We start from the raw sequence: 72,089 nt of genomic DNA on the forward strand, positions 1-72,089 counted from the left end.
ATTTGCAACATTTTTCTTTTTCCTTTTAACATGCCACTCCAGGTAACTTTTTAGAAAATTTGTTGGTTATTTTTCAAGAACTGATTTTGGTTTCATTGGTTCTTTATTGTTTTTTAAACCCTTATCTTGTTCTGCTTTTAAAAATTGATTTTTTTTTCTTATGTTAGCTTTACATTTACATTGCTCCTCTTTTTCTTCCTCCTTACACAGACAGGTTCAGTTACTGAATTGAGATTTTATTTTTCCAGCTAGGCATTGGCATGTATGTTTCCTTTGAGACTATGGTAACTCAGGAAATCAGATTCTCTCCTTGTGGGTTGTTACTATTGGTTTTTGGACTGGTGGTATTTGCTCTGTTACTTTTCTGAACTTTTTGGTAAGGTTTTCATACTAGGGCCAGGGGAGATGATTTATCTAGGGAAATGCTTGCTATGCTGGTATGAAAACCTGAGTTTGGACCCTCAGCACCCCTGTAAAAGCTATACATGGTGGCAAGCATCTCATACCAGTGCTAGGCACATAGAGATAGAAGCATCCAGGCTTGGTGTGAGGCCCTATCTCAGAAATAAGGTGGAGAGTCCCTGAAAAAGATTCCAATGTCAGTCTCTGATCTCCACACACATATGAACACATGAGTACATGCACCCCCACACCTGTGCACACACACAAACATATACACACACACAGCAAATATTATACTATATGGTTATCAAATCTTAGTGTTGTTTATTTAGGTGGGTAATTATGTGAGTGAAATTTTCTTAAATGCTTGGAACCAAAGTGTCCAACCACAAACAAATAAAGCCACACAAATAACAATAACTAAAATAATAAGCAACCCAAACTCCAAGTGCTTCCAATCCCATAGCCACCAAGTCATTTATAGTCTGTGTTGTGGCATTTCTTCAAGGCTGTGCCATGACATTTACATTTTCTCTGTAGTTTCAGTTCCTGCTTTATGAAGCTAAAACATTAACCAGAAATAAAAGCTTTAAGTCTTATTAAGTTACATGTTTTGTACTTATATCCTACCTGCGCTTCTAGATAACTGTTGCAGTTAGGTTCACATTGCAGGCAGAAATCACCCGACAAAGAGCAGCTTGTGGGAATAAGGTTTATTTTGGCTTACAGACTTGAGGGGAACTCCATGAAGGCAGGGAAAACGATGCCATGAGCAGAGGGTGTCCATCACCCCCTTATCAACATCAGGTGAACAATAGAAACAGGAGAGTGTGCCAAACACTGGCATAGGGAAACTGGCTATAATACTCATAAGCCCACCCCCCAACAAGACACCGCCTCCAAGAGGTATTAATTCCCAAATTTCCATAAACTGGGAATCTAGCATTCAGAACACCTAAGTTTATGGAGGACACCTGAATAAAACCACTACATTCTGCCCCTGGCTCCCATAAACTGATAATCATCCATGAGGTAAAATGTAGTACATTCAGTACAACTTTAAGAGTTCCCATAATTTTTTATCAATTTTAATGGTGTTCAAACATCCCCATAATCCAAAGTCTTTTAACTGAGCCATAATACAAAAAAAAAAAAAAAAACCCAAACCCATAATAGCACAGAATACACATTCACATTGCAAAAGATGGCATTGGGCATAGCAAAGAAATATTCAGCCAATACAAGTCTTAAACAGGGCAAACATCAAACTCTGTAGCTCCAAGTTCAACAACTCTAGTCAGTAACAAGTCTCCAAGTCTGATAATTCTAACCATCAACAAGTCTCTGGAGTTCTAATTCCACCCCTCTAGCTAGGCTACTCACAGTCCTGGAAAACTTCATCTGGGACCAGCAGCTTTCCTTGGCAGCCCTCTTGTGGTCCCAGCATCTTCACTGGGTCTCCACTGCAACCTATGGTTCATCCTCATGGCTCCATTGGGTTTCCATGCAGGCATCCAGCAAACCTGCTATGCACTGCTGCACATGGCCATTTCCAAAAGACAAGACTGCGTTGCAGATTCAATGACCCTCTCTTTCTTGTATTTCCTATTCTCCATAATACCAGGTAGGGTACCAATTTGTTAATCCAGGGGGAGATAAAACAGATTTTGAAGAACAGAATACTCATTCAGCACTCAGGCCCCTTCAAAAGACTGCATTCTTTCTGTTGTCCCAATGCAGGTCAGCTGGCTCAAATCTCAATGGCTGTAATCTCTCATACAATTGCAGCTGAACAGGCAGCAGTTTTGGCCCAAAGATTTCATTTCTTTGCCATTTCCCTCTGCTCACACCAGTCCATTTCTATGCAAAGCAACCCTGAACAAGTTCTCATGACACAGGCATGACAGCAAGCCTCTCACACAAACTGCTTCTAGTGCAGCCCAGGCAAAGCTCTTTCTCATCCTCTCAAGCCAAACCTCACAGTCCATAGTCCAATTCTTATTTCATTCAGATCTTTCAACTCTGGCCAGAATAGTCCATCAAACTGTACTTACAGTACTGTATGGTGTCTCTCAGGCCAAGATTTCAAATTCTTCCACATTCCTCTTACCTCCAAAAGGCCAAAAGTCACACAGTCAGGTGTGTAACAGCAATAACCACACTCTTGGAACCAACTTTACTGTTGCAGTCAGGTTCTCATTGCTGGCATAAATCACCCAACCAAGAGCAGATTTTGAGGTAAAGGGTTTATTTTGGCTTACAGTCTCGAGGGGAAACTTCATGATGGCAGGGGGAAATGATGGCATGAGCAGAGGGTGGAAATCACCTCCTTGCCAACATCAGGAGGACAACAGCAACAAGAGAGTGTGCCAAACACTAACAAGGAGAAACTGGCTATAACATCCATAAGCCCACCCCCAAACAATACACTCCCTTCAGGAGGCGTTAATTCCCCAATCTCCACCAGCTGGTAACCTAGCATTCAGAACACTTATGTTTATGGGGGACACCTGAATCAAACCACTATAGTCAGAGATGCTCAGGAGATGGAGTCCAACTGAAATGTATGGATCTTACCCTTTGAGAACCTCCTCTATGCCAGCATCTGCCTTGAAAACCTGGAGGGGTTCAGGCTGGGGGAGCACCCAAGAGAGAACCTAGAAGGGAAGAAGACTTTACATGCTCCTCATCACTTCCCAGCAGTTTGGTCAGGATTATGCTCTAATTTCCTCTTGTGTTAGTTTTGTCATCTGTAAAATGGCGACCCTCACAGTGCCCCATGGAGAGGGTCATAGTGAGAATGAAGTAAGACAGTCCATGTAGTGCCTTGCATGTAATATATGCTGGTGGGAAAGATCAACTATTTTCCTTGCAGCCCTGCAAAGTTGGTCTTGGGCTGGTGCCAACAGGGACAACGTTGTATAGAGAGGGCTTTTTGATAAGCTCCTGGGCTTCAGAAGAATCTCACTGGCTCCATATCTATTAAGGTATCTTAGCCTGTTTATGCTGCTGCCACAGAACACCAGGGACTGGGTCATTTGTAAAGAGCAGAAAGTTCTTTCTCAGAGTTCTGCAGGGTGGGAGGCCCATAGCCTACTGAGGCTCTGGTCTCTTATATTCTGCTTCTTCCATAGGAAGTGGGAGCTGCATCCCATGGCAGAAGATCAAATACAAACCAACTCCCCCATCAGCCCTTCCTAACAGTATTCATCAATCCATGAAGGCCTAGCCCTCAAGATGTAATAGTCTCTCAAAAGGCTGTATCTCCAGAAATAGAGGCATTGGGGATTAAATTTTAACATGATTTTTTTTTTTTTTTTGGAGAGAACAAAACCTTTCAAACACTAACAGAAAGTGATCCTACTCTGAAATGTTCTGGTATAGTTAGGTTCCTCTAAGAACCAGCGTGGTGGCTGTTCTTTAGCAAGAACATCACTGTTTACATAGCCCTGCTCATGGCCTCCACCTCAGTGAAGCCTCCTTGATTTCATCAGCTCAGAAGCTACTTGGGGTAGGGGATGCTCAGGGTGGACAGCTGAGAAGTTCAGGTCCTTCTGGGGGTACCTGGGAGCCCAGTTGCCCTAAGTCATCCTTCCTCATCCAGGGCTACTGATGCCCAATCCATTCCTGATTAACTCCTGATCATTGCCTTGGAGTTTCACTGTCAGTTAGGGACCCAGTGAAACCAGGGTGTTGATGAAGTCCTTTGGGAATTCTCTAGCAATGCCTGTCTGGAGAATATTATTCTATTGGCCCCTCCTGTTGATGCCATATGTTATGGCTCTGTGGAAAGGCCCTTGCTGGTGTGTGCTGTTCCTGTTTTCTGAAATGCCTGGATGGTTGGTTCTCATTTCTTTTATTTATTTATTTATTTATTTATTTATTGAGAGAAAGTGAGAGAGAAAGAGGAAGAGAATGGGCATGCCAGGGCTTCTAGCCGCTGCAAACGAACTCCAGACCCATGCACCACCTTGTGCCTCTGGTTTATGTGGATACTGGGGAATTGAACCTGGGTCCTAAGGCTTTTGTGCCTTAGCTGCTAAGTCATCTCTCCAGCCCCCACTTCTTTCTTTTAATTAGTTAATTTATTTTCAAGTAGAGAGGAGAGGGATGCACTAGGGCCTCTTGCCACTGCAAGTGAACTCTAGACACACGTGCCACTTTGTGTATTTGGCTTTATTTATGTGGGTACCGGGGAACTGAACCCAAGACAGCATGCTGTGCAAGTGCCTTTTAACCATTGAGCCATTTTTCACCCAGACCCTGGTTCTCACTTTTTTCTGGGCCGTGTGAGAATGTCATCTTTCTTGAAGCCAAAATGGACCAAATGTGGCAATTTCACCATTCTTCTAGACTTCATTAACTGGGTGTCTGTCTCAGTCTTGTGCACAATAGTCCGTGAACTTTCCAGTCTCCTAATCGAGGTCTGTGCTTGGAGAGCCTTACACAGAGTGAACAGGGTTATCTATTGCAGACCTTCTCTGAGCCTTCATTGTTCTTGCTGTGTCGTGGCGCTCTGGGATGCGGCCTTCTGTCCCCTAAGCCTGCCTGACTATGTAGCGATATTATGACTCTCTTCTCATGGGATTAGTGTTCTCCCCAACCCACTAGGGGAGGGGAATCCTGGATTTGAGATCTGCAATTTACTGAGGGCCAGCTGGGGGGTGGTAGTGGCTTTGCTAATAACTTCCTGCATTATCTAGTCCTTAATGCAGTCCTGCAGGTGATTTAGACAGGTTCCAATTCCGCAGGAGACACATAGGGATAGAGAGTGGGGGTGTGCGCGTGCACGCCTGTGCGCGTGCTATTTGACCCTTTCATCTTCAATACTCAGTCCTCTGTGGACTTCTGCGGGCAGGGAATGTTGGATCGCTGTCTTGTTTTCTCCTGTTGCAGCTCTGGGAGCAGGTCTGTGTATACACTTATAGACAGACAGAGGCAGCGTTGGGCAGCTTGCTTTCCCTTCACACTCCAGCATGCCCGCTTATGCAGTGAGTTCCATCTGAAGGATGCTTGGAGTCCGGAGGCTCTTAGAGGCCATTATGCTGAACAGTCTAACATTGACAAGGTGGGAAACTGAGGCCCAGATCTGGAAACCTTGGCACTAATCTGGGTGGAGTCATGGGTCATTGGTCTGTTGTGGGTCAGGGACTGCAGGACGGGACCCCTCATGCTGGCTGCAGTTAGTGTCAGCTGGGGTGGGGAGAGGTGTTGAAAATGCCCCAATTCCAATCTGCACCCCCAAACTATGAGGAGTGGGACCTGACATCTCTCCAGGTGACTCCAGTGCTCTAGAGACTGCATGCTAGGCAGTGTCCTGTGGGTCTCCCAAGAAATGAAGGGCAGACAGAGATCTCACAGGGACGGGAAGGTGAAGGCAGGTTTGCAGCACCATGCTGTTGCTCCTTTATTGAATTAGTTGCCTGCATTTGTCGGGTCTATTGTTCCTTGTTTCCACTCGGAGCTTACTGTTCCCAGAAGGCTCATGGAAGGTCCCTAGTGGATGGCTCTGTTGGGAGATAGCGGGCCTTTAAGACATGAAGCCTGGAGGGAGGAAGTCAGGTCATTGTGCCATTTGTTTTTATTTATTTATTTATTATTTGAGACTATGTAGTCTCAACGTGGCCTCCAACTCTTGGTGATCCTCCTACCTTTGTCTCTGGAGTGCTGGGATTAAAGGCGTGTGCCACCATTTAAAAATTTGTAATTGTGCACTTTAACTGTATGAACACATAGTATGGTGGTCCCATTCCCCTCGAGTTATCTTCTTATATCCCGTCTTCCCCGCTCCCTTCCACTAAGGGTCTTCCTCAATGGGATTGCTGGTATTCACCATGGGGTTATGAATGCATGTCTCTTGAAGACACAGTCCTCTCTGCTCCCTGCTCCCTGAGGTGAGCAGGTTTGCTGTGCCAAGGCTCCGCCACCAAGTGCTGCCACATGCATCACAGACCCAAAGCCATTCCCAACAATCTGCTCAGAGACCATGAGCCAAATAAAGTGTTACCTTGTAGGTCATTTTCTCAGTCCCACTGAGATGGAAAGCGGCCTCCCTCTTAAAAAGTACCACTTGCCATATGACTCAGTGCCCACAGCGCTGCCCCCACCCCCGCCCACCCAGGGCACACTAGCATCACTGTCACCATAGTCCTGGTCTTCGGTGCCAGGCACCCACTCCCCCCCCCCCACGCATGCGCAGCTGGCTCACCGCTGGCCCTGTGGTGCCTGTATCCGGCCATTTTTTTTTTGGGGGGGGGGTCCTGCGCACGATTGGAGGATTCCCGCTGGCAGTGGGGGGAGAGACATGACATTTAATTAGTATGCATTTGAGTCCCAACGAGGCGACTATGACTTCTGATCACAGGGCTGTGTTACCGAGGAGGGTCGCAGCATCACCGCGCACCTAATGATGTCTGATAAGGAGCCATGTGGCTTGGGCCACCCGGGGCTTGGCCTGGGGCTTTCTGCAGGGAGGCAGGGATGCCAGGCGGCCTGCTGCGGGACCACCGCTGCAGTTGGGGCAGAAGGAACTTTCTCTAGGGTGCAACGCACCCCAAAGAGGCTAAACCCAGGCTGCTTTGTCCAGCGAAGGCCCCAGGGTCAGAGGCTCATCCTAATTCTGCAGTGGTGTTTTTGCAGGACTGGGGGACCTGCAGTGTCTGTGAACGTGTAGATTAATGAGCAGTAACTACTGATGCTCTCTCTGTGCCAAGCATTTAGTTAACTATCATTTAATTCTCTTAACACTCGCGTTTTGCAGATGGAATCATTGAAGCCCTATGGGTCATTGCCACGAACAATAAAGCTGGGATTTTCCAGCACTTTTAGTAGCTGCCAGGCACAGTATGGGTCACTCCACCTGGCATCCCCCATTCCTCTCAGTTCCATCATGACCAGAGCTTTCTTAGGCCTGTCCCGTCGATGGGGACACTGCCACATGGAAAGGAAAATGTCCTGTCCAAAGATGGCCAGATGTGACAAGGTCCAGCTCAGATGAGCATCCAAGGGCCCCAACTCTCCCTTTCTCCCACCCCTTTATTCCCCCTTCTTCTTACTCCTCCTCCCTTCCTCTTCCTGTCCCTCCTTTCTCCCTATCCCTCTCTCCCTCCTTCCCATCAAATCAAGGAGATTTGATGGGCTGGCTCATCTTGGGCCAGGTGATGCCTCTCCTTCTGCAGAGTGCAGCCATTGGTGGTGGTGGTGGGGGCTAGTGGTTGACTCCCCAGGTTCTTCACCTCCTCTCCCCATGGGAGTCAACCCTCTGAGTCTACAACTTCCCACTTGGTGCTTTCCCTGTGCCTCTTGGAGAGTGGTGCTTAGCAAAGATCCTTTTTGCTAAACAGTAGTTATTGACCAGCATATGTCAGGAACAGGCTATAGCCGGTCACATTCTAATTTGGGGAGACCATACAAAATCCAATAAGCAAATATGTATTAGTTATATATTAGTTAAAAACAACTGGACTGGAGAAATAGCTCAGTGGTTACAGGTGTTTGCTTGCAAAGCCTGATGGGCTGGGTTCAAGTCCCCAGTACTCACATAAAGCCAGATACACAAAGTAGTGCATGTGTCTGGAGTTTGGTTGTCATGGAAGGAGTCCCTGGCACATTCAATGGGAAAGGGATGGGTCAGAGGGGAGGCAGGCACCAAAGGAGACCAGAGAGCAGATTTGAGTATGGTGAGTGAAGGAACTAGGTAGGAATTTCAGAGAACTGTGCCCTAAGCCAGTGCAAAGGCCCAGAGGCAGGAACTTGTATGGAAGGTTCAAAAAGTAGCAGAGGTTTCCAGACAGGAAGCAGATTAAGACCAGAGACGTCAGCTTCTGTAAGGTTTTAGAGACCATGGTAATGGTTTGATGCTTTGCCCTGAATGTGTTGGGAAGCCACAGGAGGGCTTGGGTAAGAATCTGTGGTGTAGGAGATGGCACTGTCCCCCACTGTTCTGGCCCAGACTCTGGTGAGGCAGATCTTGATGGGATCTAAGCTTCCTACTGCTTCCTGCAGGCCTGTTTAGTACTGACCCATGCCCCCTGCCTCCCTAGCCCCTTGGCTGCCCAGAATCTGCAGCAGGACAAGCTGCTCCATGACAACTCAGCACTCTGCCTATTTGTAGGTTTGCCCTTCCCTCACCTCTGCCTACCCTTGACTTTGAACACCCCATCTAACAAAGATGAGGCTCCCTGGAGGCCTTTGACTGCCCTGCCTTTCCCCAACTGACTGGCACACAGTTCTCTGGAGGAGATTTGATGGGCTCATTTTGCCTCCCCTTCTGCAAAGTACAGTCACTGGTGGCCAGGGGGTGGAGCCTGATGGTTGGTCAGTGGCCTCCTTTATGCTGTAGGTGGGGCAGCCACTCAGAAGGGGATTGTGTTCAGGATTCCCTAGGTTCTTCCCCGCCCTCCCCCACACTCCACCCCCAGGATTCACAAACCTCTGAGGTCATAACTTCTCATTTGGTGCTTTCCCTGTGTCTCTTGGAGAAAGGTGCTTAGCAAAAACCATAATTCAGATAACCTCAGTGTCGGCCTCCCCTCCCCCACCTGCTGGGTGGATCCCAGCATGAGTGGCCCAGGTGTCATCTGTTATTTTCCTCATCTGTTTTGTGTGGGAACAACAAATCATAAGCCTGTGATCGGCAGGAGGAGAAATCTCAATGGCAAAGGGACAAGGAGCCTGGTGTACTGAGGAACAGGTGCTGCCTGTGGCGGTTTGATTCAGGTGTCCCCATCAACTTAGGTGTTCTGACGGCTAGGTTCCCAGATGATGGAGATTTGAAAGTTAATGCCTGCTGGAGGTGGTGTATTGTTGGAGCGGCCTTATGGGTGTTATAGCCAGTTTCCCCGTGCCAATGTTTGGCACACTCTCCTGTTGTTATTGTCTAACTTATGTTGGCCAGGGGGTGATGTCCACCGTCTGCTCATGCCATCGATTACCCCTGCCATCATGGAGCTTCCCCCTTGAGCTTGTAAGCCAAAACAACAACAACAACAACAACAACAACAACAACAAAACCCTCTTTTTTCCCCACAAGCTGCTCTTGGTCAGGTGATTTCTACCAGCAATATGAACCAGACTGCAACAGTCAAGTGGCAATGAGGAGTGAGGTTGCTGCTAGACACCTGTGTGGCTTTGGTGTTTTGGAGCTGATTTTCAAGAGGAATGTGGAAGGATTTGAAACCTTGGCCTAAGAGATGCCTTGCAGTGCTGTAAGTACAGCTTGATGCACTATTATGGTTAGAGTTGAAAGAACTGAATGCAGTAAGAACCATGGATTGTGAGCTTTAGCTTATGATGGTGAGAAAGAGCTTTGCCTGGACTGGGCTAGCAGTTTGTGTGGGAAGCTTGCTGTTATTCCCATGTCCTGAGAAGTTGTGCAGGGTTGATTTGCATAGAAATGAACTGGTATGAGCAGAGGGATATGGAACAGAAAGAAAAAAAATTCTTTGGACCTAAACTGTTGCCCATTTACCTGCAAATTGAGAGATAACAACTATTGAGATTGGGCCAGCTGACCTGCACTGGGACAACAGGAAGAATACAAACTCTTTTGAAGGGGCCTGAGTTCTCAAGGAGTGTCCTGTTCTTCAAAGTCTGCTTTATTCCCCCCTGGATTAACAAATTGATACTCTACGTGGTATTGTAGAGCATAAGAAAACCAGGAAACAGAGGGTCATTGAGTTTGCAAGATGGTTTTGTGTTTTGGAAATGGCCATGGGCAGTGTGAAGCAGGTTTGCTGGATGCCTGCATGGAGACCCCATGCGTGATGAGGATGAATCGTGGGTTGCAGTGGAGACCCAGTGGAGATGTAGGGACCATAAGATGGCTGCTAAGGAAAACTGCTGGCCCTGGATGAAATTTTCCAGGTCTGTGAGCAGCCTAGCTAGAGGGGCGAAATTGGAATTTCAGAGACTTGTCACTGGCTAAAGTTGTTGGACTTGGAGCTACAGAGTTTGGTGTTTACCCTGTTTAAATCAAATATTGCTCGGGTATTTCTTTGCTATACCCAATGCCATCTTTTGCAGTGTGAATGTTTATTCTGTGCCATTATGGTTTTTTTTTGAGACTATTTTTTAGAATTATGGCTCAGTTAAAAGACCTTGGAGTATGGGGATGTATGAACATCATTGGAATTGATAAAAACTATGGAGACTTTGGGCTGGAGAGATGACTTAGCGGTTAAGCGCTTGCCTGTGAAGCCTAAGGACCCCGGTTCGAGGCTCGGTTCCCCAGGTCCCACGTTAGCCAGATGCACAAGGGGGTGCATGTGTCTGGAGTTCGTTTGCAGAGGCTGGAAGCCCTGGCACGCCCATTCTCTCTCTCTCCCTCTGTCTTTCTCTCTCTGTCTGTCACTCTCAAATAAATAAATAAATAAAATTTTTAAAATAAATAAATAAATAAAAAACTATGGAGACTTTTAAAGTTGGACTGAATGTATTGTATTTTATATCATGTATGGATATCAGTTTATGGGGGGCAAGTAGCAGAATGGGGTGGTTTGATTCAGGTGTCCCCATAAACTTAGGTGTTCTGAATGCTAGGTTCCTAGCTGATAGAGATTTGGGAATTAAGGCCTGCTGAAGGCGGTGTATTGTTGGGGGAAGGCTTATGGGTGTTATAGTCAGTTTCCCCTTGCCAGTGTTTGACACACTCTCCTGTTGCTGTTGTCCACGATGTCCACAAGGCGATGTCCACGCTCTTCTCATGCCATTGTTTTCCCCTGCCATCATGGAGCTTCTCCCTTGAGCCCGTAAGCCAAAATAGACCTCATTTTCCCACAAGCAGCTCTGGTTGGGTGATTTCTACCAGCAATGGAAACCTGACTGCAACACTGGCTATCTTATTACCTGCCATCCATTTCCAGGAGCTGAATCCCCGATCTTTTCACCCACTGTCCCATGTCAGAGACAACCTCTGTTCCTCCACTGGACCCATAGCTCAGTGGTAGAACATTAGACTTTCATGTACAAGGACCTGGGTTCTACTCCCAGCATCAGCAAATAAACAACAAAACTCAACATTTTAAATCCAAATGGATGGCTTTGGGTCATTTTTGCGATGTCTGTAGATTTGGCTAAGCTGGGCTTGCCTTTTGCAGAGACAGTGTTGGGCACGTTTGTCCCTTGTGGGAATGACAATTGCTCTTCCACATCCCACAGGCCTCGCTGGTCCCTGCTGCTTCTTGCTTTGCTGTCTAAGTCACCCAAGGGCTCTGTAGGTATGTGTTCCTATCATGCCTGCAGGAATGGGTCCCAGGGCCGACAGTGGTGTGGAGGTGCAGGGAGGAAGGCCATGCTTCCTGAGAAGGGCTCAGCGGGTGTGGGTGAACCTCCTCCTCCCTGCTGCCGCCTGCTGTGGAGGCGTCTCAGCAGGGGAGGCCAAGAGGGGAGCCCGTGGGGCCGCTGCAAGGAAATAGAGAAAATATTTTCTCAGGGAAAGTCAACACTGTTATTTGTTTTAGTTGCTTAAATTATATGTGTTATTTATTTTTAAGTGGTCTGTCATTATTGGAGAATGGAGATGGCACCGGCCTTACAATGCAACCAAAATTTTAAATATTGCTATGTACTTATTAACAAACTGAGCTTCTCATCTTTGCAAACACACTGCGCCTGAAGCCCCAGGGGCTGGGGTTTCTTGTTATTGGCTAATTAAAACCATGAGGAGGGCATGGCCTGTGTGTTAGGAAGCAGATGGGGTGCAGGCCCCTCTGAGTCTTGTCTCCCCATCTACTTGTATCTTTATTATAAAATATGTATTGAGGGGCTGGAGAGTGTTTGCCTACAAACACTAATGATCAGTGTTCAATTCCCCAGTGCCCACATACAGCCAGATGCACAAAGAGGTGCATGCATCTGGAATTTGTTTGTGATGGCTAGAGACCCTGAAAGACCCATTCTCTCTGTGTCTGTCTCAGTTTTCTCTGTCTTTCACTTACAAATAATAAATATTTTATTTATTTATTTATTTGTTTTTTTGAGGTAGGGTTTCACTCTAGCTCAGGCTGACCTGGAACTCACTATGTAGTCTCAGGGTGGCCTCAAACTCATGGTGATCCTTCTACCTCTGCCTCCCGAGTGCTGAGATTAAAGGCATGCACCACCACATCTGGCTATAAATAAATATTTTAAAAATGTATTACAGCTGGAGGAGCTCAATAGCATAGCTCAGCGACAGAGGATGTTCCTTGCCTGTGCAGGGTCCTGAGTTCTGTTCCCAGCACTGATCATATATGTTATGCATATATGAAAATGTCACCATGAGTGAAGCCCATTGTTTTCAGCAGTTCTTATACACTATTGCAGTTACCTTCTTGCTGCTGGGTGGAAAGGGCTTATTTCAGGCTTACCAATTCCATGAAGCTTCATCATGGTGGAGGAAGTAGCTCTCTTCATCACACATCCATAGCAGAACGACAACACAAACAGCCAGAGACCAGAGCTCAAGCTGGCTGTGGACACACCTTAGGGCTGGACTCAAGATTCGACCCCAGTGACATACCTCCTTCAGCAGGGCTCCACTTGCTAAAGACTAACTTAGGAAGTTTAATCTTAATCAAAAATTCCTAAGGCTGGGCTGGAGAGATGGCTTAGCAGTTAAGTACTTGCCTCTGAAGCCTAAGGACTCTGGTTTGAGGCTCGATTCCCCAGGACCCATGTTAGCCAGATGCCCAAGGGGGCACACGTGTCTGGAGTCCGTTGCAGTGGCAGCTCCATTCTCCATCATATTCCCTGCCCCTCTCAATTAGTCTCTCTTTTATTTTGATGTCTTAATCTTTTTCTCTATTATGTTGGTCTTGTGTAGGTAGTGTCAGACACTGAGAGGTCATGGATATCCAGGCCATTTGTTGTCTGGAGTGAGCACGTTGTAAGGAGTCCTACCCTTCCTTTGGCTCTTACATTCTTTTTGCCACCTCTGGATCTTGAGCCTTGGAAGGTGTGATAGAGATATTGCAGTGCTGAGCACTCCTCTGTCACTCTTTTCCAGCACCATGATGCCTTCTGAGTCATCCCAAGGTCACTGCCATATGAAAAGAGAAGGTTCTCTACCAAAAGTGAGAGTAGCATTAATATATGGGTATGAACATTAAGAGAAGTGATTACTGGGCAGTTTAGTGAGCATAATCTATACTTTTAGCCAGACATCAGCAGATGTCACACCCCTAGGGCTCATGACTACCCCTATTTTAAGTTTTCAGTATCAGGGATGTATTCCCTCACATGGAGTGGGCCTCCAGTCCAATTAGAGGGCAGTTGGTTTCCACCATGACAGATGTGCCACTATTGTACCCATTGGCTTAATTGGACTGGCTGGCCAAATATAAGGCATGCAGTGTCCACTGTTGAGTATCTTCACTGGTGATTTTTCTCTCTCTCCCATTGAACTGCATGCAGAATGGCCTCTTCCAGCTTTCTGTCAGCTGGTCTATATGGAGGAGGTTTTCAGCTCAGCTCCAGCAGGATTTCTCAATGACCTTACAGCCCAAGTATGTGGTGTCTTCAGCAATAGGGCCTTACCATCTATTCCTGGTGGGAAACCAAGGGCCTCGGCAATGGCCTGTAATGTTTTGGGGGCATCAGGGACCTCCCTGACCAACAACTCCCTGGAAGGTATCAGGAACAGATTTATTTCAAGCTTATGGATCCAGGGGAAGGACCATCAGTGGTGGAAGAAGCAGTTTCCGTACATCCAAGCAGAGAGGAACCACCCATCAAAGCCCAAAGCAGCAAGCAATGGGCAGCAGCAGCAGGGACTCATGCCAGAGCTCAGACTAATCTCCATACTTATTGGCTGGAATTTGGATCCATCCCAAGTAGTGCCTTAGGGCTGGACTCCAGGAACCACTTGCAGTGACACTTCCTCCAGCCAGGAGACTGAAGATCCAAGTTACAAGCTTTAATAAAACACATGAGTCGGGCTGGAGAGATGGCGTAGTGGTTAAGCGCTTGCCTGTGAAGCCTAAGGACCCTGGTTCGAGGCTCGGTTCCCCGGGTCCCACGTTAGCCAGATGCACAAGGGGGCGCACGCGTCTGGAGTTCGTTTGCAGAGGCCGGAAGCCCTGGTGCGCCCATTCTCTCTCTCTCCCTCTACCTGTCTTTCTCTCTGTGTCTGTTGCTCTCAAATAAATAAATAAAAATTAAAAAAAAAAAAAACATGAGTCTATGAGAGACATACACTCAACCCTCCACAGGAGCCTTGGATGCAGAGCTTGGTCTCCAAGACACTTTCTCAGGGAGGAAGGTCTTAGATTAATGCACTGAGAGATTTGGTAATGTCCTGAGCTGTCTGGCAGCTAGAGGATGAATTTAGTTTCCCTCAAGCAGAATGGTCCTTTCATCTTTTGTCGTTGGTCACCAAAGCAAGAGACTTAGCCTTCAGCTGTCTGACTTTTTTCATCAGTAAAAGCTCTTGGGTGACATGAGTTAATCTGTGGACCATGCTTAGAACCCAGCAATGGGAAGCCCTCTGTCAGGGGCAGTCCTCACTGACTGTATCGTTCACTGGAGGAACTCAGTGCTCCAGGCCAAGAGCGCTGTTGTGATGAGGAAGCAGACTCCAGTGCTCCTCATGTTATTTTGAGGAGCATGTGGAAGCCACTTCCCCCAGAGCACTGGTTCCATCCATTTGTTGTCAGCATGGGTGAAATGGTAGCAGCTTTTGGCTTCCAGCCCTGGGTCTCTCACCATCTGCTCCTTGGTGTAAGGTGATTTGTGCATTGCTTTGTCACCCTGAACCTTCTTTGGGAAGGGCTGTGTCATGAAGCTTGGTACTGTGGTGTGTGCATTGGATCAGAATCTCTGTGGCGAAGCCTGGGTCAGGAGCTATGTCCAGCAACACCGCCAACAAACACTTTGGCTTTATCCTCTGCTGTGGTGTGTCTGACGGCCTTTCCAAAGATGATCAGTTCCTGAGGGCTCTGAGCTGATGAATGGTTTAATCCATTCAAAAAAATTTGCCATTTCCTATCTGTCACTCTCTTTGCTTCCTGTCCACCATGAGGTAAACAGTTCTGCTCAGCCATGCCATGCCTCACTAGAGACTCAGAAAAATGGAGTTGACATCTCTGAAACCATGAGCCAAAATAAATCATCCTTCCTCCTGTAAATGGCTCCTCTCCAGCATCTGTCGCAGTGATGGGAACTGACTTGACTTATGTGTAGGTTGCCATGGCAGGGTAGGGCCTGATGATGAGGAAGGAGGAAAGTGTGAAGACAGTATTCCTTATGCTGTCATTTCTCCCATCCTTGACACTCACAGTTAGGTGAGGCATTTGATGCTTTATCCACATGCTTTTTCCTAGTTCATCCCCACAGTACCCTGCAAGCTTGTGGGTGGGGGAGGACCGCTGTCTTCATTCTATTTACAAGGGAAATGAGCCTTGCAGAGCTGGAGCTCTAGGCCACCACGCAAGCACCTTGCAGAGCCTGGTCAGTGCTCAATTCCTTGTGTCCATGCTATCCTTTTTATTTTTTATTTTATTTTACTCAATTTTTACTAATGTTTTCCATGATTATAAAAATTATCCCATGGTAATACCCTCCCCCCCGTCCCCTTTGAAATTCCATTCTCCATCATATACCCTCCCCATCTCAGTCTGTCTTTTATTTTGGTGTCATGATCTTTTCCTCCTCTTATGATGGTCTTTTACTGAGTAACATCTTGATCACACCTTCCAAGCCTCAGGGTCTAATGCGGAAAAGGTGGTGGAAAGATTGTAAGAGCCGAAGGAAGGGCAGGGCTCCTTACAACGTGCTCCCTCCAGACATAAAATGGCCTGGATATCCATGACCTCATAGTGCCTGACATGCTATCCTTACTGTCTGGGTACTGCCACCCCAATGGGTAGGGAAGGCTGTTCCTTGAGAAAGGAAGACTAGGATGGGGCACATGCTTGGGACCAATAGAGTGAGAGAGAAACCCAAGGACTGAGGAGGTCAAGGGAAAGGGTCCTTCCTCCCCAAGGTCAGACTGGCTGCCCCCTTGGAGATACATACTTTCTCAGGGCTGTGATAGTGTGGAAGCCACTCGATTTCAACTGAGATCACCTGTTTTTCTGCTTCTCAACTGGTCTCTCCCCTGAGACCCCAGTGTTAATGAAATCAAACAAAATGAAAATGGGTAAATTATTGCAAAGCTATGAACACCTCCGAGGGCCATGGCTCGCTAGTTTCCAATACCGCCTCATCCGGGAGGCTGCTGCGGAAGCCGAGGCAATTTTGTCCCATGGGTGAGGTGGTGGAAGGAAGGGACAAAAGAGACAAGATATTGCAATCAGGAGGTCACTGACCCAGGCTTTTGTATAATTATAGAATTTCATTTTGGGCCAACTGGACTGACGGCTGTGCTTGTTGGCAAATTAGTGGAGAGAAATAAAGCAATTTTTCTTTTTTTAAGCATTTTCAAAAGACTCATTACTCTATTGGGGTGTCAGCAGCTCAGAGTGAGGGAAGAAGGGATGGATAGGGAAGAAAAGAGGCAGCCAGCCATTTTTACCCACAAGGTGGGTTAGAATTTAATCTGGGATCTGAGAGACTGTGTCTTGCGCTAAGGAGCTGGGCCAGGCCATCCTTGGAATGTGTCCCTAGACCAGAAGGTGTGGGGACAATAACGTGGCCCTTGCTGCCCTCTTCCTGGGTGATTTCCCTACACTTGGGCGGGGCTCCCTTTTACCAAACACTGTCCAGACAAGCCAGGCTGACTCACGGCCCTGACTTCACCTCGATGTGACCTAGAACAGCCCCTCCTTATTCTCTCTTGCCCTCTTTTTCTTCCTTGTAAAATAGTGAGCAAGACCATTCTCAGGAATATTAATAGCTGGGCTATCATTGTTGAGAAAGTAACTCCACACATTGAAGTGAAATATAGTATTGTTTGCTATTATTTTTTTCCAAGCTTTCATGATAAAATTATTTTTTAAAGTTTTTCACAAATAGGCTTGGAACTAGGTTTAACACCTCACCTTTACCTCATGCTGCCTTGATTCATTTTGCTTTATTTGTGTTTTTCTATACCTGCCCTTGGACCAACTGTACTGTCATTTTTTGACCTTTTTCTTGAGATTGGCCTGGTTAAATTTGTCTTTATTTAAATACTCCTATTTAAAAAAAAATTATTTATTTATTTATTTGAGAGAGAAAGAGAGAGAGAAATAGGCAAGTAGATAGATGGAGAAAGCAAGTGGCAGGGAGAAAGAGAAAGAGTGGGCTTACTAGGGCTTCTAGCCATTGCAAATGAACTCCAGACACATGGGCTACTTTCTGCATCTGGCTTTACATGAGTACTGGGGAATCAAACTCTGATCCTTAAGCTTTGCAGGCAAGTGTCTTAACCACTCAGCCATCTCTCCAGCCCCCCTTCTGATTTTATGCAAAGCCAATATATCCATAAACTACAAATTGAGTGGGCTAGTTACATATTTTCTAAAGCAGATGAAAATAAATATCTATTACCACTAAAAAATACCCATCACATTTTCTTGTGTCACTGAAATCCAGCAGATCATGTCATCTCTACGCTTCCTTGTCCTTAATGTGTCCCTCTGTAAAATGGGTCTAGGTGCCTTCCTGATGACCTCAGGCTGCTCACTTTTCCTGTACTGCACCAAGGACTTCTTCCATTCTGGCAGCAGCATACTGTCTAGAGCCCATTATAGGGCTGGATTGAAGCTGGACGTGGAGCTGGTATAATAAGGAGATGATGATATGTTAACGAGATTAGTAAACTATCTGTAGGACTTCTTTGCTCCTCCCCAAAGCAGCGGGAAACTTAGAGCTTTCTTCCCTGTCCATAGCAGTCTTAGGGTGGGCTGTAGTCAGTTCCACATTGCTGGGCTGAAAATTCAAATCAGACACACTTTATGGGAGGAACAGGGTTATTTTGGCTTGCAGATCCAGGGGAAGTTCTAGCAATGATGGAGGAAGCTGCTTCCATATTTCCAGCAGAGAGAAACACCCAAACACAAGCAAAACCCCAAAGCATCAAGCATGAATGGGCAACAGCAGCAGGGACCCCTGTCAGAGCTCAGATTTCTCTGTATACTTTTTTTTTTTTTTTGCCTAAGATTTTATTTTTATTTATTTATTAGAGAGAGAGAGAGAGAATGAGAATGAGAATGGGCATGCCAGGGCCTGTAGCCACTGTAAACAAACTCCAGACACATGTGTCACCATGTGCGTGGATTATGTGGGACCTGGAGAATCAAACCTGGGTCATTAGGCTTCGTAGGCATGCTCCTTAACCACTAAGCCATCTGTCCAGCCCTCTGCATACTTTTTTAAATTTTTTAATTAAAATTTTTTTGTTTATTTATTTGAGAGAAACAGAGAGAAAGAGGCAGAGAGAGAGCAAGCGAGAGAGAGAGAGAATGGGTGCACTAGGGCCTTTAGCCACTGCAGACGAGCTCCAGATGCATGTGCCCCTTTGTGCATCTGGCTAACATGGGTTCTGGGGAAACGAGCCTTGAACCGGGGTCCTTAGGCTTCACAGGCAAGCACTTAACCGCTAAGCCATCTCTCCAGCCCCCTCTGCATACTTTTTGACTGGGATTCAAATCCACGCCAAACACATCTTTGGACTGGACCCCTGTGATGCCTCCTCCAGCCAGCTGACTAGAGAACCAAGTTATGAGCTTTAATAAAATACCTGAGCCTATGGGGATATACATTCAAACCACCACAGGGAGCCTCTGCTAAGCCCTGGGGCTCCTTGTAACAGCTGGGTAGGTGTGATGCATTTAAAGGTCCATCCCCCATAACACATGTCAAGAACAGATCAGAATGGTATGTACACAAGATCCCATTCCATTCATTTATTTTGAAAATGTGGCACTATTGCCCCTCCCAACAATTTTTTCTTTGTACCTAAGGTTTTGAGGGTCTCCTGGGGTGGGATGCTGTGCCTGCTGGCCCTGCATGCAAGCTGAAGGATGCCTGGTGCTCTGATGGGTTGTGACTGAAGGCAGAACAAGGAGGTTCCCTTTGGACGTGCTGGGCATTCGGTCCATAGGCAGGGTATAAAGGTGGAGGAGGCTGAACTGAGTGTAGCAGCTTACCCCTGTAATTCTAGCATTCAGGAGGCTGAAGCAGGAGGCCTGCTCAAGGCCAGCTTGGGTTACATAATGAGGTTCTGGCCAGCCTGGCCTAGGTAAGATCTTGTTTCAAAATGAAATGATATGAGATGAAAAAAATGAAATAAAACAGAAGGAAGCTGGATTTCTGCCTTTGAGATTGAGTACTCTGCTAAATCTCCATGCAAATTTGAGGGTCCTTATGGAGGGTTAATAAACAAAGGTAGACGACAGTGGCCCCGCATGGCCCTCCCTGCCTGAAAAAACCCTCTCATTCAGCAGCTTCCTCAAGTCTCAACCTATAGGTTCTTCTTAAAAAACTTTTTATTTTATTTCATTTGTTTGGGAGAGGATGGGCATGCTAGGCCCTTCAGCTGATGCAAACAAACTCTAGATGCATGTGCCACCTTGTGCATCTGGCTTAAGTGGGTCCTGAGGAATTTGAATATGGGTCCTTTGGCTTCGCAGGCAAGTGCTTTAACTGCTAAGCTATCTCTTCAGCCTTATACGTTTTTTTAAAATGATTTATTTGTTAAGAGAGAGAGAGAAAGAGAGAATATGAATGAGAATGGGCATGCCAGGCCCTCTCCCCAGTGCAAAAGAACTCCAGAGAAATGCACTACCTTGTGCATCTGACTTTGCGTGTACTGGGGAATCAAACCTAGACCAGCAAGCTTTACAAGCAAGCACCTTTAACCACTGAGCAATCTCTCTAGCCCTCACTGTAGGTTCTTAGCTGCCCCAATTTAGAGAAAACCTTCTTAAACACGAGAGAGGGGGACGTGCCTGGACACACCTAGGCAGGTGGGTTAGGTGCCAGGCCGTGGTATTGGGAAGAAGGGAGAGACTGGGATGCCAGAGGGTCCCCTGGAGGATGTAGCCCTCAGAGGAGGGTATATTAGCCAGGATTTTCAGCTGAAAAAATTGGAATACTTATCTCAATGTGGTTCAAACAAAATACCTACCCCCTCAAAAAAAAGAGTGCTTTTTGTTTGTTTGTGGGACTTAAGCTAGCTGGAGGAGAAGCCTGTGGGCTCAGGTATCCAGGCCATGGTCAGTGTTCTGCATCTGTGTATTTATTTCTCAGCTCTGCACGCCTTTGGGTGTCAATGAGCAAGCACTCTCCACATGGGACTGGCAGTACCAGCTTTCAAGGTCCTTGTATTTTAGAGACCCCTGCTATGTAAGGAAGACTCTGATCACCTACAGCTCCTGGGGAGGCATGTCTAGTATCTTGGCTCCTGTTTTGAGTTGGTGTAGAAGAGGGGAAGGTTGGCCTGGGTGAAAGGCACTAGAAAGTTCTATCTGACCTCTCAGGACTGGTTAGACTTGGAGGGGCCATGTCTTCCCAGCCAAGGAGGCCAAGTAGGTGACCACAAAGCTCAGGAAGCACAGTACACTCCAGGAATATCCTTTCCTTGGCAGCTCTGGCGAAGTGGAGTCCTCTGGTTAGTTGGGCCCAAGAGATGTGACCTTCCTGGGAGGCTAAGTACTTCCCACCTAGGGATACAGGAGCGAGCCCCTGCAGCGATGGAAGAGCTGGTACTCTGCTGAAAATTCCATGCAGTCTGGAGAGAAAACATCCTGCTTTGGGTGGGCTGAAGCATGGTGGCATTTTGGAGACAGTCCGGGAGCCGGACCAAAGTTCTTCACTTCTGACTTTGTCCTCACCCAGTGTGCCTCTGGCTCTCTTACTTCATCCTTTCCCTCTTTAAGGGTTAGCTCTCCTGTTGGTTCCAGTGATTGGTTCATTCTTAGGTGTTAAGGTGTCCAGTCCATTCTTGTCCTTCTTCTCCCAATCCCAACCCTACCCAGGCTATAACTCACAGTAGGAACCCATGGGGAGGGTCCTCTAGCTGGCTTGCTTCCTCCCTCTTTTTTCCTTTTTTTTTTTTTGGTGCTATTTCTGAGGGTCCAGTTCCCTGTGTATAGAGCCCCAGGACAGAAGGAAGAAGTCATTGTCAATGGCTTGGGTGGTAGTTTGAATGCATGACCCCCATAGACTCAGATGTTTTATTAAAGCTTGTAACTTGGGTCTCCAGTCACCTGGTTGGAGGAAGTGTCACTGGGGGGTGGATACTGAGGTACAGTCCAAAAGTGTGTTTGGGGGTGGATGGGAGTTACAGCCAAAAACGTATGCAGAGAAGACCAAGCTCTGGTGGGGTCCCTACTGCTTGATGCCCATTTGTGCTTGCTTGTTTGGGTGTTTGCCGGCTGTTTGGTTGTTTCTCTCTGCTTGGATGTGTGGAAACAGTTTCTTCCACCACTGATAGAACCTCTCCCTGGATCTGTAAACTTGAAATCAATCTCTTCCTCATGTCATCTGTGTCTGGTTTGGATGTTCTTCTCACCAATGTGGAGCTGTCTACAACAGCTTGTTACAAGGCAGTGGCATCTGGTGCTGGCTTTGGAGGGGTTTCATGGTTTCCTTGTGGCGGACCTCTGCATGGCCACGTTTCTGGGCATGTGTTATGTCTGCCTGACCTCATGGGACCTTCCTTTGGCTCTCCTTCTTTGGTTTGGCTTTTTGTTTATTCTTATTTATTTATTTGAGAGTGACAGACAGAGGGAGAAAGAGGCAGAGAGAGAGAGAATGGGCATGCCAGGGCCTCTAGCCACTGCAAATGAACTCAGACACGAGTGCCTCCTTGTGCATCTGGCTAACGTGGGCCCTGGGGAATCGAACCTTGAACCGGGGTTCTTAGGCTTCACAGGAAAGTGCTTAACCACTAAGCCATCTCTCCAGCCCTGGCTCCCCTTCTTTGAAGGAAATCCTGTAAGTGACAGACACGGTACTCGGTGGTTTGATTCAGGTGTTCCCCATAAACTTAGGTATTCTGAATGCTAGTCTCCCCAGCTGGAAACAATTGGAAATTAAAGCCTCCTGGAGGCCATGTATTGTTGGGGGCGGGCTTAAGGGCTTTATAGCCAGTTTCCCCATGCCAGTGTTTGGCACACCCTCCTGTTGCTGTGGTCCACCTCGTGTTGGCCAGGGGGTGATGTCCAACCTCTGCTCATGCCATCGTTTTCCCTGCCATCGTGGAGCTTCTCCTCAAGCCTGTAAGCCAAAATAAACCTCTTTTTCCCACAAGCTGCTCTGGGTTGGGTGATTTCTACCAGCAATGAGAACCTGACTGCAACAGTACCAACCAGATATCTTGAGATGTCCACCTTCCCTAGGTTTTATTTGGCCCAGAGGGACCTTCTGCTGTCTCTTCACAGAGCTGAGGAGGTGCAGGTTGCTCGTCGCTGCCCGCTCATCTCACCTTGCTGTGGAGGGGGCTTAGCCTCCTCCTGCGGTGTGTCTACGTTAGAACCAGCCCTGAACCTCTGTGAACACATGCACTGGAGCAGGCACATGCCAAGCCTATCACACCCTGCCACCTGGAGTTCTCCGTTTGCTTCTGTGAGTTCCTTCCTGGGCTTTTCCCTCGTGCTGATGGATTTTCTCCATGGCCTAGGGGAGCTGACACCCCCGGGAGGGGCTCTCAGCCACAGATGAGCAGAAGTCAGTGGATCAACACTTCCCCACGGGTGGGAGGAGGAGCACGCGTGATCGCACAGGACCTTCCAGTCTGAGGTGGCGTCCTGCTGTCTGCTAGACTCAGCCCCGGGCCTTCAGTTGGGGAGAAAGATGCCAATTGCCAGCAGGTTTCAAAAGGGTGACTGGGGACGGGGGGGGGGGGGGGGGCTCAGTGGATCAAGCTGCTGCTGGGCAGGCGTTAGGAGCTGCGCTTGAATGCCCTGATTCCATGTCAAAGCCAGAAGCTGCAGTGCTCTTCTGTAATCCAAGTGCTCCAACAGTGGGAAGGGAGGCAGAGACAGGAGAATGTCCTAGAAGCTCACAGACCAGCTAGCCTGGCAAACTTGGCAGTGGATGAGATGAGGTGCAAGGTGAGGGCTAACACTCAGAAGCTGTCCTCTGACCTCCGTACACACGCCATGGCACATGCGTGCCTGCACTCTCACGCGTGAGCATGTGCCTGCATACATACATCAAAATAAGTCAATGGATAAAAATTTAAATAAAAAACTAGGGTGACTGGTATCCAGACGCTTACCTTGAGACCCAGGAGTTCCACTCCCAGGCATGTACCCCACAGTAGTATACGTGTGTATTCACCAAGAGGCACTCCTACGGGTGTTTACGAAGCAGAATTATTTATAACACCACAGACAATAAAACCGACAGTTACATTGTAGATGACAATACAACAACGAAAATATGTGACTGCCAGCCTCACATGACAGTATGGATGACACTCACCAACATGATGTCGAGGCAAAGAAAACAGGCAAAAGGAAGTGCATACAGCATGACTCATTCCATTTACATCCTGTTCAAGACTAGGTAGAGTTAATCAGTGACGTAGAAATTAGGATGGTGCTTATCCTTAGTAGGGGAGGCAGCGAGCGGACGATGCCACAAGGGAGCTTCTAGAAATCTTGTCATGTTCCATTTTCTGGTCTGAATGCTGGATGGCTGGGTGTGTCCACTTTATGAGAATCAATTCATCTGTACACTCAGGATTTGAACATCTTTATTATATACAGTAGGCTTCAATTTCCACATAAATATGTCAACGCCATTCCAATATAAACTGGCTGGGGACTATGTGGGGAGGGAAGAGAGGATGTTTGAGGGAGCTATATGAATCAGAAAGTACAGGCTGATAGAAATCTAGAGGGGACCCCTGGGATAAGATTTCTGGAGTGTTTAATCAAGGACCCCTGGGATAAGATTTCTGGAGTGTTTGAAGAAGGGAGCCACAGTTTATAACTGAATGAGTAAGAATTCATTGAATTGAGGGCAGTCTGTTGGAACACAGGACTTAATGTTTGGGAAAGGGCCTCAGGAGATCAGGCAAAGTCACTGTTCAGGCTTTTCGAAGCGTGGAGAAAGCGATGGTTGATGCTAAGCTGAAGGAGGAGGGAAGGAAAGATGAAGAAAAGGGGATAAACAATACATGGGGCCAGAAGACCCATCAGAGGATGAAGTTTTATTGACATGCCCGGAAGTTACACAGCACTCACTAATAACACAAGGAAGGAATTGGTGAGACAGGCACCAAGCATTCTCCAAGTCTGGGGCTGCCTCTATGGTATGGATGGTAGCTGCTGGTCAGAGAGGGTTTACAGAGCCCAGCTTACTAAGTGTCTCTGAGGGTGAGTCATAAGCTCAGGGGCTCCAGCAATCATGGCTGGAAGGTCTAACGAGCAGCTGTGGTGGCTTCATCTGTAGAGGTGTGACAAGATGAATAATGGCACCTGTGTCCCTGGAGTAAGTTAGTCAGGCAGTTAATAAGGTTCCTGCATATCTACCAACACCAGCAAATCTGGAGGCAGGGCACCGGGCTTCTGCTTCCAGACAGGAGGGAGCAGTAACTTTCAGAGTTTCTCTTGTGCCAGAGACAACGCCCAGATGGTTGACATGCGTGAACCGCTGGTTTGTAAGACACTAGATGAGGCAGTGAAAAGTGATGCCTAAGAAGTGGGAGTGAAGTGAGGGCAACCTTTTGTTCATGCCAGATCGCCAATTTCAGAGGGTTTCCAGGTCACACACTGGAAGAGGAGAGTCGGGTAGATGTCCGAGTGAGGAGCAGGGAATTGAGGGTTGGGAGACTAAGCTAGCTAGTTGGAAGGATGGTGAGCTGGATAGATAGCTGCTCAGAGATGACAGTTCTTCCTCAACTACTCAGTCTATTGCTGTCTGTGAAAAAGCTGCTCAAGGTTGGGGACAGGGCCCAACTGAGGCTTTCTTGGGACCCCACTATATTAAATGTCCTGTTCAGTCCTCCCTGTGATGCTGAATCTTGATCATGACTTTGACTAAGAGACGCCTAAACTAGTTAAAGCACACTTCTGTATGTGCTGTGGGGGTGTTTCCATAGTGGTTGGAATAAGGGACAGGAAGTAAGCAGGGAAGACCTGCCCTGAATGTGGGCAGCGCTGTCTAATGGCTGGTCACACAGATGGAACAAAAGTGTCAGAATGGGTACATTAATTAGTTTTTGAATTGCTGTGACAAGAACTTGTCAGAAACAACTTATGAGAGGAAAGACTTATTTGGGCTCACGGTTTCAGAGGATTATAGTTTGCTAAGTTGGCAATGTGACTCTGGGCTCTGTTTGTGGTTTTGGGAGCGTATGGTGGGGGCTGTTCATAAGGCAGCAGAGCAGAAAGGTGGAATCTCACTGACACCTCTACAGGAGCCCTCAGACCTTCAGCCTTGCACGGTTGGTCCTTCCTATCTGTAGCTTCCAGCTTCTTGGACTGGGTGCTTCTGGTTCTCAGTCTCCCAAGCCTATAATAGTCTGCTACTGTGGAACTTCCCAGCCTCTGAGTATGTGAGCCAGTCCATTTTCATAATTGTGCATGCATTTTATTAGTTTTGATCCTCTAGGGAACCCTGAGTAACTCCCTTTCCTCTCTCCATTTTTTGGGTATCAGACACGCATCTTGGCCTGAAGGCTTGCCCCGCCTCCTCCTGCTGTCACGGGCATCTTTCTTTCTAGTAAGCCTCTCACCTGTCACCATCCGCTCCTGTCTTGGCATCTGCTTCTTGGGGGACCTAAATTGCCACATCGTGTGGTCTGTGTCTTCCTTTGGTGAAACTTGTGCAAGATGGGGTGCTCTGCGGGGTTTCTGTATCGTCCGCTGCTCTGCTGTGCCCAGGTGTGTGAATAGTCCCAGACACCAACTAAGTGAATGTTTGAGAAGCAGTGGAAGACTGAGGAAGAAGCATGACGTTCAGAAGACCCAAGAGCTTTTCAGAAGTGACCTAGTGGTGCTTCCCATGAAGATCTGTGAGACTTTCTCAGTGGCTGTTTGGAGTCAGGTCCCCAAACAGGGAGGCCAACCAGCAGCAAGGGGAGTGAAGCGTCATGGCCTGGCATCCCACCTGAAGTAGTAGATCTGTGTGCCCAGGTTAGGGATGAGCCACCTCTCCCAGGAGTGAGCACTTCAGAAACATTACCCTGAAAAGAAACTCACTGGAAATATACCAAACAAGGTGTTCATCGCCAGAGTGTGAAATGCATGAAGCGCTGCAATTAAACCAGCAGGGGTGGGGACGCAGTGTGAATGCCAAACTGTTTCTTTGAAGATGAAAGTCACTAGATTTCAATGCGAATCGAGGAGGAGCATCCCTCCACACAGATATTTAACCTACATCAGAGAGCAGAGCAAGCAATTGAGAGTATGATTGATATTAAGTTGATTGCAGTAATTGCTAAGGGGGACCTGGAAATAGATTAGCAGGAAGCAGGCAGTAAGCCAATGACATCTTTGTTACTTCTTAAAATGTGTAAGCTTCTCTATGTAGCCTTTGGGTTATTTTTGTTGTTTGTTTGTTTGTTTGTTTGTGTTTGACCTCTCTCAGCTGAGCACAGGGCAGGCAGAAAAACCAGGGAATTAACACGCGTGGGAAGGAATGGGAGGTGATGGGTACTCCTCAACTGCCTCCTGTCTTGGGTGAATGAGTCCTGAGTAAGTGACCTGCATCGGGTCTCCTCCCAGGCCATACACAATGAGTGACCTAACCATGCACTGTCTCTTGGGGCAGAATGATTTGGCTGGGCACTAGGCCACTTAGAGATGCCAACCATCACACCGGATGTCACCTCTTACCCTTTAGGTCTCTAGGATAGGGTGTAAGGGTGTTGTCTTATTATTATTATTTTCATTGCTATGACAAAATACCCGAGAAAACAACTTTCCAAGGGGAAAAATTTCTTTAGCTCATTGTTTCAGTCCATCATGGTGGGGAACAGAAGCATTAACATGGTATTCAGGAAGGAGAGAGAGAGAGAGAGAGAGAGAGAGAGAGAGAGAGAGAGAGAGAGAAAGGGAAAGAGAGAGATATAAAGAAAACACACTATGCTCATCTGCTATTGAGTGTCCTCCTTTTTCTTTACCCCATCTGGGACTCAGCCTGTGGGCTGTACCACTCACACTCAGGAGAATCTCTCCATCCACCTTACTTAATTATATTATCAGAGTCCTCTGAGTGCATATTATAAAGGGAATTTATTGGATTAGCTTATAGAATACTGGCTGGGCAGCCCAACAATAGCTGTCTGCAGGCTGGAGAGCAGGAAATCTGGTAGTACTCAGTGTATGGAGGCTGGATACCTCAGCGTCCCATTCTGGTGCTGAAGACCTGGAGGATTCCTGGGGAGTGGCTGGTCTTCCATCCATGTCGGAAGGCCGATGAACTGGGCTCCAGTGTCTGTGAAGGATAGCAGTGACAGCGTAGATGCACACCCTGGCAGCTGGCATGGGCAGCCAGGTGAAGGCCCTCTGTTCTCTTGCAGTTTCTTTTTATATAGCTCCACCAGAAGGGATGCACATTTTGGAGGAAGGACTTCCACCCTGCAGCAGTTCTTTCTAAAAACTCACAGATCGAGAGGTGTGTTTTCAGGTGTGATTCCTAATCTGACCTGGTTGATAATAGAATTTAGCCATCACATTCATTGTCTCAGGAAACACCCTCACAGACCCAGTATGCTTTGCTTATCTCCTAGGTACTTTTCCATCCAATCAAGATCATAATCAAAATCAACCAACTCCAACATTTGTGTCACTGTGGGAGGTGGGACATGTCAGATAGAGCTATTGGGCATTAGGGGAGGCAATGTGGGGGCTTAGGGCAGCCACAGAAGACAAGGCCAGAGCATGAACAGAACTATGAACTTGTTTTTTATTTTAATTTTAATTTTTATTAATTTGTTTTGTATTCAGCAAATACAGTCAGTTTGGTACCATTATTAGGCTCATCTGTGACCTACCCCCTCCCGGTTGGCCCCTCCTTGTTGAGGTATATGGGTCGTGCATTGTGGAGTTAGTCCACAGTTATGGGTAAGATAAATGTCTCTGCATATCATGACCCAACATGTGGCTTGTTTTTATTTTTATTTTTTGTAATTATTTTATGAGAAAGAGAGAGAAAGCATGAGAATTGGCACACCAGGGCCTCTAGTCACTGCAGTCAAACTCCAGATGTGCGCACCACCTAGTGGGCATGTGCGACCTTGCCCACTTGCATCACCTGTGTGTCTGGCTTGTGTGGGATCTGGAGAGTTGAGAGAGAGAGAGAGAGAGAGAGAGAGAGAGAGAGAGAGAGGGAGAGAGAGAATAGGCATGACAGAGTCTCCAGCCACTGAAAATGAACTCCAGACGCATTGCCATTTTGTGCATCTGGCTGATGTGGGTCTTGAGGAATTGAACCTTGGTCCTTTGGCTTTGTAGGCAATTGCATTAACTGATAAGCCATCTCTCCAGCCCCAGATTATCTTTTTAATGTGGCATGATGGCATTTGGCAACCTAGGACATGTGTCCTCACAGCTTTCATCCTTTTTTAAAAAATATATTTTGCCGGGTGTGGTGGGAGGCAGAGATAGGAGGATCACTGTGAGTTCAAGGCCACCCTGAGACTACATAGTGAATTCTAGGTCCGCCTGGGCTAGAGAGAGAGACCCTACCTCAAAAAACAAAACCAATATATTTTAATTATTTAATACTTTTTATTTTTATTTATTTGAGAGAGGAAGAGAGAAAGGGAATGAATAGGCATGCCAGGGCCTCCAGCCACTGCAAACGAATTCCAGATGCATGTGCCACCTTGTGCATCTGGCTTGTGTGGGTCCTAGAAGCAAATCCCCCCCCCCCACACACACATAGGCCAGTCTCTGGAGCCAGAGATGAAGTGGGTGACCTGAGGACTTAGGGCATGTGCCCCCTCTGGAGCTAAGAGGCTGCAGATTTAACTCCACCAAAGTCCAAGGACTGAGAAAGAAGAAGGATGGAGGCACAGCTGCAATAATGCTCAGACTCCCCTGACACACACCGTGGGAGTGAGGCAACATCATAGAAACCTGAAGGGGAAAGCCCTGTCACTGGACTTCACAGGTGGGTGAGACCTAAAGTCTTGTTCTCCCACACCCTCCTCTTACAGCACCTTACACTGCTGTGCAAACACAGTGACGAACACTTGATGCCTAGTTTATCTTTCTTCATATAGCACTGTATGTAGGTCAGCCTTCAAGATTTCTAAAGATTCACCGACAGTGTTGATCTTGTTTGTATTTCCAGTGCTTAAAAAACAATCTAGAACCTTGAGTGTGCTAGGCAAGCTTTCTACCGCTGAGCCACACCTAGCCCCAGGACCATTCTTTCCTTTTACTTAATTTTTACTTAATTTCCTTAATTGCCTTTCCTTCTTTTTTTGTTGTTGTTGTTTTGAAATAGAGTCTTGCTGTTGAGTCAAGCTGGCCATGGACTTGTGATCCTCTCATGCTCCACGTGCTGGGGTGTTAGGCCTCTACCTCCATGTTCTACCAGACATCATTCTTAATAATGGAAGGTGGTGCCCTTCCAGTCATGGGAGGGTCAGAGCTGAGGCTGACTAACCAGTTGTCAGGTGCTGTGGTACAGCCCAGGCCTTCTGAGGGCCTGTAGTCCCTCTCTCTAATCACCATGGGGGATAATGTTGGAAAACCTGGGCAGCTGTTGCAAATGTCCCTGCTCTCTCTCCGAGTCTTCACCTGAAGCCTAGTAGGTTTAGGTAGGGGAGGGATCCTTGATGAAATCAGTGACTTCTGAGAATGTCACATGAGGCCTCCCTGCTCCTTCTAGTTCACCAGTCAGGGACTCTGAGCCTGTGGGCAGGTTGTGCTCATTTCCAGTTCAGTGAGGAAACATTGCCAGGAAGTGGACACTTTCAACCTCAACTTGGAAGGCAGCTTCTTTGAGGGCCTGGTGATTTGAGGAAAATGCTGTGGGCCAAGTGTCTCAATTCATGGATGTTAGCAAGACTAAACCTTCAGCTTTGGCAGTTCCCATTGTTGCTTTGCAATTTTGGGAGGTGGGAGTGAACCTCAAAAGAACCTCTACTCCAGGGGTGAGAAATAGAGCTCATCTTGTGTGTTAATCCTAATTAGGTTCTTGGAGTGCAATATTAAAAGGATTCCCAGGCTGAATCTGGTTCTGGGGAAATTAGAAACAGGATTGATTGGTGGTGTCTGCTGCAGTCTCAGGAAACACGAATGGTGGTATGCTTGTCAGGAACTTTGCATTCTTGGTAGTTCAAACTTTCCTCCGTAACCCCTGATGAGGGCTCACATCTCTGCTCTTATTATCTCTAGATAATAAGATCCAGCCATCACTTTAAGCAGTGGGTGCTGAGGACACACTAACTAAGGCCCAATGTCAGTTCTCAAACATCCCACCAGTCTCCCAGGGTTCCTGACAGTCTGCACAGTAGAACATCGCTCACTTGATCACACTGTCCCTTGGTGTACACGGATGCCTTGATCGCCACATTCCTTCCACCCTGGACTGATGCTCACTTCATAGTATTCTTGAGCCTGACTCCATTTTTACTCAGACTGTTTTAGTTTAGAAAGGATCTTCCAGGGCTGTGGCTATGACTGTGGCTTTAGTAGAGCACCTGCCTTGCTTATGCAAAGCCCTGGGTTCAATCCCAGGAACTACAGAAAAGAGAAGTAAAAGAAAAAAGTAGAGTCATCCTATAACCATTATGAAAGAGAAAGAAATCTTTGTTAGTTCGCTAAGCATAAGTAGGCATAGAAAGGCCAGAGTCACAAAAGTCATGCATGTGTGTATGCGTGTGTGTACAGATTCAGAATTTAAAAATAAGGCTCTGTGTGTAGGAGAAGTACCCCTGAGGAGCACAGACAAGCTTAACATGCCATGCCATGAAACTCAATCCTAACATCCTAGAAGCCAGCCTGAAGGAGGAACACAGAGGTTCCCAGAGGTTAAAATGTGTTGAGTTTGCAGAAAGTGCTGATGGCAGCTGTTTGAGAGATATTGGATCACATGAGAGCGCATCCTGTGGTTAGGTTAGACTGGAACTTTCTCTGAGTTCTGACAGATGGTGCTGTCTTTGAAAGGGAGATGTGACTTCTTCATCTGTTGTGCTTTGGATGTGAAGTGTCCCTAAAAGTCTCAACACACTTATATTAAAGGATTGGTCCCCAGCTGGTGGCACTTTTGTGAGGTGATTGGATCATGAGGACACTAGCCTTGCCGGTAGATTAATATGTCAGCTTATAGCTGACTGGGCTAGTAGGAGGTAGGGGCCTAGGTGGAGGAAAAAGGTTATTGGGAGGGGGGTCCTTGAAGGGTATTTTGGGATTCTGGTCCATCTGGTCCATCTCTCTCTCTGTCTCTGTCTCTGTCTCTCTCTCTCTTTCTCTCTCTCTCTCCCCCCTTCCCAGTTGGTATGAGGTGAGTAGTTTCACTTCTTGATACCTGTGGTGGTTTGTAAAGTGCCCCATGGCCTCATGTGTTTTCATGTGTTCGTGACTAAGCCTCCTACTTGATCCCAGCTGTTGGAGCTTTTTTGGGGTGGAGACTTGCTGGAGGGCATGTGTCACTGGAGGTGGGCCCCAACCCTACTTGCCAGTGCTAGCAAGCTTGCTTTTTCTCCTTCCTGCCCGATGTGATGAGATGTGATGCCTGGCTGTCTGCCCTGCCGGGCTTTCCTTGCCGGGATGGAACTTCCCTTTGAAACTAACTAAGAAATAAACCCTTTCCTCCCAGAGCGGCTCCTCATTAGTAACTGCTCTAACACCCTTCCACATGGTGTTCTTTCTCATGATGGTCCAGAAACAATGAAGCCAGGTATGAGTGCTAAAATCTTGATCCCAATAAACCCTTCCTCCTTTGAAAGTATGTCTTTTTTTTTTTTTTTAAATCACGGCAAATGTGACTAACAGGATGTCAGCCCCCATTGCACGGCAGACATTATAGTCCATGGTATAAAGTGCGTCAGGCTCTGGTAGTTGTGGAAAGCCTCTCCTTATGAGAACCTTCACACTTTAAGAGGAACCCGGGGGTTGCTTTGTGGTCAGTGGAATGGGACTAGTCTAGCTGCCTGACCACCCCCCTTCTGCAGGGTGCAATTCATGCCAACTTGGTGACAGTGTGGAAACTGTCTCAGCTTCAGTTTCCCCCACCACGCGGAAGGGAGATGCCTTCCTCACAAGGTGTGTAGACGCAGGAAACTGCAAAGGTAGGCAGGACCCCGGCCCCCAGGCATTGGTTCCCTTCTAGACTGCTCTCACCCTGGCCTATGGCTCTTGCTTTTGGTGCATTATCACAGGAAACAGGCTCACAGTGAGTTCTCCGAAGGAATTGCAGACCACCGTTCTAGTGTAGGCCATGGTGAGGATGTCTTGTGACATCTAACAGAGCCTGGTTCCCGGGCTGTAGGCCATCCTCCTGAGTGTGGGGCTCATGCTGCCACCGTCTCAAGCCAGGGATGCGGAGCTCTGTACCAGCTGGCCGGAGGGTCCACTAATGCCAGATGTACCAGCACTGGAGCACTGCGATTGGACACTGGTAGAGGACGGGTATGTAGCTCAGAGATGCGATGTGTCTGCATGGTCTATCCCCTCTTTCATGGGAACCCCCCATCTTCCCTAGCAGCCTGCGAAGCTGGTCACTACACTCGCTTTGGCTACAAGTTGGCCATTAGTTGACCTATGAGTGAGGATGGGTCTTTTTCTCTCTCTGAGCCTCAGTTTTCCCATGCAATGAATGAGACTGGAATTAAGGCTGCAGGCTGGAAAGGCAGCTAAAGTGCAGTAATGAGAGCAGGGAGGGGCCGGCAAGTCTTGACGAGTCCCACCCTGTGTGCAGGGTCCACTGCCGCTCAGTCCCAGCCAGCTGCTGCCACGTGAGGGTGTGGGCCACTGTGGCCTGTGCTCGCTTCTGATGCGTTCAAACAGGAATTGTGATTTTATGTAAAATTTCCTCACTTATAAATATTACAGACTAAGTTAGACAAAATTCTGCTGGTGGCGGTCAGTGTGAGACCTTGGTCCTGTAGCTCTGTGTGTCAGAGGTCTTAGGATTCATTCCCCAAGGGCCATGGCCCTCGCTGTGCCCTCAACAATCCCCCCTGGTCAGCCACCTCTCCTCCTTCTCCCTGTGCACTGTGCGGAGCAGTAAGGTTGACCTCAGGTATTTGATCCCGCCTTCTCCATCCTCTTGAATTCAGGTGTGATGTCATGTGACTTTCTTTGGCCAATAAAATGGGAGCAGAGGAAACATGTGCCACAGATGAGCATATGAAGCCTGCAGAGGGGTCTTCATTCACTTTTCCCCCATCTAGACTAGAGATTACCATTCCAGATGCTCACTGCCCACCGACCTGGTCCCCAGAGGATGGTGGTATAGAGCAGAGACCGCTGCTGTCTTCTGTAGGAGAGAGACTAAATGAATGTGCATGTATGTTCATGACAGCGTGTCACTTGGCCGAAGATGACCACCACTGGACCAGGTGTTATCCACAATTATTCAGCTCATAACCAGCATTTCAGGGAGCTCAGAGAGACTATTAACCTGCAAGGGTTGATCAGAAAGACAGTCCCTGTTTTTTTTTTTTTGATTCTCTATTGTGTCTCTAGTGTGTAGCATGGGAACGTGGCAGGTGCTCATTAAATATTTGTTAAAGGAGGGCACATTGGCACATGGAGAGCTCAGACATCTAGTTGTGTGGCCACCAGATCCAAGGGAGCTACAATCCCTATAGTGTTTGGTGGCAGCTCGGCTGGGTAGTTTTAAAGTCTTTCTCTGGTTATATGTACCTCTCAAAGCTCTGGATAAACAAGCTCTGATTGCAAAGTCTTTACTCATTAGAAAAATATATTTATTACTTATTTGTAAGGGGACAGAGAGAGAGAGAAAATGAATATGGGTGCACTAGGGCCTCTTGTCACTGCAAACGAACTCCAGATACATGTGCCACATTGTACATGTGGCTTTATATGGGCTCTGGGGGATCAAACCTAGGCCATCAGGCTTTGAAAGCATGTGCCTTTAACCACTGAGCCATTTCTCCAGTCCAAAGTCTATACTCTTAATCCAATGCTACAGAGAACCTGGAAGGCCTCTGAATATGGTTTGAGGGCCAGCCTTGCCCAAAGGATGCTGAGAAACTGGGGGAAGTGCTCTGAGCCTACCATTCTCTGCATCCTTATGCCAACCTTGCCCATTCATACCAGTGCCACTTTCCTAGATACCATTATATATATGTATGTATCACTTTCATGGTAATTCACTCAATGCTTTTTGTTTCTTTACATACATCCTTTATGTTCACCCTAAAGGATGGATAGTTGTCGTCCTAGAAGAATAACTCTATAGACAGGCAGAACTTAGCAACATTCTCAACTCTTCTTAGGAGACTTCTGGGTAAGATGGTGGCATACCAGCCATGCCAAAGCAGCCTAGGGAGGGAAATAAACAGAAACACAGCAAAATAGACTCTTCTACTGAAAAGTGAAGGTGTCTGTTATTATCAACCATGTCAGAGAGCAGGAGAGACCCAGATCTTCCAGAAAGGAGGAAACCAGCCAGAATCCCACCGAGGCATCAGCAGCCCTGGTTTGCAAGCACACCAGGCTGCCTACCCGGTGGCACAGAGTGGCATGAGCAGAAACAAGATGAAAGCATTTTCCACTCGCATCAGCCTCCTCACAAAGTTAAGAAACCTGAAGGGGAGACAGCAGGGGTCAGCTGAGCAGCTGCTGAAGGAGATACAAATGGGAACCGCTGAGCAGCTCCAGCACAACTCCAGGCACCCCGCACAGCCTCCCATCCCCAGCTGTCAGGGCCATGAAAGTGTGGAGAACTCATTCAACCCCAGCCACCCAGCACTGAGAGAGATCAAGGTGGGCACCCACCATTGGTGAGACTGGAAGCCATCCCAAAAGGTAACAGGGCCTACTTATGGAAAGCCAGATACATAGGCCTGCACTGGAAGTGCTGATCTCTCTTTCTGTGTCAGGAAAGGTCATGGATTACATTTGCATGGCATATTCTTGGTCGGCTTTACCCTTCTTAAATAAGCTGTATTTTGGTGTTGACTATTGTTGCCTTTGACGTTTCCTGACTTAAAGGTCCTTTGTCTTTTTCTTCTGTCATTACTGGGAGCAGGAATGACTGGCCCCAGGCAGACTTGGAACCCATTTTAGATTAGAAATCTCAACCTCCTAGTTGATGGGATTAAGGGTGTGGGGCAACACACACCCTTAGTGATTTTGGCTTTATTAGATTATCTGTTTAGTTTAATCCCCATGCTTGCATAAATACTCTGTGTTGGTTTTGGCTGAATGTCTATATTGTTCAGTTGAATTTTAGAATTTTCCAGTAATTTGCTCTACCTGGTCTGCTACAATACTTGAATAGCAGGCAAACTCAACACCAAGGGTCACTTCTGCTGTTTCTCTTGGAGGATAAGAGCTACACGTGACACCTTAAACTACTACACTGAAGATAGATAAAGTCATATTTACAAGGCTAAGAAGACTGCAGATAATTCGAAAACCCAAGCATCAAATTAACTCAAGATACAAAAATTTCTACATTATAATACAAGAAACACAAAGAATCAAGACAATATAATTCCATCAAAAATTATCAATCCATCAGAAATGACCCCCAGAGAGACTGTTTTAGATGAAATGTCTGACAAAGATTTCCAAAAAATGATTTTATCTATATTCGCATAAATCAAAGAAGAAATCAAGGGAATCAAAGAAGAAAACAAACTCCTGAAGGAAACCAACTTAATGAAATAAGGAGATCAATATAAGACATGAGTAAGGAAATAGAAATAATGAAAAAATATCGATCAGAAATCGTAGAAATGGGGCTGGAGAGATGGCTTAGCAGTTAAGGCACATGTCTGTGAAGCCTAAGGACCCAGGTTCAAGTCTCCAGGTCCCACATAAGCCAGATACACATAGTAGCATATGTGTCTGGAGTTTGTTCACAGTGGCTAGAATCCCTGGCGTGCCCATTCTCACTCTCTCACTCTGACTGTAATAAATAAATAAAAATAAAATCTTAAAAAAAAGAAATACTAGAAATGAAAAGCAGAGTAAGTCAAATAGAAAACTCTGTAGAAAGTCTCATCAATAGGATGGATCAAGGAGAGGACAGAATATCTAAACTAGAAGACCAGGTGGCAGATCTGGTACGGTCCAACAAAGAGAAAAATAAACTAAGAGAAAGGTGTGGATGGGAATTTCAAGACATTCAGGGCACTATAAAGATATTAAACATAAGAATTCAGGGCATAGTAGAAGGAGAAGAATTTCACTACAAAGGCATAACAGGTATTTTTAACAAAATCATAGAAGGAAACTTCCCCCAAGTAGGGAAAATGTTGCCAATATGGATACAGGAAGCCTATCAAACGCCAAACAGACAAAATCAAATCTTCTTACTTACATCTGATTTCAGTTCTGTCAACACAGCCTCCACAACGTGTCCCTGCTTCCTGTCTACGGCCATCCTCTGTCCTGCCACTGGACCTAGGGCACTCAGATCACCAAAAGTCCCCACACTGGTTTCTCTCTGTTAGACTCACCAGCTTCTTGCTGTTGCCTGGCTTTATGCCATCCTTTCTGCCTGGCACATCTGCCCCAGATCTGCTCCCTTCCCTGACCTCAGCATCTACAGTAGGCCCCAGCCTTGGTCCTGTTGTCTTCCTTCACTCCCCTCCATCACCACTGCCTGTGACTTTCGTGCCTCTTAGGAGGCTGGTTATCTGTCATAGAGCAGGAGTTCTCAGAAATTGCCCTAGTGATACATGGGGCTGGTTAGTCTTTGTTGTAAGGGACTGTCCTGTGCCTTGTAGGACGTTTAATGGACTCTAATATGTACCACAAAAAATGGCAATAATACTTTCTTTCTAGTCATGACAACCAAAGATGCCCCCTTGCAAGGGGTGGGGACAAAATTACTCTCGTCGGTTGAGAATCATGTCTCTAGAATATGAGGGTCACAACAGTAAGACAGCAGTCGCCTTTGCTCAGCGATGTGCCCCAGCAGCGCCAGAAATGTTATTCATGAAGTAATATATGATTGGGGTATGGAGTTGACCGGAAGATGTTCGACAGTTAAAGGCACTTGCTCACAGAGCCTGCGGGTCCCAGTTCAATTCCTCAGCACCCACATAAAGTAGCACATGCATCTGTGCTTCCAGTGGCTACAACAGTGGGAGGCAGAGCCAGGGGAATTGGAGGCTCATAGGCTGCATTTATTTACAGTGACTCAGAGAAGGTGGAGCACAGGTACCTCGAGGTTGTCCTTTGACCTCTATGCACCACTGTGGCACACACATGCCCATACACACCTGTTTACACATACGCACAAGAAAATATTTAAATTTTTTTTCAAAAGAAGCAATACATGAACTGAATGAATTGGCGAGACAAATCATTGCAACAGGGAGAAAAATTTGCATCACACCTGAAATAATCTCAGTGTTCTGAGGACTCTGGGAGTCATATTTTGAGAAATGCACAAATCAGGTGGAAGGTCATATCCGGCTTAAAGAACTCTGGGATTTTTCTCAGAGTGAAAGTCTCTGTGGGGACCCCCTGGGCCTGAGAGGGGAGACTCTAAGCACCCTGACAAGCTGTCAGCTTTTAATGCAAAACTGGAGGAAAAGTTTGCAACCACACCACAACCCAGGCTGAAGAAGATAAATCACAGTTACTTGCAGCTGGCTGACAGCAGTTTAAGCCGCTGCAATCACCGGGCTCCAAGGGGGAAGCTCCTTTTATCTTACTAAATGCAAAAAGTAGAGCTGAAATTGGCAATATCTCGGCCCTCTCGGCGGCCGGGCTTTTTACATAAATATCAGCAAGCGGTAAGTAAATTCTGTTGACGAAATGTAATAAAACAAAGACTGTTTCAAATATGACCGTTCCCTGATGCATTCTGCAGCCTCGTCCCACTCACTTATTGCTCGCTGCTGAGATTATAAGGTTTGCTTTTATCTGTCAGAAATCAATATTTCAAACATCGGATAAAAGAGGAAATTGAACTGGGAATAGGCTGAAGTGCTGTAAAAACTACAAAGCACAATTATCAAAAAGCACTTAAAGTGCTTAATAGGACATACATATAAAAATGCTCAAATTAATGTCAGGGAGCCATAATGAGAACTTTTCCTATGCTTTTTCCTCCCTCACAGTGTAATTTGAAGGCTAGCCAGTCCATCAATATGGTTTTCAATTTCTACGATGCCCTGAGGACTCTGAGCTCTGCATCTGTTAGAAATGAACCATTACATATGATTGGTTAATATTTCAGTTTATTGAAGATACATTATTTTGTATGGAGTGTTTAAGTTGTTGAGGTTTAACCATTACAAACAGTTATGACAAAAATAGATCTTGGAGTAAACAGCCTCCACAGCCGTGCTTTTAATAAGCACAGACATAACTAGGAAATTGGATTTCCAGGAGCTGGGCTGGGCGATGGAAGGCAGAAAGTCGTGGGGAGGTGGGGGAGGAAGTAGGAAGGGGCCCTCCATTCACTGGAATTCACTGGACAATTTGGGATGGCATCTTTCCCCACTCCGTTTTTGGAGACAGGGTTTCTCTATATCATCCAGGCTGGCCTTGACCATCTGCACTCCAGTAATGGACACTGTTTGATGAAATTGTCTATCAGTAGGGTGGCTCCTAGGGACTGAAGCTAGGGTCTTGCACATTCTAGGCAAGTCCTCTACCACCCAACAATATCCTAGCCTTCTTTTATTTTGATTTTGTACTTTTAAAATATTTTATTCTTATTTATTTATTTGAGAAAGAGGCAGCGGGGAGCGAACGGGCACACCAGGGCCTCTAGCTGTGGCAAACAAACTCCAGACACATGTGCCTCCTTGTGCATCTGGCTTATGTGGGTCCTAAGGAATCAAACTTGGATCCTTTGGCTTTACAGGCAAATGCCTTGTCCACTAAGCCATCTCTCTAACCTTATTTTTGTCCTTTTTATTTTGAGAGAGGTTTTTCACTAAGTTGCCTAGATAGGCCTTGAGTTTGTAATCCTCCTGTCTCAGGTTTCCAGGTTGCGGGGATGACAGGCCTATGTCACTAGGCCTAGCTTTATTTCTTAGACAACATAGTTTTGGTTTGTTTTGTTGTTTTCTTCCCAAAATGAGAGAAATGTTATGTTCCAAGAGGAATCGCACATACATTTTCTTCTGTTTTAAGGTGGCTGGGGACCTTATTTACGCCAGGCAAGCCTGTACCGCAGAGCCGCATCCCAGCCCTTGTACCTGCCCCTTTCTAGAGAGTGATGGCTTGTCTGGCGTTGCTCTGGACTGGGAATCAGCAACTGTTTTCATAAGAGCCAGATGTAAAAATCACAGGAGCTGCAGGTCCAGAGGCAAGGTCAGGGACATTATGTAGGATTGTTCCTAAGAGCTGTTGAGAACTATATGAGCCCTTCCTAAGTAGCAGGTGTGAGAAATCAGTAGCGAGCCCAAGCATTTGCTGATTCCTTTGCTGGACAAAAATGTATGCTCACACACCTTTCCTAATAGTGTGTCTCATGGTCCCAGCAGAGGCTGAGGATAAAATCCATGACCTCTTGAGCATCCTGGTCTGTGAGGGTCCGTGCCCTGTGACCCGGTCTGTTGGCCACCCTTCCTCCCCCCTCCCCCCACCTGTGCTTCCTTCTACCTCGAAGCCCCTCCCCCACAGGCTAGAGCTTGACCTGAGTTCAAACGCTCCCTCCTGGAGTCACCTCTTGCCCTCCCTCCTGTCCGCAGAGCCCCACAGCTCCCCGGATTCCCTGAAGCTTGCTTGTTTAGTTTGTTTATTTGTTCCTCCTCTGTGCCCCGCCCAGCAGGGTCTGCTCCCCTCTTCTCTATCTGCAAGAACAAGCGCGTTCTGACCGTGCTTCCCGCCAGACAGTGCGCCTGGGCCGCATGAAATCATGAGTGGCAAGTGACCAGCTCATCCCACAGTCAAGAGACTTCTTCATCCTGACCTTTGAGGTCTCCATTCCAGACTAGAGTTTTCATTTTGCTCATGTTGCTTCTTTAATCTGGAGCGCACTGTTCCCCTCCCCCCTCGACCTACCTCATCCACGAAGACCTAACTACTCCCCTGGGAAGCCCTCTTTAATCTGCAGGTCACACTGGTGACCAGCTTGTGTGGGGCCATTAGGGTACCGTACTTCACACGCTCATGCACACGTGTACTTGGACACACACACACACACACACACCACGTGACTGTACTTGGTTGGGGGCAGGCTCATCTCCCACGTGCCCCTCACAGAATGTTGTGTGCACAGCCAAGCCCAGTGACAAGCAGCTTGCACAACTGCACAGTGATGGCACCCACTTCTGTAATCAAGACTTAACCTCAAATGGCTCCCCAAATCACACTACCTCAGGTTTAGGCAAGATTAGTCCCAGCTCACTCCACAGTCTATACCACGGTGTCAGTCTGTCCGTATTCTTCACCCGCTATGAGCTGTCTGCGGGTTTGGGCATGGGATGCAGGTGCCCTGGCCGAGGGGAGCTCCTGCATAGCCGGTCAGAATAGAAGACAGCGAAGGGCATTTGTGTGTGGCAATCCCAGCCTCCCGACTCGCTGCTTTTCTCCACATGTGGCTCTGCAAACAAGCCTCAGTTCCCCTCTGTGTCTGTGGATTCTCGGGCAGTCCTCCAACACACTGGGGCCTCACATCGTGGCACTGGGCCTGGCTCCCACTGTCTCCAGTTATTTCAACAATGCAACCAGCACTTGCTGGCTACTTTCTGCAGGCTGGCTACCTGCTAGCAGATGAATGCCTCCAAGTGGACAAACGGGCATGGCCCTTGTAGGTAGGTGACCCATTTCTCTGGGTGTTCACTGTTTTTTTTTTTTTTTTTGAGGTAGGGTCTCACTCTGGCTCAGACTGACCTGGGATTCACTATGTAGTCTCAGGCTGGCCTCGAACTCATGGTAATCTTCCTACCTCTGCCTCCCAAGTGCTGGGAATAAAGGTGTGCGCCACCATGCCAGCTCTATGTTCACTATTCTTGTTCATTCCTTCTTGGATAGTTTTCTGCCCCTGGTACAAACATGGCCACAGACAAGTGAAATACTTTACAACTTCAGAATGCTCTCTTATTCCAAGTCCAAACATCCAGGGGAAAGGAGTCAAGTGCGCATGGTTGGACCAATCATAGAGGGCAGGGAAAGCATTTACACCAACATGGAAACTTCACTATTCATGATCAACAGAATCTCCTTTTTCACTAAATATTTTATTTTATTTTTTATTTGAGAGAGGGAAAGAAGGAGAGAGAGAGAGAGTGAGTGAGTGAGAAAGAGAATGGGCTCACCAGGGCTTCCAGTCACTGCAAATGAACTCCAGATGCATGCGCCCCTTTGTGCATTTGGCTTATGTGGGTCCTGGAGAATCGAACCAAAGTCCTTTTGCTTTGCAGGAAAGTGCCTTAACCAGTAAGCAATCTCTTCAGCCCTCAGAATCTCCTTTTCAGAGCTTGAGAAGTTAAGTCTTAGACTGATGTATGTGTCTGCACAGAACAGGTAGGATTTGAACTCAAGTCAGTGTGAGTCCACAGTAATGTAACCAATGATTTTCGATGCTGCAAGTCCACAGGGCGGGGTGGGATTTGGAGTTGGGCAGGAGAACTGCCTTCCAGAGAGGAGCTGCTGGTGGTGGCAGAGATGCGGAGGAGGGAGGGCAAGGCTAAGAGGGCCAGCACAGGCAGGGGCCGACAAGTTGCAAGCTTAAGATTAGTGAGGTCAAGGGTGAGAATGCTCCTGGGAGCCAAAGGGTCATGGCTTGACCTCCATGCAGGCAGCCTCCTGAGAGCTGTGCACTCTCCCCCCCCCCCCGCCCTGCCAGGGAAAGAGCCAGTACTGTTGATCTGGGGAGGGGGCATGGCTCAAAGTCACTGTGCCATCTCCCCCCACCCCCAGTCTCAGAGTTTGGAGAAACCAGCCGGCAGAGGCCACTGAATTGCACTTTTCAAAGCAGTAAAGTGCCTCTCAATGCTGCGGGAGCAAGTAAAAGGAGTCGTCTGCTCCCCACAAAAGAGGAGCATTACTGTAGTGAAGATTTTCTAATTATATTCATTTGAAATCACAGAGCATTTCCACCTATTAAGGGAGTGGGGAAGGAGGTGCCGCAGAGAGAAATACAGCCACTTCCCAGGGCCGCTCCCCATTGTTCCTGTGGAGAAGAGAAGAGGGGCTGAAATACAGATTAGTCTCCTCCGTGAAAGGAGGTGGGAGGCCAGGAGCAGAGAAACAGAGGAGGAAGCTCAGTTCCTGGGTCACTGTGCCCTGGCAGTTCAGTGCCTGCAACAGGCCAGGCGTTTGAAGGAAAGGGACAGTTGGGTCCTATGGTAAGCCCTGGGGTGCCCATGGGGGGAGGGAACTTGGAGCAGTGCTGTCCTGGGGAACTTTCTGCAATGCTGTCATCAGCCACAAGTGGCAGTTGAGTCCTTGGGACTTGGGGAGTGTGACTAAGGGACTGAACATTGTGTTGTATGTAATTTATTTAAATTCAAATTCTGGAAGACCCCCAAAACTAGAGGCTCCTCCAATAGAAAATGAAGAGGCAGACTCTGGTAGAGTGTGTCCTATGACCAGCGCCTGCAGGGGGCATGGGCTCATGTGGCTGAGGCCTAGATAGGTGATGTCAATGAGCAAGGTTACTAGGTAACTGAACAAGAATTCCATTTTTCTTGCAACATATTGCCCTCTTGCCCTCTTTGGTTTTCCAATTTTTAAGAGACATCAGTCAGCTAAACAATTGCCCTGGTTCTCTGGTGAACAGTGGCCCCAGGGAGGGGAGACCACAGGAGAGGTGGAGACTCACACTTGGCCAATGCTACCGCATACAACCTCTGACATAGTCCCGTTTTCTGTCTTAAGGAGGAGGAGCATGAGGATCAGAGGGGGCAAAGGTAATGGAGACCCTTCCCATTTTATTCATAGCCAAAGTTAAAGAGCAGCAGCTGACGTCTGTCATAGCCTTAGAGCTGAGTTTTTCCTTAGTGGTCCAAAATGGGAAGGATATGGGCTGGAGAGATGGCATAGAGGCTAGGTGCTTGCCTGCAAAGCCAAGGGACCCAGGTTTGATTCCCTAGGACCTATGCACGCCAGATGTATAGGTGGTACATTCATCTGGGGTTTGTTTGCAGTGGCTAGAGGCTCTGGCATGCCCATTCTTTCTCTCTCAAATAAAAATTAAAAAAATTAAAAAAATGGGAAAGATAATTTCTTGCATTCTGACCACATGCCCCTTAGTGCTGGATTCCAGGCATCTGGGCCTTAATGTGGGATAAGGAGCTGGACACTGTACGTCCTGGCTTCTCCTTCAGCAAAAACAAGAAGAGGCTTGAGAGGCGCCCTACTCCTCCCAGGACCCTTCTTAAGTTTGTGTTTTGGAGTGATAATATTAGAATGAGAAAAACAACTTCTAATCTGTGTAGCCTCTCAGAACCTCAGTCTCTTCCTCTGGAAATTGGGATCACAGCTCCCTATTCACATGACCAGACACCTGGCATGGCAGGTGCTCATTAAATGTCAGAGGACATGACTGAAATAGGTCTTATCAATAGAGACACTCTATGCTACTGACAGATCTCCAGCAGGTGAGCCCTCTTCTTACGCTACAAGATCACTCCCTCCCAGGGAGACTTATGGGACAGAATCCACTTTCATCAAAGTGGCTGACACTTCCCTCTTCACTTGGCAGGGGCAGAGGTGTGTGACCTAGGTCTGACCAAGAGCTTGCAGCTCCCTCAGATTTGGATAGGCACCAGGATGGAAGGGAGTAGGGACAGACTGCCTCAGTAGTGCCCATGGTCTGGGCTGTGGCCTCCTGGTATTGGATGGTAGCTCTAGTGACAGGTCACCTGGCCTGGCTATGCTGAAAATGAATGTCTCTCCAGGGAGTCTGGACTTTAACAACATGCTGGTAAAATAAATAAAAAATAAATAAATAAATAAATAAATAAATAAATAAATAAATAAATAAATCCCCTTTCTACTGAAAGCAGTCAGCCGGTTTCTGTGGACTGCGATTAGAATGCTAAAGGATACCTTTCCCTCAAGGTTCACTCCAGGCAACCTTGTCCAGCAAATGTAGCAGGCAGGCCCAGTGGAGTTCTCATTATTTGACTGTTTATTGCTCAGTCCCTGCAGTTACCTAGCTACCTATATGAAGCAGCATTGCTTAGACACACGAAGGGAGATGTGCATCGATGAGCTGACCCTTTGTGAAATCACTCCTCCTAAAGGCCCTGTTCTCTCAGCACCACCAACACTCACTTATTGAAACATAAATTATATTGTTCACAGGAATAGCTGCTCTCCGTGAAGATGGAATCTCATGACATGTGTGGAAGTGACCAGGGGGAAGTCTGGTCACCCACACCAAGCCTCTGGCCAATGACAAGCTGCTAAAAGAAGACAATCATCAGGGTGATGACAGGCTAAGTGACTCAATATTTGATGTTCAATAATTGATCGTCAATTCTTTAAATGTCAGAGAGAGAGAGAGAGCTCACGGGGAAATTGATGCGGCCTATGAGTAGTTGTTCAAATCACTCTCTTTATGATGTGGGTGAACATCTGTTAGAAAAAGAAAGAAACCATGATGAAAACAACTTGAAATTATAACAAAACCAAAAACCCAATACTAGAGTCTTTAAGAATTAACACCATGGCACCTATTGCTGTATTTGATTCCATAGAACACAAGATGATTTCATGTTCAAAACTTTCAGTTTGTGTTTGAAAAAACAAGGGCCACACAGACATTTTATCCACTGATGATTCAAAAACACTGGCTCCTATCAGATACTGTCTTAAAACAGAAACCTGTTAGCCCAGGCCTTGGAACTGCATGGCAGTTTGCACCCCTGCTTACCACAGCACTCTGTGAATTGGGTGCCAGATCCTGCCTGGGCTCTGCAGCATCCCCCCCCCCCCCACCCAGAGCCTCATCCCCACCTGGCGGGTGCCCTATGTGGACCTAAGTTGTAGCAGCCAGAATGCTCAGCAATCCAGCTGAGTTTGCCCCCAGCCCTCGACACTCTGTTTGACCCCTCCATCACAGGCCGAAGCTGGGCAGAATGGTCACAGCTGCTCAGCAGTCTTGGGCCACCCAGGGATTCTGGTCACCACGGCTGCTCTAATTGCTTTTTCCTCTTGCCTCTTTCCGCGGCTTTCTGCATGCTGATGGCGCAGAGTCTGGTCTCCACTGGATTGCAGTGGTATTTTTTTAGCGTCCCAACCAGTGTGTCCGGTTGACTGAGACATTTCGGGGAAGAAGCAGGTGCATTTACTTTTCAAGTATTATTTTACTAATCAATTGAAAAATTACCTTCATGAATGACAGAAGTGCAGAGCTTTGGAGCATTTCATTAAAGGGAGCAAACATTAATTACGAATCCAACCCGACCTTGCACACACAGAAATTATGGGCCTGATCTATTTTCTCTGTGCTTAATTGCAAGCAGTGACTAGTTCTTTAAATTATTATCTGATAGGCCTCCAATGAGCAGAGAATTTATGGAGCGGTGCCCAGAGGCCTTGTTGGTGCCTTTGCTGCTCAGTGGGGAGAGATGAAGAAGAGGGGCCACATCAGATGGCTCCTGAGAATGTGTCACAACCTTGCAAAGAAGGAAGGGAACATTTTCCAAAAATAATCTTTTCAGCGGCCTTTCTGATCTGGTATCTCAGAAGCGGGCCCGGTTGGATGAACGACAGACAGATACCACTTCCTCAGTTATGGCCTCCTGTCTGAGTCTGTCACAATAGCCACACTCTAGCATGACCATGCTGCGAGTGGCGCCCTCTGTGGCTGTGCAATGCAACCCTTGCAGCGGTCGCAAAGGCCCTTAGGGGGCGCCTGGGAGTCAAATCTGAGTTGTCTCAGATGATTTTGGCCCTTGATCAGTTGGCCCACCGGTGAGTGAAAGTCCTTTATGCTTTCTCCTGGGGCACAGGGCCTGCTTTCTGATGGCAGAGCTGTCACTGTGGTTCCAGGTTGGGAATGCTTTCTTTGCAAGAGAGCAGTCCCAAAACTGGATAAGCTAGACACTAACAAGAAGGATCTGGAACATTCCAGAGAGCGTGATGAAGCAGGAGTCCTTCTGCAGACTTTTTCGAGAGTTGGAGATTCTGGACCACAGCCACTCTTCTGAAAGCCTGGAACAGGTGTATTGGTTGTTCTAAAAGATAGTCTGGACAAATGGGATCTCCATGAGAACATTTTCCCAGCCCTTTCTCCCTGAATTGGGTGTCAGTCAGGGAGCAGTCCCCACTGTCTCCTCCAACAGCTGTCTGAGGTCTCTGGACCACTCGGACTCTGCCAACGCCAACAGGCAACAGCTGTAAATGGGGACCAGGTGGAGTCAAGACTATCTCTAAGCTTGTCTTAACCTGGCTCTTTGCAGCTGGCTCCAATGGAGACAAATGGCAAAGGGAAAAGGGATGGCCAAGCCCTACTTGATGTGGGTGTTTGGGTATCTGCAGCTCCAGCAGATCAAAAAGCCCTTCCAAACCAGAATTGCATTGTGGGTCAGCTCAGAGCCTCCCGTCAATCAGGTGCTGTTAAGGATTTGGCATTCTTTTATTACTTTTTAGGCCCTGGAGTCGCTGTTTCCATGATGTTTTCCCTCAGTCATTTGTGGGAACTCCCTGGTTTATGACATTTTCCCCAACAATGACAGATCTACAGCCAACTGGACATGGCCCAAAAGTAACAAGACCCAAAGTACTATGGCAAGACTACCAGATGCCCGGACCCTTGAAAACCCACCAACATTCTGTTGCAGGTATTTGAAGAGAAAAGAAAGGTGATACAAAATTTTGATACACTATGGTTCTTAAAATCATGAGGCCAATTGTCTCCTGGTAGGGCACATGTTTCCTTCTACCAGTCAGTCTTGGTGATTGAAAACAGGACCAGGAAAACGTGGGAATGAAGACAGTTTGATTCTGGGACTCCTTGTAGAGGCAGGGTGTAGGAACCGCCCCTGGGATACATCCATCCCCAGGGCCAGGGCGGGGAGTGTGTCATGACTGCCTCTAGGCTGGGTGCAGTGCGAGGAGACTGTTATACCATACCCTGAGACAGAAAGCTGTATTGTATGGAGAGGGCCTGTCATCTGGAACCCCAACAACTTTGGGGTGTAGTGGTATAATCAGTCCATGGCAACTCTGGTAGGGGTGTATATCATTAGTTGAACCCAAATGGAAGCAAAAAGGCACAGAATCCCAGGTCTGGAATTCAGACATCTCACTACCTGGTGTCCAGAGAAAGGTGGGAAAGAGGAGTGGAGCAGCAGACAGGAGGCTCCTGCAGCGCTCACACCAGACTCAGCCCTGGGTATGAAGCACATTGTTGTCTTTCCTTACCAAGTTCCACAGGGTCTTGTCCCCACCTGCCACCACAGGGACCTCATGCAAACCTCTCCCTTCCTGAGTATTTCAGAGAGCTCTCGGAGATGTCACAGTGCACTCACAAAACAGACTCTCACTGTGTGGCCAGGGCTCTGGGTACCCTACCCTCACTACTGCGTTGGGAACTTGTGGCGCAAAGTAGGAATGGGAGAGAAGACCTTCCCACTGCAAGCCACTCCTGCTGGATGTGTCCCAAAGCATGTCGCCCAACATCTGGGACCACTTTGGAGGGAAGTGTCTCTTCCAGTGTTACCTTCAGTGTTCTTGCTCTAAGGACTCTTAAGTTGATGGTCAAGGCTGACCCAGGAGACACTGTCAGAGGCAGGCTGCTCCATTGTGTCCCTGTTTTATGGCCTGGGCATGTCACTGCCTTCTCCAGGACTCAATTTCCTCCTCTGCAAAGGGGTGGTGGGGTAACAATTTCTACTGCTGTTGAGTCCTTATGAGGATCATATCAGGTAAACTAAAATAAAATAGAACATGTCCCATTTGGTGCAATATAGTAAGAGTACATTCAGTAGCAGAAACCCACCTCTGGCTGGCTGAAGCGCACACTTGTCAGTCCTGTCTGGGTCTCCTTCCCATGAGCAGAGAGATTCAGTCTGTTTTCCACTATAGTGATGGGAAAGTGGCGTCCAGTCATGTTCCCAGCCTCCTTTGCAGTATGACCCCATGACTTCCGCTCAACCAATAATGCATAAGACACTGCGCCCCCTTGAGTTCAGAGTCTTTCCTGCACCCATCATGATGCGCAGGGAGATGTGATGAGCTGACAAGCTGTGTCTTTGTTCCCTAGATGGACACCTATGGATTCTGCTGTACTAGACCTGATGGGCTGAAAGTAGGAGGAGGGGTGGTACCCCAAAGAGTAATGTAGGTGCTTTCCCAGAACAGAAAATGGAGCAAGTCATACACACAGTAAACACTGTTGAGTGTGAGTTGTGGGAAACCCTCCTGGAAACTTGGGGACAGGGAAGATGGTTTTATTCTTACAACTTTCTTTATTAATTTTTAATTTTACTTTGTGGTGGGGGGAGAGAGACACACCCTGTGTGTGCCAGGGTCTCTTTTCACTGCCAGCAAATACCCTGTCTGACTTCTGTCCAGCTTTATGTGGATGGCTAGGGAATTGAACCCAGGCCCGCAGGCTTTATAGACAAGTGCCTTTAACTGCTGAGCCATCTCCTCAGTCTCCTTATTTCCACACATGGAAGAACACCCCCAGCAGCTCAGTGTGCCCAAGACAAGTCCATCTTTGACTTAGTCTGAACGATCTACTCAATTGTTATTGCAAGTCAGGAAGCTGGGTCCTGCCCCTGGCTCTGCCATTTTTCTCATAAATGGCCTTCAACAATTTTTTCCTTCCCTGAACCTCATTTGTCCATTCTGTAAAGTTGGACCCAATAACATGCGGTGTCTTCCCAGCTCTGGCATTCCAAAGATCTGCTGGGCTCTGCTTAGATCTGGCAAACCCAGCCTAGGTTGTCTCAGCACAGACTGAATGAACACTGGGTTGGTACTGGGGATTCTTGTTAATCCTTGCTTTATTTTTGTAGCATAATTCAATTCAGCAATTCAATTCAACAAACATTTATTGAATGCCTATCAGAGTGAGGCTAAGCCCAGCATTTGGCGAATTGCTTTCATGCTTACAAAAGCCCCTTCCATGTTCGCATCCTGTGTGAGCTATACAGGTGGAGAGGGAGGCAGGGCAATGAGGGATCCATTTTACAGATGAGGACACCAAAGTCTCTCCTTGTAATAGCAAACCCCCGCCCCTTCTCCAGACAGCATCTTGTGCCCTCTCCTGGTATAGTTTAGTACTACACTTACTTATATGGTTATTGGATTAATATTGCTCCTTCTTACTCTGGTGGTACTTGCCAGCCAAGGAGAGATCAGGGATGTTTTGGTACCTAACATAGTACTTGGCACATAGTAGGACCTCAACAAATGTCTGTCGAACACAAGGACGAAGGATGAGGGAGGAGAGAGGCTGTCTAGAGTCAAGAGGTTGTTGAGAAGATCCGTTTCTAAATCTCATCAGAACCTTGGCCAAAACCCTTTCCTGCCAGGGATCAATTTCCTCCACTGTGCAGCAGAGGAAGCTGTCAAATGAATAGTGATTTCCCACTGGACTTTGCATCAGAACTCTGCTTGGTGCCAGATGACAATATGGCCACCATGGTGGCACTCTGGATACCCTGGTTCAGAATTGCTGAAGGCAAGAGTCTGTTGTCTGCATTTTCAGCAAGCTCCCAGGGGATTCCACTATAGCTGGCTGGCTCCTAGGCATTCAGGAATATCTGTGCAAGAAAACCTCGGGCATCCTGGAGTTTCTAGATGATGCCAACCCTTAGATCCACTGGGGCATCTCCTCTGCTCCAGCTCCCATGCTCCAGGCCCCACCCACCAGGACAGCCTCCTTGCCACAGAGGTGGCATCAACACGATTTGCCCCTGTGGTCCCATGGGCCTCGTTCTGCCACAGGAAGCACCAGGTAATTCACATCAGATCTTAGTCTCACCTTCAAGCTTCCCTCCATCTCTGGGCTTTTTAGGGGGGACACACTCCTGAATCTCACCTTGGGATCACAGTGCTCCCACGCTGTGCAAATGACACAGGAGGCGTGCCTGCCCCAGTCGGGCCTGCCACCTTTGCTGGGAGCAGCACTCTAATCAGGGTGCATGGTGGAGCCCAGCCATTTCCTCAGCTGGAGGGAGACAATGGGCTCAGTGACAGGAGGGAAGGGACAAGATGTTCAGCACAGCAGGCACAGAGGGCAATGGCTGGCAAACCCAGTCTTTCACTTGGGACAGACAAGCAGCCCTGGGGGAGGGGTGCCAATGCTCCATCAGGAAGCAGCAGCTATACGTTGGGGGTTGAGAGCCCTTGGTTATGATTTTTGAAGGGCGTGGGGGGGGGTGATCTCTGTGCTATCTGATATCTATACTTTGTTCATTTGCAAAACAGAATCCCACCTCTTCACCTCCTGGCAATGGTAGGACACAGGTGAGAGTAAGGGAAAAGAAATATCAATGTAACCGATTGATATTCATGTTCTCCAGCCTCGTCCTCCAGAGAAAGGGCTGGCCTCCTTGGCCACAGCCCAGGGGGAATCAATAGATGGCTGTTTGCATCATTTCTCCGTTTTAAACTTTTAAAAGAGATTTTTATTTATTTACAAGGAGAGAGAGAGAGAGAGAGAATGAGAATAGGCATGCCAGGGCCTCCCACCATTGCAAACCAACTCCAAATGCATGTGCCACTTGTGTATCTAGGTTTATGTGAGAACTGGTGGTTCAAACCTGGGCCACCAGGCTTTGCAAGCAAGCACTTAATTGCTGAGCCATCTCTTCAGAACCTTGAATAGTTTTATTAACAACCTCTGTACCTATAGAGAGCTCATGATCATAATCCCTTTCTACAACCCTTCCTTTTCCCCTTCCCAAATCCCCCCTCCACTGAATCCCTTCTTCTTCCCAACTAGTCTCTCTTTTATTTTGATGTCATAATTTTTCTTTCTTCTATCATGCAGGTCTTGTGTAGGTAGCATCAGTCACTGTAAGGTCATGAGTACCAAGGCCACTTTGTTTCTGGAAGACAGCATTGCAAAGCTCTTCCCCTTCCTTTGGCTCTTACATTCTTTCTGCCACCTGTTCTACAATGGTCCCTGGCCCTGCAAGGGTGTGAGAGAGATGTCTCAGGGCTGCCCACTCCATGGTCACTTCTGCATCATTAATACTGAGCACAAGTGATTTCTGCTTCAGTGAAGGGCAGGTACATAGCCCCAAGGTCAGGTCTGATGCCGTGTGACTATGTCCCATGTTGAAAGGGTGATGATGGACAAAGACCCTTGCCACGAGGTTGTGGTCCTGGTTGCTGGGTATCCTTCTTGTGAGTGACTGCTGTTTGAAGCTCTCATGCCTCACTGAGCACCCATGAGGCAGACACCCATGCACTCAAGGACAACTGTCTTTGGATTGCATTCATACATACAATGCTGGGGAGTGGGAACAATCATTCTTAGAACTCCGATGAAAAACATAATGTAGTTAATATTAAATACCAAGATTGGGCAACTCTCCCCTCCCTTTTCTGTGTATGGCTCCTGCTGCTGTCCTTGATCAGGGCCTGTTTTGTTTGTGATTAATGAGTGACTTTCCTTGAGCTGCTTTCTGCTTATTCCATAGTCATTATGAATTTGAAGAGGTCATGTCAGACTTGGCACCCAGAAGGAATGCTCAGGAATTCAGTGTGTGGGTGTCGGGGGGAGGGTTGTCAGTGTAGGTACCTCAGAAGGCTTCCAGCAGCAATGGTAGCTGGGAGAACACCCTCCTAGATGGCAAGTTTCCTAAAGGGGATCTCTCGGTTTACAGTCCTGTGTATCAAACATCTGCTGGCATGGAATGCTTGAGAGATGTGAATGGTCGCTTTCCATGTGTGCATGTGAATGGGTTGCATTCCAGCTGTCTGATGCTCTGCTTTCCAAGCAGGCTTGACAGCTTCATTCCTTCTGTGGCCTTAGTCCCTCTCCCTAGTCAGTGGGCTTTTCTCTAGGGTCTCTCTAGCTCATACAAGTCCAGATTTTCAGAACTAAAAGAATGAACCAAGGGGCCTGACGGGATGGTTCAGTGGTTAAATGTGCTTCCTGTGCAGGTGCAAGAGCCTGAGGGCGCCAGAGACTGGCTGCATTTGAGTCTCCAGATCCCACCTAAAAAGCTGGCAGTGGGCACACATGTATGCAAATCCCAGTCCTGTGAGGAGCAGAAGTTGGAGACTTGCTAGAACTCGTGAATAGTAAGTTCCAGGATCAGGAATCAATAAGAGACTCCATCTGAAGGAAATCCGGGTGGGTGAGTGATGGGGGTGTTGGGGGACACACCTGATGTTTTGCTCTCCAGCTGCCGCAGGCGAGTTGTGATGTGCCAAATGAGCACACGTATGTGCATACACCACACCGCACATACTATGCCTATGGAAAAACCATAGTGAACAAGAGATGATGGTCAGGAGTGCTGAAGAGCCAGGCTTTCTTCCTGCTACTGTGGGCCTCTTATTTCATCACCCTGGGGTTGCCTCACCCCTCTCCTGGGGGTCTGAATTCTCATCAGAAAGTAGGTTAAATGGGCTTGAAGTTGAGGGTGGCCACCAGGCACTTTGTGTTCCAGCATGAAAGGCAGTGACAACTGAAGCTTTGACTCTCCAGGTGAAACCACAAGCCTTTTGCAACTGGAGACACACCCTGAGCTACTCACCTGCACTGGTTACCTGCCTGGTCCTGTTGTGATGTTAGTTTAGCATCTCCTTGTGTCCTCCCTTGTCTGCCACTTAGTGGTTATAGAAAGGACTAGAGAGGAGAGCTAGACTGTGCTATTCCTCCTCACTAGACCCAAGGTCTGGGTTCCTGAGAGAGGGTCCCTGACCCTCTAGTGGTCAGGCTCTCCTGTCGGTGGCCTCTGAGCCATTCAGCAGTGCCTGCCTTCTCCTGTCAGCCTGCTCTGGAAGAATGCACAGCCTAGGAATGTGAGAGAGCCCAGGTTCAGAATGAACCATGGATATGCAGCCATCCCCACTCTACAGATGGGCCTTCCAACTGACATGCTTGGGATGGCTGAGGCCAGCTCAGGTGTGTGATGGGCCTAAGAGAAGGCCCATATGCAACATCCGAGTGTCATCCACCATGCTCTTGCACCAGCCTCATGTCTTCCCATGTCCTATAGGAAGGGCTTAGAGTGGACCCCATGCTCATTCCTCCAATAATCTCAGAGGTCCCATGTCAGGGAGACTGTGAAGACTCCTCATCCTTCATGAACTGCTACTCTCTCTCCACAGAGGACCTAGAAAACTCCATCTTCTTCGTTTGTTACTTATTTGCATGCATGGTGTATAGGTGGGCATACATGTATGTGTGAGCATACATGACGTTGATGTTCGATGTTTTCCCCATCCCATCACGCTTCTCTTTGTAGACCGAAGCAGGATCTCTCACTTTACCAGATCTGGTTAGTCACCTTTCCCTGGGGATCCCCTGTCTCTGCCTCCCAGGGCTAGGGTGGCTACCATGCCTACTTGGCATCGTGTCAGTGCTGGGGGTCCAGGCTGTTGACCTCATGTTTGTATGACAAGCCTTTCATCCACCGAGTCATCTCCCCAGTCTAGTTCCAGCTTTTTAAGCACCTGCCTTGGAGGAGTTTAGCTGCATTCAGTATTATTATACCTTCCCTATAATTATTACCAGAGGGCAAAATCTCTGTGATACAGAGAAATGAGCTCTCTGTGCTACTGAGGTTTGGGACAAGATGAAATATCTTTCTTTCTCTCTCTCATTGGCATTGGAGGGGCAGGACTCTGATATGAGCAGAGCCTGGGTAGCCCTGTGCCCAGATCACCTCACTTTGTAGTTGCAAGGTGGCTTGGGCCCCAAGGACTTGACTAATAACCAATCCACCGAACACACTCCTGTTTTCCAAATCCCTTGCAGACCACCCCTTTGATCTTTGAAGCAAGGCTGTGGGACTGTTGGAGGACTGGCCCCTCACAGTGGGAAGGGGCTCCCAAGAATCCCACAATTATATCTTTGGTCCAGACCAGCACCTGCATGAGTTCTGTCAGTTTCTAAGAATACCATCAGGTGCCTCATCTGGCTGGCCTCAAATATCAGAATGCTTTCTCTCACAGCTCTGCAGGCTGGAATCGGCCTGCAGATTGAGCAGGGCCAGGTTCCCTTGGTAGCTTTGGGGAAGGAGTCTTTCTGGCCTCCCAGACCCTGGTGGATATTGGTTCTGTATTGTTCTTGGTTCACTGCTACTTTGCTGCACTCTCAACCCTCACATGGCTTCTGCCTTCTCTTCCCGTCACTTTCCTAATAAAGAGAGCATCATTCTGAATCTAGGGACCATCCTAATCCAGATCTTGATTACAGCAAGTCCTTACTATTTATGGGTCTGGTATAAGCTATTTACCTACTCATAGATTTTGTCTGTATACCACAAAACCAATACCTGTGGTCATTTGCAGGTATACAGGGGGCAGTGAAACTTTGAGTTGCCCAGTGGTACATTACCAGCCAAGGTCAAACATGTCTTTTTGCTTCAGCCTCACATGCAAGAGTCTTTTGCAGTTCATTGAATTCCATGTTTTTGTTTTGTCTTCTTTGCATTTCTGTCCTTCTTGTTGGTGACTGAGCAGTTCAAGATGGCCCCAAGCATATAGCTGAAGAGATGCTCAGTGCTCTTGAGGGCAAGGAGGCTGATGTGCCATGTGGAGAAAACATGGTAGCTACGCTTCCTTCAGGCACACATCACGGTACTGATGGCCATGAGGCCAACGTGAATGAGTCAACAATATGTATTAAACAAGGGGCCATCCAATAGCAATATACATAACACACACACACACACACACTACACCAAAACACATAACTTCCCAGTGAAAAGACTGATCATAGGCTCCAAGGACCTTACCCCTAGGAGCAAAGGCTCTGAAGTCTCTAACTCTGTGGAGGCTTTATAGAGTTTAGATAACAAAAAATGATGGAATTTACAGCAAAGAGCTTATTACCTATTTCAGGACAAGGTCACATTTGAAGGTTCCAAATGGACATGACTTTTAGAAGGACATGACTCAATCTAGCTCAGACTCCAAGTCTAGGATCTCTTTCTTCCAAAATTCCACCCGTAATTTTCCAAACTGGAAACTCATCCAGTCCTTCCCCAAGGGCCTTGTTCAGCATGCAGAGATTTAGCTCCCATGACCAAGGTTACAAGTCTTGTTTTGAGATGGGACTGGAAATCTGGTTTTGATTTTATTTTTTTAAAAAATCCTCCTTATCAGTAAAATGGCTGCTGTGAAAACTTCAGGATCTCTGGAGGTCACTTTTCTCTGGTTTTCCAGTGTCCTTTTCTTGGAAGAGAGGGACATAGACATGGTCCAGGAGACTGGTGCTTAAACTCATTCCTACCTCTGTGATGATAATGAAGATTTCAATGGCCCTTTATATTCCAGGATTAGCTGTACATATGCACAAAAGGAAAACCTTGAACTTGACCACAAGGCTTCCAGGTTAGTCTCTGTGACTTGTTATGCTAATGTGGCTCCTAGAAGAGTCATGGCTGGTGTTGAGTCCCTCCAGGGGGATTTTGAAAGTTGGCCATGAAATGCAGCTCTCAGCATTGCTTCAGGGACTCAGGTTACCAGCACCAAGGGGACAAGTCCTGACCCTCTCTAGCTGGCCCAGGCATATTGGTCCTTGTTGCCTCACAAGGTTCTGTGTTGATCAAATAAGAAGGCATGGTAAAGGTGTGTTGATATGTAATGAGCAAAAAATCCATATTAAGTTGTAGTGGCAGTAGCATATTCTTAAATATCTTTATGACTTGAGGTGTGAAATGTCTCCCTAGGCCCACATGTTTGGTCCTCAGCTGGTGGCACTGTTTTGAGAAATTGCGGAACCTTGGAGACCATGGCCTCCCTTGCAGAAGTGGGCTGTTAGGGCCTGGGCTTTAGGGTGATATCTGCTTCTGGTTTTCTGCTTTCCTTGCCTCCCTTCCTGTTTGCATATCCCACCACACTGGACAGATAGCTCCTGAAACTATGAATCAAAGTAAGTCCTTCCTTCCTTAGCTTGTTTCTGTCAGGTACTGTGTGCAGCAGGGAGAAAGAAACAAATTCAGTCTGTGTCTTCAAATTGCTGAGTTTTAGTTTCATTTTCATTATTTGCACAATTATTTAAAAAATTATTTTATTATTATTTTTATTTGACAGAGAGGGAAGGGGGAGAGAGAGAGAGGTAGAGAGAGAATGAGCACACCAGGGCATCTAGCCACTGAATGTGAACTCCAGACACAGGCATCACCTTGTGTATCTGGCTTACATGGGTACTAGGAAATTGAACCTGGGTCCTCAGGCTTTGCAGGCAAACACCTTAATTGATAAGCCATCTCTCCAGCCTATAAGCCATCTCTCTAGACCACAATCCTTTTAAGAATCCTATGAAAGAGGAAAGATGACACTTGCTTATCTGGGCATTATACTGAATTTAAAAATTCCAGCTCTCTGGAATCAACTTCTTGAAATTCAGAAGAATGTTTAAAACCCCTCTAGAGGAACCAGAGGAGATTGCAACTAATTCCCCACCATCCTTAATGCTAAGGCATTCTTGACTCCTGCTCTACACACAGTTTTAGTAAGAATTGGTTTCATATTAGAAGTGGCTCCTCAGAGACTCGGTGTTAGATGAAGATTCCTTGATGGCCGCAGCAGAGAGGACATCTAAAACAGAGAAAAGATGGATGGCTTCAGAAAGAAGACAAAGTATCTAAAGAGTCCTGACGGGGCCACTTCATTTTGGGGTGTGTATATAGCTGCACAGTTGTCTGTCAGCACAAAGATTTCACTGCATGGTCGCTTTTCTGGTGATGAGAAGTCTTGAATAATTTTGCAGACAGTGAGCTCTGAAACGAACCTACCTGGGTCTGAAGCCTATGCCATGCCAGCTCCACGGGCTTTGAGAAATGAGCCAACGTCAGCAGAGCCTGTTTCTCCACTTGTACAGTGACTCAGCAGCATCTGTGAAGCACTGCATGATGGGAGAGAATGTCTGTAAAGCTCCTGTCACAGGGCCTGGCACCAGCACTTTGCAATGACTTGTTACATTAGCATGATACTTCCCTATTTCACGAACATTTCCATACATGCTCTCTTGTTTGAGTCTCTCAATAACCTTTCTTCCAGCCATCCACCAATCCATCCATTCACCCATGTGTCCATCCATCCATCTGTCCATTCATCCATGAATCCATTCACACATTGCATACACCCATCCATCAATCCATTCATCCTTGGATTAACACCTGCTAGTTATACAGCAATGTACAACACATACAAAACTTGTCCACTCATCACAATTTAGTGGCTGGTTGGAGTTAGAGCAAAAACAGGAGAAGGAAAAATCCAGCTGGGACAAATTGTGGCAGAATGCTGTGAGGAAAAGAACCATAAGAAAGCCTGCAATGGAAAGTGGTACAAAATGGTCACATTTCTGATTGACAAGGGGCAGCCCATGGGTGCAGTGGTCAGGAGGAAAGGCATTTCAAGCAAGCGGAAACTACATAAAGGCCATATGGCAGGAAACTTTTTTTTTTTTTTTTTTTTGGCTTTTCTCACTCTAGCCCAGGCTAACCGGGAATTCACTCTGTAGTCTCAGAGTGGCCTTGAACTCACAGTGGTCCTCCTACTTCTGCCTCCCTAGTGCTGGGATTAAAGGTGTGTACCACCACACCTGGTAGAAACTTGGGTTCTTCTAGCCACTCCTATCCATCCATTTAGAAAGCGTAGCTGCTCTGCAAGGTTTTACCTTCCTTTGTATTCAAAGACTCCAAGGGTTTCCATGTGAGTTCAAGGTCATAGTCCAGAATAAGGTCTTTCAGTATTTAAGCTCTGGTCACTGCTCCCTAGATGAGCCCTCCAAGGAGGTCAGGAGTAGCCTCTGATGGCCCCAAGATACCTTGCACACTCTAAGAGATGTCCTTTACTTTGGCCAGAAAAAAGATGAATTTTGTTTCCTACTGAGGATAAAGATTCCCTTTGTCTGGAATGTTACCAGAAGAAAATTAAGGTCCCTTCCCTAGCCATGTCCAGCAAGCGATGTATTGTTCCTAGTTAGTCCCTTGTCATATGTGAGACCTGAAGCCAATGTAAGCCAAAGAAATTTGGGTCAGTCATGTGGAGGGTTTAAGATGAGGTCTTTCATGACTTGAGTGTGTTTTGTCCCAAAGATTAGTGGGAGGGGAGCTTGGTCCTCAGTGTGGTGGTATTGGGAGGTGATGGGACCTTTAAGAGGTGTAAGTAGCTAGTTCAAAGTAATTTAGCTCATTGGTGACATTGCCCTTGGAAGGGGTTCACATAGTTCTTGTGAGACCCCAGTTAGTTAAATTTAGAGGGGGCTTTTATAAAAGAGCAAGGCTGACCTCATCCTTGACCTCATCATTCCACCACGGGGTTGCCTCCTGTCACATATACTCTTTCCATGACGCCATCCTCCATGAGGTCCTCATCAGTGGCCAAACCAATGGGGCTGCCCAATGTTGAACTTTAAGCCTTTAGACCCGTAAGCTAAATAAACTTCTTTCCTTAATAAGTTACTTAGCTTCAGGTATTTGGTGATGGCAATGGAAAAACTAACTGATACAGGGTCTGACCGTGGCCTCTTGACTGCTCTCCCAGGATTGCTGTCTCCACTGATCAAGCCACAGCTCACCTGACTCATTCATGAAAACCGCCGGAGCTGAGCTGCATGCATGCCAGGCAGTGTAGCTTTGATCCCATGCCCCTTTCTTGGGTGTCTAAGCCTGACCAGCCAGGACCGTCTGGTGTTAGTGTTACAAAGTCCGGCAGCCTATTTCCATGTTCTGCCAGCTGCCTGTTGACCTGTGGTGTAACTGGCCACCTTATGGTTTCTGACTTTCCACTAAATTTGTCCAGAACAATTTGTACTCTGGCCATTAATCTGTAACCAAGCATTCTCCGATGATCTGGGGGAAACAGTCAGGTCTCCTGTCTGGCAAAGATGTAACTATGATTATGTCACTTTCTTGGAGAATGTGTGGATGGCCGCTGCACATGGGCACCTCTCCTGAGAAAGACCCTGCTTCTTTCCAAGAAAGTAGCCAGTGGGGACAAAGATGTAGAAAAGGAACAGCGCTAATGCCCTTGTCTCTCTCAGGCAAACAGCTCCGAGAGCAGCGTTTTCAGCTTCAGCTTTGTGTGTCCCTGACAGGCTTGGCTGACAGCCAAAGCAAGAGTGCAGAGATGCCCTGATATGTGGCCTTTGGCACTTCTGGTGGACTTGGCGTTTCTTGGTCTGGCCACTGTCCTGTGTCAGAGTAGCTACCTGAGGCCCCTGACCACAGGTCCAAGGCCTCGCTCCCTCCTCTCTGAGAAGGAGCTCGCTTTCTAGAAAGCCTGGGAGTGTTACAGAGAACCTTGATTTGAATCCTCCACAGAGCTGGATTGGATGGACACCAGGTCAGCTTATCAACTTGACAGGATCTAGAATTGCCTGTGAGTGAGTGTCTTGATGAGACTAATTAAGGTGGGAAGATCTGCGTGCAGCGCCACTCCATGCTCCGGGGTCCTGGACTGCATGCAAAGGAGAGAGCTGGCTGAGCAGCAGCATCCGTCACTCTCTGCTGCCTCACTGCGGGCTGAATGTGACCAGATGCCACTGCCATGCCTGTCCCACCATGATGGACTGGAACCTGGAACGGATTTTTGTCAGGCATATTATCCCAGCAACAATAAGGCAATTAAGATGATCAGGAACTGAGGCCAGCCCTAGGTCAGGGAGCGTCCACTCATCACGGGTATGAGACCCTCCTGCAGGGAGCACACTCCAAGTAGTTCAGAGCTCATGAGCATCTGGGCTGCTCTTTCATCCATGGGACAGTGAATTAGCTACTGTGTCTTCTGGTGCCTCGGTTTCCCCAACTATCAAGTGGCAACTTGTAGAACTTACTGCTTCTGTAAGAGTGGAATGAAGCTGGGTGAGGTGGAATACATCTTTAATTCCAGCACGCAGGAGGCAGAGGTAGTAGGATTGCCGTGAGTTCAAGGCCACCCTGAGAATACAGAGTGGATTCTAGGTCAGCCTAGACTAGATTGAAACCCTACCTTGCAAAACCAATAACAACAACAACAAAAGAGTGGAATGAAATAATGCCCACCAATGGGTATAGTTCATTGTAAGCCAGTGAAGAGTCTCAGTAAGGATTGGTTGATTCCCCCTATCACCTGATGGACTACTTACTGTTCTATGGAAGAAGACCTGGCAGAAACAGCTTAAGGGATCTAGTGTGGCTCGACATTCAGGGTATACAGGCCATCATGCCAGTGAAAACATGACCAATGTAGAGGCTTGTGGCTGTCACAGGGGGAGCATGAAGCTACTGGCTACATGGCTTTGGCAGTCTAAGACCTCCAAAGAGGCTTCATGTCCAAAAGGTTTCACAGCCTTCCACCCATCAGGGGCCAAGTTTTCAAACACATATGCCTATGAGAGACACTTCACATTCAAACCACAACACCTGGGTCCTTGTAGGAAACTGTTAGCCTTGTGGCTGTCTAGCAGCTCATGGTCCTTGTGACAAGAAGCCATCTGAAGGACACACAGAGGCCAAGTCCATAGCCATGGCTGGTGACCCACAGTATGAAGTGTCACATGACATCCCCAAACCTGTGACCATAGTGACTCCATAGTGAAGTCTTTTTTTTAAGGCATGTGCCCTCATGCCAGCCTAAGATTTATTTACTTATTAGAGACAGAGAGAGAGAGAGAGAATGGGCATGCCAGGGCTTACATGGGACTTGGAGAATTGAACTGGGTCCTTAGGCTTCGCAGGCAGGAGCCTTAACTGCTAGGCCATCTCTCCAGGCCTCATAGTGAAGTCTTTTGATGCCCATCCTATGTCCCCATGGCCTCTGAGTTGAACTGCAACTTCAGACAATTTCTTTAAGGCACACAGCATCCCACCCCAACCATCGGCCACTTTCTTTTTCTCTTCATGTCAACCGTCAGGGAGCTTGCCTGAGGATATAGCCAGAGGGCAAGGGGAGGGCGTGTGCACACTGTGGCCAGCTTTGGCCGCCCAGCCTCATGCTGTACAGGGACCACTCCTGAGTGTCTTATACGCAGCCTCAGGGGGCTGAGCTAAGCTGTCCCGGTCTTCCCAGCTCTCTGTAAAGCCCTGCATTGGCTCATCTGTCTCCTTTGCCTTAGTTTCTTTCTATTTCGCTTGGGTTTCTTGGGATCACCTTCCTCCCAAGCCACTTGAATCTCACTGGAGAACTTCACGATGCTGGCTTCTGGAGTTCTCAGTGACCACCTTGATGACATGAAGTCTTGCAGGGCACACAGGCTGCCCCCAGCCTGGCCTCTCTTCCTTACGCTCACTTCATAAGGGCTTGATGTTTGTGGAGATAGTCATGTGGGCGGCTCTGCTGCTGCTCACCAAGGTCACTGTCATGACCATCAGGACCTGTTGATGCCTCCTTTCCTCTCTGGGTCTCTGTGATGGTTAATTGTCATTTTCAACTGATTGTTTATATTGAGAGGCAGCCAGGAGATTAGTAAAGCACACCTCTGGGTGTGTCCACAGGAGTGTTTCCAGAGACAACTAGATCTGGAGGGTTGGAACCTAGTCAGTGGTTGAATCCATCAGTGGATTCAACATATGAACAGATTATTGGGAGGTGGTAGAACTGGAGTAGATGGGGACTAGATGAGTGAAATGGGTCGCATGGTGGGGTATGTTCTTGGGGGCTGTATCTTGCCTTGACTCCTTCCTGTTTGCTGTTCCCATACCACTCTCTCCTCTGGTTGCTATGAGCTGAGCAGCTCTGATACGCCACACCTTGCCTACCATAGATGAATGCTCTTAAACTATGAGTAAAGTAAACCCTTCCTTCCTTAAGCTCTTTTTGTGTGATGTTTTTGGTCACTACAAGGACAAAGCAAATTAACATGTCTGTGTACAGTAATTATCTCCATGGACCAAAGATGGGTGCGCAAGGGCAGGAAGAGATGAGCCTTGGGGAGACAGACGTGAACTAGACAATTCCTGCCCTGGTGGAGTTTTCAGACCAAGAAGAGGAGGTGGAAACCAACACACGTGAAGAAAATAACGTGAGAGAACATGATGGGGGAAGAAGAGTACTTGAATAGCCAGGTCAGGGGAGGATTCTAGGAGGAGGTGTTTTTTGATTGGGACCAGATTGTCCTCTTGAGCAGGGTTTGGGGACATCACAATGCAGGTAAAGGTCTGGAGGGTGGACTGGGCATGGTGACTTCCAGATTTGCATAGCAGGACAGGGGTCTGGAGTATGGGAACAAGATGCAGCTCATGGCAAGAAGTGGTGTCAGGGTAGATAGCTGGCCATGTAGGGACTCCAGAGTTTCATGTGAGGTTAAGACATCTGTCCCTGGAGGATGTTTATAGAGAGAATGACTGACCCTGATTTGTACTGTTTTCTTACTTTATTGAAAAACTGAAGGGCTGGAGACATGGCTAGGTGGTTAAAGGTGCTTTCTTGTAAAGCCTCATGGCCCGGGTTAAATTCCCTAGTACCTACATAAGGCCAGGTACCCTAAGTGGTACATTCATCTGGAGTTTGTTTGCCATGGTGGGAAGCCCTGGCATGCTAATTCTCTCTCTCTCTCTCTAATAAATAAATGAAATAAAATAAATTCAAGGTACAGTTAAGCCTGGTGGCACAGGCCTGTGATCCTAGCTGAGACAGGAGGGTCATAAGTTTAAGACCTGTGGCTATAAAAAAAGTTCAAGGACACATGTCTTGAGTGACTTGGTGAGACCCTGTCTCAAAAAAATTTTTAAGTGAATTTTTTTTATTTTTAAATAAATAAATATTATTTATTTATTTTATTATTGACAACTTCAATGATTGCAAACAATATCCCATGGTAATTCCCTCCCTTCCCCCACTTTCCCCTTTGAAACTCCACTCTCCATCATATCCCTTCCCCCTCTCAATCAGTTTCTCTTTTTAAAGTTTTTAAAAGGCTGGAACTGTAGCTCAGTGGTAGAGCAGTTGCTCAGCAAATGCAAGGCCCTGGCTTCTACCCCCAGCACTACAAGGGGAAAAAAAGATATAAAATACATTCAGGGCTAAAGAGATGGATAAGTCACTTTCCTACAGAGCTTAACAACCAGGGTTCCATTCCCCAGTAACCATGTACAGCCAGATGCACAAGGTGGTGCTGGCATCTGGAGTTTGTTTGCAGTGGCTTAGAGGCTCTGGTTTGCCCATTTTCTCCCTCCCTCTCTCAAATAAGTAAATAAAATATTTTAAAATACATTCAGGAGATGTGTTACTGTACATATCTTAGTAGAAAGCTCAATGAATTATCAGATATGTGTGTGCCTGTGTCAAACCCAGGTCAAAATGTAGCACATTACAAAACTGAAGTGGTCTGTTTCTAAAACTCCCTGTGGTTATGCTGAAGAAAAGCATCGTGGGGTTTGAGGCCGCAAGGGGATGAGTTGTATACCTATGTTCGGAGTTGGATAGTCAGGGGGAAAGGAATGGTTTGAGATGCTTTCTGTTAGTAGAGCCAGTCAGAGCTGCCAATGGAAAGGTCAGGATGGGTCAAAGCAATAGACCAGAGAAGATAGCTATATGGTCTTGGCTTCAAAACTGGGTGTGTTGTACACGGTTGGGACAATGTGTTAGCACAGCCATTGGGGGAAAAGGTATGGAGGCCCTAGGGCAGGGAGGTGGGTAGAGCTATGACCCAACAATGCCATTCCTGGGCTTATACCTGAAGGAAATGAACTCACTATGCCAAAAAAGATATTGATCCTCTGGTGATCTTTGCAGCACTATTCACAACAGCCAAGATACAAAATCACCCTAAACATCCATGAAAGGCTATCCTACTGGGGCTGGAGAGATAAGTCAATAGAAAAGTGTATTGCCTGTGCCCACAGGAGATCAATTCCCTCAGCACCTCTGTTAACAGCTGGTCATGCATGTCTGCAACCTCCAGTCCTGTGGGGAGCAGAGACTAGAGACTCGCTGTGGCTTGTGAAAAATGGCAAGCTCTGGACAGGAAAAACAGGCTTGTGAGTGATAGAAAGTGCCACATGATGTTCTCTTCTGAGAACACACACACACACGCACACACAGTGAAGCAATGCCTACATTAGAAAGCTTCGTTTAGCCTTTCCCGGGTATATGCATCTAACCAACATATATACCATGAATATGAGCAATTTTTACATCTCGATGACAGACTACTATTAATAAAACAAAATGATACATCAAAGTATAGAAAATGAGCTACCCCCCCCAATGTAAAAACAATTAAAAAAGAAACCCGAGGTGGATTGTGGGGCAACAGGGTGACAAAGGCAAGGCATCTCTGTGTTGGGGGCAGGGTGAGACCAGAGTGAACACAAGATGAATCCTGGAGCCAGTTAATGCCAAGATGCACATGGTCCCCCCTGCCCCACCCCATGTCCCCTTAGCCTCAGAGAAAGGTTCCTGGCAGATGGGATCCAGCACAAGTCTCTGACAGGCTTAAGCCCACAGGAACCCAGCTCCTGGCTAGCCCGAGGCACCAGAGGGGGCAGGGAGAAACTGGGTGGCTGTTGCTTCCTTCTCAGCTGCTCTTGGGCCAGGGGAAGAAGAGGTGGCCAGTGGGAGGTGATGTCCACTGCTCACTCGGGAGCCATCTGCTCTGTAATGCAAACAACCGTGGCTGTCAAAGGAGCAAGGAAAAATGACTGTGGCCACCCTACTATACGGGCCAGGGAGAGAGGGGTGCCTGGACCCGTGAGGTAATCCTGCTGATGATGTATGGCCTAAGAAGAGTTGGGTTAATGATCTTCAGCAGGACCCAGGAGTAAACCCCAGTAATTTCATAATATAGCATGTGATGGATTAAGGCATGTTAATACCAGGAGTATACATTAAGGGAAATGATCTCGCTGGCATACTAAATGGCAAAATAAAAGCACTTTTAGAAACTTCCATGATTAATTGGTCTGCCCTTTTAGTTCTGTATCATGATAAAGTAAAGCTCACTTCTCCTGGTAACCTCCCAGGCAATCCCTCTAAAGCTCCTGGTCCTACCAGGACCCCTAGGGAGGCTAGCCTGGGGCCAGAGTCCAAACCTGCAGCCTGGGCTCTAACCTTACATGTCCTCAGGAGATTTTAGTCATCTTCCTCAAGAGCGCTTACCATGTATATGCCCTTATGAAACTGCTGATGTCCCACAATATGAGATGCAGTGCACATCACAGCATCATTTGGTCCAAGTGATATGTACGATAGACAAGGCCCTTGGAAAGCACGGGTGAGACAGGATGGAGGGATGCACGCTCCGCTCATATGCTCTGCTGGGCATTTCAGCCTGTCTACTTATTAACTACTCAATCTTAGACAAATTATAGAACCACTTTCTGCCGCAGGTTCCCTACCTATCAAGTGAGGGACAATGAGAAACCTCCCACTTGAGGGAGGAGGCTTACTTAGCAAGTGCTCCGAGGGCATCTTCTTGGGGTTGGGCACTGTACGCTCACACCCAGGGCTCAGCGCAGCACCTGCCGCACAGTCAGTCTTGGTGAAGATTATCTCCTAAGGTGCTGGCTGCTTAATCTATGCTGAGGCACAGGGTGGTGCGTACACGGCTGAAGCTCCTGTTTAAAGGCGGACTGTCATTAGATACGGACAGACTGACCTCCTGGCTCCTCTCCTCTCCCCTCGCCCTGCTCCAGCCCTTCCGAAGACATGTTGAGGCGGTCAGTCGATATAGTCTAGAAGCAGGTAGAGCCCCAGAGCCTGCCTTCAGACATTCCCCCTTGCTGCTTCTGTTCTTGCAAAGCTTTGGGAAAGCCAGCTTTTGGCCATCACGGATCCCCAACCTGGAGGCAGTTGCAATGTCATGGCTAAGACAATGTCATGCATCCCAGGGTCAAGGCCCAGCCCCTCCCTTGTTCATGCTGAGCCACAGCCATGTAGATGCGCTGCCGCCCTTGTCTGCTCTTCCCTAGGAGCATGGAGAGATGAAGCAAGAGCATGCTTTGAGCTTGCAAAGGAAAGAAGACAGAAGGTGGGGCTACTTATTCACCGGCCCTTCACCCCCCTCTGCTCCGGGAGGGTTAGGGAAGCCCATTCCTGAGCTGTGGGGGCTATAGGCAGTGCTGGGATCTGGCCAGTTCCACCTTCTCAGGCTCTCAGTACCTCTGATGTACCACAGGTCATGTCACCCACTGGGATGGAGGCCAGCACCAAGGGAACACTTCAGACTTCTTTTGTAGCTCTGGGAACACTTGCATTAGATGGAACTCTTCAGCCTCCTTCTTTCCATCAATTCCATACTCCTTGGTTGCCCGTGCCTGCCTGGGCCAGCTGGAATGTGGCAAAAACACAATAGGGGAGTGCCTGGTTGAGAGTGGCCGTCAACAGAGACCAGAGACGGTTAACCAACTTCAGGCCTATGGAGGGAAGATGGGAACCGACTTCCGGGTCCTGTAAATGCTCAGGGCAAGGCTGCTAAGCTCATGCTTCTGCCAGGGCAGAGCAAGTAGGATCAAGGGAAGATGAAGGGGAGTGGTGAGGACCGTGGTGCCCCAGAAGACGGGTTCCTGTCAACAGGAGGTGGCTACTATTCAGCCCCAGCCAGTGACAGCCATAGAGGTCCCATGGTCACATCTGTTTTGGCTTTTCGTAGGAAATGTGGAAATTTAGATTTTGATTGTGAAATTTTCTGGCTTGTAGATATTAGGGACAATTTTTGTAAAGCTTTAACATCACGTAGGTGAAATGAAATCCATCTACTAGCCAAATCTGCACAGCAGCCCAGCAATCAACCATCTCTGTGTAGAGTATTTCTGTCCACGGTTGTTGCTGGCTGCCTGGGTCCTGTGCTGGGGTTTAGCCCTCTGCATTGTGTGTAAACGCTTTCCCTGGGAAGATTCATTTGGTGTTCACAAGAGTCCTGGGAGGAAGAAGGCTATTAGCTGTCCCTTCAGTCAATGTGATTGAAGACAGGCATTGGCTGAATAGGATACTATTGTCTGATGAGTCATTTCCCATTTCACAAAGCTTCTCAGAGTGTCCAAAGAGAGGAAGCCAGCACAACCCATATCTCTTTCAATATTTGTGTGCCCTGAGGAATGAATGAATGAATGAGGGAAGGAAAAAGAGGAAGAAAGGAGAGGAAGGAAGGGAGGGAGGGAGGAAGGAAGGAATGACATCTGCCTGTGTTGAGACTCCATGAGCTCCTGACCAAATTGGTTTCCTCTGAATCCCATGCCTGTGGGATGGGCAGAGAAAGACAGAAACCCGCAGTCCCTAAAATGCTTTCCTTAAAAATATGGAAGATGGGCAGATTGTACAATCAGATAAATATAGCTTTTGAACAGTATGAAGTCCTAGTCTAAAATTACATTTAATTATTGTTACATTTTAGACTTTGTAGGAAATAACAGTACAGAGGTGTGACTTTCAAATTAGCATTTGAAAGTGTCTGTGAGGTAGGTGAGGGTTTTAACAAACCTTGGGGTTTTGAGCCTAAAATTATATGACATTTATTTGCAACCACAAAACTAGGTTAGTTAGTTATTGTTCAGACCTCTCAGTTGGAGAGAATGGCTCTTGTATGTCGCCTCTTGGATCTGCCACCCTCCTCGATGTTGTTTCAAGGACAGGCATATCTTCAGCTTGCCTTGCCTTGACCCATTGCTGGTGACAAGACCCAACAGAAAATGCAAACTATGAAGCCATCTAACCTCATTACAGGACAACACAGCAGTTCTTCTCCGGCCCCTTAATTCATTTCTTATAGTTTTTCTTGTCACATCCACTTGCTTTATAGCTTACTAACTTGCAAGTTATAGTTGTAATTTATGGTCAGAATTGAGTGGTAGCAAATCAAGGAATATTTCCATTGATTACCCTAAATTGTCTAATCTCCTGTATGTTTTTAGAACTTGATTGGGTGGTATTTACTGATTGCCTTCATCTAATTTAAAAATCAATCAATAGCAACAATGAGTGCTGGGGGATAAATTGAGTCTAATGCAGACTAACCACGGCAAATATCCATCAGCGGGCTACGCACAATCCCATCTGTGGGAGGCTTTAATACATAAACCCAAACGGCCTGGAGCTGGGCGGCTGGGCAGATGCTCTGAAAATTCCCGCTGCCATCTCACGCCTCTCGCATCGTCTATTTAGGGTGATTGCCCTCTGCTAACGCGAACGTATTTCACCACAATAAAGCTGTAGCAAAGGAGATAAAAACGGGGTCTGATTGCATTTCGAGGCTCGCCGGTCCATCTCCTCCCCCCACACCCTCTGAGGATATTAATGGGAATTAACATAACTCCAGCCTTTTCTTGTTAACTGTCTGCCTCATCCCAGAAACACTCACACACTCACACGCACTCAGAGGCATCTGTTTTTATTTTCGCCCCCATGGTTTCTGAGCGTGTGTCGAAGGCTGGTGCAGACGTTTGGGTCTGTTGTAGTCGGGACTTACGCATATCCGGGGAGGTGGTGGCTCCATTGCACAGATGAGAAGCAAGGCTCTGAGCGAAGCTTGTGGCTGGTGAAGAGGGAAAGCAGGCCCTTCAGGCTACCCGCCCCAGGCCCGCTCTGAATCAGGGCGTCAGGAAGAAAACCAAGGAAACCAAGCCCAGTCCCTGGAGGAGCGCCCATCTGGTTGGTACCTGAACCTGCGCATAATTCACAACAGGACAAAGCAGGGCAGAACAATGCTGCCTCTGTGCCCTGAGCACAGAGAATGGACAACAAGCAGGCGAAGAGGATACACTGTCATTAGTCACGAAGAATTGGAAAGACTGCGTTAAGATTTCATTGCTGTTATTTGCTTTAAGACAGTTTTACTATGTAGCCCGGGCTGACCTTGATCTTTCGAACCTCCTGCCTTAGCCTCCCCGGGGCAACGATGGCTGATGTGTATCACTATGTGGGATTCATATTAGAATCTTTAAACTCTGTAGATATGACGGGACACCAGTAAAAACAGTTGTTCTACACTTCCCAACAAAGGCAGATCAGGTTGTAGCCTCAGCAGGTCCATGGGCCCTCCTATGCTCTCTCTCATAGGCTCAGTCTATCTTTGTGAACGAGTTAATTTACTAGGCATGTCCTTACCACAGGGTCTGTTTTATTTTATTTTAAATAGTTTAAAATTTTTATTTCTTTGAAGCAAGAGAGAGAGAGAGAGAGAGAGAGAGAGGGAATGCATGCCAGGGCCCCTTGCTTCAAAATAGCTCCAGACTTGTGAGCCACTTTGTACATCTGGCTTTATGTGGGTACTGGGGAATTGAACCTGGGCTGGAAGGCTTTTAACTGCTAAGCCATGTTCCCAGGCCTTATTTTATTTTTTCAGTTTTGTTATTTTTTTAAAAAAATCTTTTTATTAGTATATAATGAACTAAGCTTCATTATTGTGTCTTTAGCCATGTTTTTTGTTTGCCTTCCCCTTTTCCCCATACTCCCTCTACCACCACAGTGAGCCTTCTTTCTGCTTTCATACTGTTTCCAGTTTTCATACATGAGATAATGTATTTTGGTCATAATCCTCTTCCATGAATTTCTCTTGTTCCTCCTTCCTTCCAACTGGCCACTCTTTGACTTGGATGTTTTCTTCTTTCTTTTTCCCTCCTCTTCCGCTCTCAATGATGAATGTTAGTGCTCCCAATGTTCTGTGGATTGCATGCAGGTAAGAGGAGTTGCTGTAAGGTCATGAGCTCTCCAGCTGCTGCATGTCTGGAAGACAGCATTCCTCCCTAGCCTCTGGCTTTTACATTCATTCTGCCCTATCTTCCACAATGCTCCCTGAATCTGAGAGGGCATAATAGAGGTGCCTTATGTAGTACTAAACACTCCAGTGTCACTTCTGAAGGCACATAGATGACTTTTGACCCTCCCCAGTAGTGAGTGCCAACTGTAAAAAGCAGCTTTTCTGAAGGGTCTGTTTTATAAACTCAGGGATAGATAGCCAACCATTTCCCCCGCCTCTTGGTGATAGAGGCTAGATATTTTAAGTTCACTCTTTTCAAAAAATTACTTATTAGAGAGGGAGAGAGAGAGAATAGGCATGCCAGGGCCTATAACCACTGAAAACAAACTTCAAACGCATGTGTCACTTTGTGCATCTGGCTTATGTGGATATTGGGGGATTGAACCTGGGTCCTTAGGCTTCACAGGCAAACAACTTAACCACTAAGCCATATCTCCAGCCCACAAAGTTCACTCTTTACTTCATACTTTCCACATTCTGGCTTCTTCCTGACCTGTATGTCCTCTTGGCTGAATCTTCTGATGGTCATAGTATCTGTTCTTCTATTGTAAGAAAGCCCTTACATCTTAAGATACAGGATGAAGCCTATGTTTCCCAGGCTTCTTTGCAACTAAGTGTTACATTCAGCTACATTCGGCACATGGGACAGAGGTGTGCAAGTGGTGTCTGAGAACCTTCTGGTACAATGATTTGAGATGACCCCTAAAAATATGCATACAAATGCTATAGCAGCTTTATTCACAATTATCAACACTAGAAGCCACCAAAATCTTCTTATGACAGAATGAGAATGATAGTTTAGCTAGTATTTTTCCTCTAAGCACATGATCCAATCTACTCGTGAGAAAAACAAACAAACCAGCAGACGTATTCCAATGGAGGGACATTCTCCTAAACACCTGATCAGCATGCCTGTCATATGACATCTGATGAGATCCTAGAACAGAAGACTACTGCTAAATAGAAACTGAGAAATGTAGTAAAATAAAGACTTTAGTGGACAGTGATATTATAACACAAGATGTTAATAATAGGAGAAACTAGGTTGTGGGTACTATGAAAACTCTCTATGCTATTGTTTTCCCTGAACAGGTAAAGCTTTGTTAAAATAAAAGGTGTCTTAAGAAGATGAAAGTGTTGTCTTGTACACTTATGGCTTCCTCTTATGTCACCTCCTAGACTGAGGATCCACTGGCTGCCATCTTGGGACCCCTATGACCCTAAGGCTGGAGGCGCAGAGGGAGGGCTGGGAAGAGACTGGGTCCCCGAGGACTTCGTGCCGCCGAGCAGCCACACCAGGCCCGGCTGGCCAACTTCCCGGCTTTTATGTAGAAGAGAGATAAAGTCTGATCTTGTCGAAATCTTGTTATTTTAGGACTTTGCTTTTCACAGACAAATGCTGTCCTCACAGACACCATTCTTTGCTTGTTTTTCCTCAGGATGCATGTTCTCTGGGTGAGATGTAAGCTGCTCTATGGGAAAGGGGCTCAGCCCCTCACCTCTCCCATCGGAGCAGACACGGGGGCCCTACTGCATGGGGCAGTGTGGAGACTGCCGCTCTGTGGTAATTGGTGATATGAACACCCAGACATGTGGGACTCCACAGAGCTTGAGACGTCTCCCTCCATATACGTGCACTTTGAGAGCCAAGGTGGCCTCAGCAGGGGAAAGTGAAACTTCAAGAAAGAAGCAGGCCTAAGAGCCGTGTTAGAGCTGGGGCAGGAGTCCTCGCTGCTTGACATACATGGCCACTTTCTCACCGTACCAGCAGTTTCTGGACTGGCCCGGGCAGCCTGAGGGGCTCCATGGAGATGAGGAACAATAAAAGCGAGTGTGACCAGGTGGCCAGTGTCACACCAAAGCAGAGCAGCTGTGTTTGTCTATGTCACATACTGGATTTTCTTTATTTATTTGTTTGAATCTAGGCAGGTGCTCTGCCACTGAGCTATACTCTAGTCTTGCTGAGATTGTATTTATTTTAATTTTTA

This window comes from Jaculus jaculus, chromosome 1 (genome assembly GCF_020740685.1).
Source record: "Jaculus jaculus isolate mJacJac1 chromosome 1, mJacJac1.mat.Y.cur, whole genome shotgun sequence".
Classification (NCBI taxonomy): Eukaryota; Metazoa; Chordata; class Mammalia; order Rodentia; family Dipodidae; genus Jaculus; species Jaculus jaculus.